The sequence below is a fragment of the Thermobia domestica genome, chromosome 8 (assembly GCF_964235325.1).
Source record: "Thermobia domestica chromosome 8, izTheDome1.hap1.1, whole genome shotgun sequence".
NCBI classification, from domain to species: Eukaryota; Metazoa; Arthropoda; class Insecta; order Zygentoma; family Lepismatidae; genus Thermobia; species Thermobia domestica.
The window spans coordinates 288,555,209-288,627,297 of record NC_137461.1 but is presented as its reverse complement, the minus strand read 5'-3'; the positions used below and the strand labels follow the sequence as shown (position 1 = coordinate 288,627,297).

General features: G+C 36.0%; 2 protein-coding genes across 3 annotated transcripts in view; one reads left to right on the top strand and one right to left on the bottom strand.

Moving 5' to 3' along the window:
- jbug (filamin-type immunoglobulin domains fbug) overlaps positions 1-15,137 on the top strand; it is a 385,095-nt gene extending 369,958 nt beyond the window's left edge. For both annotated transcript variants that reach the window (XM_081769953.1, XM_081769952.1), the window contains 4 exons: positions 645-779; positions 8,070-8,252; positions 9,449-9,630; positions 14,761-15,137. In XM_081769953.1, the coding sequence (XP_081626079.1) occupies positions 645-779; positions 8,070-8,252; positions 9,449-9,630; positions 14,761-14,883 (623 nt within the window). In that variant the 3' untranslated portion in view covers positions 14,884-15,137. The remainder of the gene's footprint in view (positions 1-644; positions 780-8,069; positions 8,253-9,448; positions 9,631-14,760) is intronic.
- An 8,802-nt stretch (positions 15,138-23,939) lies between these two features.
- Positions 23,940-55,781, bottom strand: Fcp3C (Follicle cell protein 3C). Its single transcript, XM_081769948.1, has 5 exons — positions 55,685-55,781; positions 37,758-37,826; positions 35,664-35,913; positions 31,671-31,742; positions 23,940-24,850 (listed from the first exon to the last, which is right to left on the bottom strand). The coding sequence occupies exons 2-5, from the start codon at positions 37,802-37,804 to the stop codon at positions 24,728-24,730; spliced, it is 492 nt and encodes a 163-aa protein (XP_081626074.1). The 5' UTR covers positions 37,805-37,826; positions 55,685-55,781; the 3' UTR covers positions 23,940-24,727.
- Between the last annotated feature and the right edge of the window lie 16,308 nt (positions 55,782-72,089).

Here is a 72,089-nt window from a genome sequence, read left to right as displayed (position 1 = left end):
TTCCTTATAATTGAAGGTAGAAACAAGTTTTTTTTTTTAATTTTTTTTAGATGTAGAAGGAAAATCAAGAAATAAAGATAAAAGAGCTAGTTGCACTGGAATTGCAAATTTGTAGTACCCAGGCCTTTCTGAGTACAGGTGTACTTTCCCTCCCCTTCGTTGTTCATGATGGAGTAGTATATATAAAATCGTTTCTTTTAAGATTTGTTCTTTCTGAAGAAGGGCAGCAAATGATGGCATTGCATGGGGTGGCAAATTGCCTAGGGCCGGCCCTGATTAAAAGTACAATACCTGTAATAGTAACTTGGCTTAAATGATGATCACAAAAGTTACATTTTCGCAATAAGAGCCTATAAGCTGTTGTCAAATATACATTAAAAAAAAATAGTAATTCTTTCTTCTAAATGCTTCTGATTCTTATACTGATCATTCTGAAAAAAAGTATTTTATTAATGATTCTGATAATTCAGTTTCATACTATAAATACTTTCCCTATGTAATTATTTAGATCTAATTTCTTTAGTAGAGAGTATGAGTCATAAATTTTTCATTGGCAATGCATTTGCATTCCGCATTTTCGTGTATTTATATGTTGAATGCGAGTTTTGACTTATCCATCAACTGCTTCATGTTTCTGTTTTCAGGTGAATTAACAGCACATTGTGTAGGACCTCACAAAGTAGCATATTGCGAACTTTATGATCATGGCGATGGAACTTTCACTTTGAACGTAAAACCTCAAGAAGCTGGTCGTCATTCGTTGACCGTCAAATACGGAGGTGAGTAACACTATTTTGTTTGTAGATCGATAAGTAGTAAAAATGAAAGTATTTGTTTGTAATTTCTGAACATCTGGTGCATGTAATTTCAGGCACAAAAGACATTAGAAGGTAAACCAAATTTATTTGCTTCCAAAGGGTAGAGTAATAAAAATTATCCTTTCACTTTACTTAGCGACTAGAAGTTTCGTACTCATTTTCGTAAGTTGACGTATTGGAAGCAAAAACTTACGTCGTATATGATTACGAATACTAAATCGTAGATAAGTAGCCTCGTAGCGTCGCTATTCTTAGTAACACAGATGTTAGATGCAATAATGGGAAACGGATAGCTACTAGGGTGATCCGAAAATATTCAAAAAGTATTTTTCAAGTCGTAATACCGCGGAAAAGTTGCGAATTGGGCAAAGTTAAAAAAAAAAAAAAAATCGGCTTATATCTTTCGATCGTGCATGTGCTCTGAAGTTTGCCGAATTTGGAAAAATTCACATTTCTACGGTAATATTTATCTTACTTAACTTATCAATATTTAACCCTTTGGGGATCCCATGGTACAATTTGTACCATACGGGGTGTTTCATGGTACATTGCGTTATAACTCTCCTATTTGAGTTTTTTCGTCCGCGTTTTTTTCTGTTTTTCGAGTCCAGAGGCATTGCAGAAGACATTACGGATGGTTCCACACCTTTCTGTGTCGAAGCATAGGAGGTGATGCCGTCATAAGTCTAAAATTTATATTTTTGTGTAATACTTTTTTTTTGGGGGGGGGGATATATAAAGTATTTTTGGCGGGCTTATTTTTGCACGTAGAAGATTGAAATTTTGCACAAACATGCAGTCCACCGAGTAGTATTTACCAGATTTTTTTTTCAGATTTCTGCGTTAAAACAGGGGGGATCCAGAGGGTCAAAAAGTTAAAAAAAAAGGGATATTTTTACCCAAAAATCCCGTTTTTCCTCATTTTCCCGCCTTAGATACATGATGGAGACACGTGAGTCATACCGCCTGAAAGCCAGTTCTATTCTGAAGAGAATGATGTGCGACACATGGCCCTAGGGTAATTAGGGAAGTGTCAGAGAATTTTTATTAAAATATACTTCTGTATAGGAGAATTTTGGACATTTTCGGTACTATTTTTGTGCTGGCTTATTTTTGTACGTAGAAGATTGAAATTGTGCACAAACATTCAGTCCACCAAGTAGTATTTACCAGATTTTTTTTTAGATTTCTGCGTTAAAACAGGGGGTACAGAGGGGCTAAACGTTGAAAAAGGGATTTTTTTAAAAAAAATCCCTTTTACGGGATTTCCGCGCCTTATATACATAATGGAGACAAGTGAATGATACCGCCTGAAAGGCAGTTCTATTCTGAAGAGAATGATGGGCGAAATATGACCCTAGGGTAATTAGGGATGTCTCAGGGAATGTTTAAAAAATTCCCTCTGTATACGGAAATATGGGACATTGTCGGTATATATATATATATATATATATATATATATATATATATTTTTTTTTTTTTTTGGCGGGCTTACTTTTGCACCTGGAAAATTGGTATTGTGCATAAACATTCAGCCCACCGAGTAGTATTTACCAGATTTTTTGTCAGATCTCTGCGTTAAAATAGGGGGGTCCAGGGGGGCTAAAAGTTGGAAAAAGGATATTTAGACCCAAAAAATCCCGTTTTTCCTCATTTTCCCGCCTTAGATACATGATGGAGACACGTGAGTCATACCGCCTGAAAGGCAGTTCTATTCTGAAGAGAATGATGGGCGAAACATGACCCTAGGGTAATTAGGGATGTCTCAGGAATTTTTTTACCTGAGATCATGGTGTTTTACGGTAATTTGGGGCATGGTGGGAATTCCTGATAAAATTTCTCCCGCCCTTGGTATTCAAGATAGAAACTTGAAATTTGGCACACACATTTAGTATGCCAAGTACTATTTATCAGATTTTTTTTAGATGGCTACGTTCACACAGGGTCGCTCCAGGGGGGCCCAAAGTGCGAGGAAAAAAATTTCCCTCCGAAATTTTCCCTTTGACATCATTTTCCTCGCTCCTGGTATATGGTATGAGTATGCAAGTGGTACCATTTGAAAGCCAGCTCCATTTTGAAGAGAATGAGGTATGAACCATGATCCTAGGATAAATAGTGAGGATGCACTAGCTGCTTGACTGGAAGTCTAAAAAATAGCCCAAAAAACCCGGATCTCTTAAGGGTTAAATGTAATACATCTAGTCGAATCTTACTCGAACCGATAATAATTTAGCAAAAAGAATTATTAAATGGTTCAAGGTATTCCGCTCGCGCAACGGTTGTCAATTCTAAGAAATTTTTGCGCTTGTTGTGTAACTAGCTCGGAGCTGAGTCTAAAGATGGTTTTGTCAGAACGACTCTACTGTCAAGTTCGATCATCCCCAACTTCGCCCATAAATCAGATCTCAAAGTACGTTCAGCTAAAAATGAGTAAAAATGGAGATGTTCAATTGTTCAACATGAGTTTCTTGGACTTAACGACTCATCACAGAAAAATGTAGTTTTGTCAATGAAAATATGTTTATAAATATTATTACTGGTCTAAAATTACTGGTCTAAACACTTAAACTTGTATTCAATGATCAAAAAGCACGTAAGTTGTTAGTATTTTTTTCCCTTGAACTGTGATCTGCCTTTGTTTATAAATTTGTTTTCAAAATTTCATTAACTTTGAAGGCAATGTGCGACCGGAAGATGTTGATGGATTTAAACAATATTTAAACATTATTTTCTGTGGTTCTAGTACTTAAGAATTTGAGCTATTACATTCAGGAAAAGGCTAGTTTAAAAATGTTAAAAATTATAGTAGAAATGTGATTCTTTTCTAAATTTCGGCAAACTTGAAAAACAAAAGTTATTTGCTTTGCTTTCCTCTACACTGTTTCGAATTCTTTTTAAAAGCTGATGAGTTGTCTAATTTTCGCTGCTTTCTCACTGGCACTGTTTCCAAGATACATGTAACAATAAGTAATGTATAGGATAGGGTGAACGAGAATTAACTATAAACGCAACAATTATGTATACTAACATATCACTTGTAAACACAAGCATCTAGAACAGAGTCATTTTTAACTGGATGCTCTGTGACGTCACAGTATGTTGCTCGGAGTCTTAATAATCACTGAGACAGAAAAAGGACCTATAGATATAAAACCCATCTTATCAGAAAAAGGACCCATCTTAATACCTATCCATATTTCTGTTTTTTCTTACCTAAATATTAACAATGCTGACAGTAAGAGCAACAAAATTCGACGATTGATTTTTTTTAAAAAAGGAAATCTGTAACGTGCAGATAAGAGAAAAGAGAGTGCCTTTCAGGTTTATCTTAAGATATTATCTTGCTTATAACGACAGTTCATGATAAAATCAAGCTGAAACAATATTTTTCTCAACAGGACTTAAATTTTGTTGCCTATTGCTTGCACATGTTGTAAAGAGTTCATAACTAAATACAGAAACCTTATGCAATAGAGTATTAAAAATACATTTTAAGCTTACCTGTAAAAGAAAAGTGTTTCCGTCTCACTCACTATGTTTTTATTTGTTTATTTTCCTATTGTGTCTTTTCGATCAGGACGTTCGTAAGTAAAACAGAACGGTGTAAGTATTTGATCCCACAACTTCCCTGTAGGCACACCACTCTCCTTCAGCTGCCGATCAAAATATTTTTATTGCAAAGTTTTATTAGGTCTTTATATCCTTTGTCACACATACACTTAAACACATTAATTATTCGTTGATTTGCACCATCCTCCTTCAAATGCACTGTAATTTTTTAAGAATTAAAAACAGTTTTAATATAGATCGTTAAAGATCCGTAGTTATTTCATAATTACTATGGTTACTTAATTTATGATGGACATAACAATTAACCCTTATAAACTAGTTTAATTATTCGTTTTTTTATAGTTGTGAACGGTGTGGATATTACTTGAGGTTGTAAATGAGTTATCCCTCAAGATTTAGAAATTAAAAGGGAAGTTGTGTCCTGTAAATAACAATTTGTTGTCCGTGAAGATATACTATATTATACAGGGTGTACCAAAAAAGATTGTACTACTTTGAAAACTCATATTAATTTATTTATTTAGATCACAGACATGGTTTTGGTGTTATTTTGTACCAAAATAAAAGAAGTTCAATGTGGCTTCCGTTGGTGATAGGGCACACATTCCATCTGAAGCAGGGCCGTGCCGTGGGGGGCTGCGGGGTGACGGCCCCGGGCGCCGAAGTAAGGGGTGCGAAAAATTCGGAAGAAAAAAGGAAAAACGATAGGAAAAATTGCTTGCAATATATGTATGGGGGCGCCGTCGTATACTCGCTCCGGGCGCTGATTTTCCATGGCACGGCCCTGATCTGAAATCCCACTTGCTCTACAATGTCTTCAGACGTACAGGGACGACCTGAAGATTTGTTGTGTCTTACCGAACATCCAGTTTCAATAAAACATTTATGCCACTGATAAATAGTAGGCCTACTGGAAGGATATTTACCATGCTTTGTACGAAAATTACATTGCACAGTTGTAGCAGACTTGGATTCTTCAAACCAAAACACACAACTAGCATTCTTGACACCAGTAAAGACAGCCATCTTTGCTGCACCTGCCGCTAGTGCTTGCGGTGGATTGTTTCTGAACTAGTGTACTACGTGAGTCAAAACTTGATGTATTTTGCTACAAAATGACACCAAACCATCACAGTAAGATAAACTAATAAATCAATATGAGTTTTCAAAGTTGTGAAGTCCCTTTTGGTACACCCTATATATACATGTATTGTAAAAGGTGTGGCCCCTGCTAAATACCATATTAAAAATATAATTAGACGGGTGTATATAAACAACCTATTCTTACAAGGCTGATGGAAAATAATCACCCAAATATGTGTTAATTACTTAACGATAAGAAGAACACTACACTACGTCAGAAACTTGTATTTATACGTACGTAAGTTTTCTAGATTTAAATTACCTTCAGGAATAGAAAACACAGTGTAGACAAAAGAATCCCGAAGTGAGCAGAAGAAAAAAAAAAGAAATGGAAATAAGACTATTACACAAATATAAATGAAAAAAGAAATTAATAAATTTTCGCAGCACCATATACTGTCATGGTATCGCTCCGTAAATTTCTAACTTACTGATTCTTTTTAATAATATTTGTTTTCTTCTTAATGTTTCCCCTTCGTGTCTGACGAAACATTTTGCAAAAGGTGGCTGAATTCTTTAAAGCTATGTAATAGTGTTTTCTTACTCGTCGTGTTTTCTGGTAAATAATTTACGTACTTCTTACCAGAAAATAGTCAAATATTATTACACAAAAAATATTAGTGTACTTTCACTTGGTGCAGTAGTTTTTATTATTTTATATATATCTTGAATTCTTGTGTTTTATTCCTTTTCTATCAGTAGTATCATGCAAATAGGACTTGTAATATTTTATGCCTTTTCTATTATGAGGATCACGCAAGTGGGACTTGTAATATAAGTACGTCCGTTCGTCCGTTACTGCACACGATAATTTTTAAAGAAAGCTAATTTTTAATTCTATTTTTTGCAATAGGTAGGTAGAGCAAATATTTCGGTTGAGTTCGTTAATGAAGTCAGTCTGTTACCATTTTAACAAGTAACGGTGACTTACGTCCTTTCGTTACTCCATAGGATAACTGTTGAACGAAAGCGACTTATTGAAGTCTGTTTTTACGGTACTTAGCTAGAGCGATTGTGAGACACTGTAGTCTAGTAGTCCCGCGTTCGATTCCCTCCCGGTGCTTCCCCATTTTCGGTTCCACCCAGCGTCGTGAGGTAAACTGGGGAATCACGTGAATATATAGGACGTGATGGCCACTAGGTCTAGAAAGCTCCTCATACACCTGCTAGAGACAAGGCGATGCAGCGCCTTAACCACGTGTTTTTTCGCTAGGTTGACATAGTTCACCCGGTTGCTAACAGATGACGTTCAAGCAGGCTCAGGCCTACAAAAAGGGCTGTTACGCCAAGTGGTGGCTAGAGCGATTATCTCAGCTGAGTTCGTTAATGAAGTCAATCCGTTAACATTTCCACGGGTAACGCTGACTTTTACAGTGGCTAGCCATATATCGTTTTCTACTATATAAACAAAGGTATATAATTCTAAAATACTAAAGTTACATATCGCGCCATTAGATGGCAACAAATGTCCGCGACGAAGCAGAAACTTCTAGTGCGTGATTTTTCTTTATGTTTACTAGAGTTTGATATAATACGAATATAATTTTCTTTCTTCATTTAATCTCTCTTCTCCCAATTCTTTCTTATGTGCTTACCCGTTCGATTAGCTTTATCACCTCTAAATTCTCTATGCTTTCAACTTCACAACACTGCCATGTAGTCCTGCATTTCAGTACTGCGTCCACCTCAACCCTTCACAGTTGCTTTTCTATTCTTTAATTTCTTTTTCTATCTGCTTCTCCCTCTCCTATCTGATGAAACATTTAGCGAAAGCACTTATAGTTTGCCCTTTATAGTATTGTGTAAAAGTAAAAATAAAAATCTTTGTTTAACTCCCACGATTATGCTCTTTTAGGCTGAGAGAGGCGATGATTAAGGCAAGTGAATGATAATAGAAGAATTAGCGAAATGAGAATGTGGGAGGAAAAGGGAGTACCCCGAGAAACCCACGAGTACGATGTTGTCCAATACAAACTTACATGGCCGGGAATCAAACCAAAGACTTCACATACCAGAAGTACGAGCTCTACCACTGAGCCATCATGCCTTCCCTATTGTATTGTCTCATAATGGTTTACTATTATCTGATTAATAATTTGCTTTCAATACCCGCTTCGGATCCTTTTGTTTCAACCACGGAAAATGAGTCATTGTCTTTTGATACCGTTGTAGATTCTTTGTTTTAAGTTCATTTATGTATCGTAGCTTTCAAGACCAGAGAAGTTGTGAACAGAATGAAAGGAAAAGAATACTATGGGCACAATTCTCGTTGTGTGTCACTATCATCCGTGTCATATGCTATTCTTTTATAGTAGTTCTTTTCTTTGCTTAGTAGTTCCTTTGTACAGTGATACTTCTGTCCTCAGTCTGATAAAATGTTACTGAAAACGATTACAAACATAATTTTATTTTATTAGTGTTTCTATAAGTTCTGGTAAGTAATTTGCCTAGTAGTTAATTCGCATTGTTTCGTTTGGTTGATGTAATAGTAGAATTTGTTTTATTGACTTTACATTTTGTTTTTCTTACTTCTTCCAGGAGAACATGTTTCGGGCAGTCCGTTCTCTCTACGTGTGTCCGGAGCGCCAGACCCAAGCAAAGTGAGAGTGTACGGCCCAGGCATAGAGCATGGAGTTCTTGCCACCTTCCAGAGCAGGTTCATCTGTGATACTCGTGGGGCAGGGGCTGGCCAGTTGACTGTTAGAATACGGGGACCAAAAGGTAATAATAATAGTAACTCTTCATTTCTTTCAATTTTTTATTACTTATACGTACATGTTATGTTTTCTAAACCATAGTATTCTTTTGCTAGTATTTCCAATAACTTCGTCAAGGAATTTAGTTACATTTCTTGTGTTTTTCACAGTTTGCTAAATAACGGAAACATGATTTTGAAAATTAAGTTAATTCCTACATTACATTGGACAATCTTTTCTTGTATTAGACAGATTTCACAGTTCATCTGTTATGCAACCTACACATACTTCCATATTTTTGGGCTGTAAGAATGATCTGAAAAACAAACGATATACATATATATATATGTTAGAAGTTACAATCCTTTTCTTCAGTAAATTGTGACATTTTCATTATCTTCCCATTACTTGAGAATAAGTTAAGAAAATGGTTGGAGAATGCAGAAAAAACAACGTTAACAATATGTTGTTTAATTCGTATTCTGTGGGAAAAGTTTCTTTTACTTGTGGTGTGAATTCATATTCATTTCAACAGAGCATGCCATCCACTTTTATCATTAGTCAATTAGTCTGTCTGTTAACCAGAATAACATTTCCCCCAAAATCTAAGTTAAGCCAGAGACTAGAGAAACGAACTCAACTGCATTTCATTACGTATTATGTTGTTTTGGTATCCTGTGAACTACTTTTTAAATAACATTATTATTTAATTTAATAACTGTATGTTAAAAGTATTTTGTTTATTGCAAGCTAAATACAGCTATTACTTAAAAGGTAGTTCACAGAATACCTAAACAACATAATACGTAATGAAATGCACTTGAGTTCGTTCCTCTAGTCTCTGCCTTAACTTAGATTTTTGGGGAAATGTTATTCTGGCAACACTGTAATTTCTATATATGGAAACACTGAAAATTCTTCAAGTTCATATTTTCTGATGTAGAATAACATTATCTATGATTGTGGTAAATCGCATTATGAAAAACAAACAAAACAAAAATGATATATTTTGTATTATTTTTAGTATGTCAGGCTGTTAAGTTTAATTTATATACCTTTTGAATGAAAAGCGTTTCTAACTATGTGCCTTAATAATAATAATAATAAAATACATATTTAACAATTAATTTGAAAACAGAAGTATAGCGATAAAATAATCAACTTATGATTTCCAGAAGTTAATTGAAAAGTATTAATGTTTGTATGATGTTATTGTTGCAGGTGCATTTCGAGTGGAAATGCAGCGAGAAAGCCAAAAAGACCGAACAATTCTTTGTAAATACGATCCAACGGAGCCGGGAGATTACAGAGTGGAAGTTAAATGGGCAGGAGATCATGTTCCAGGTTCCCCGTTCGTTGTTATGATATTCGATACTCAGGAGGAACTCAACCGGTTTGTTCAGGTACCATTATCTCCTAATGCTGTAAACTACTAAGGGCAAAGTAACTGTGCATCGTGTGACACGTAGCGATTTGAAGTTAAACATTAAAAGAAAATACTAGTTTTCACATGAAACTAGTTGAAGCCGGCATAAGGTTAATAATAAAGTAAATGTTTAGCAGAAGGGGTCCAGAAGTACGTAAAAAATACAGAATAAATAGTACTTAGCCCTAACATAACCTAACCAAGTCTAATCTAAACTTAACTAACCTGAACTAACCTAATATTAATAGAAATAAACGAAATTCTACTATTTTTCGAAAATTATGCTGGACCCCTACACTAATGTAACAGAAACTAACCTAATCTAACCGAAACTAACCTAACCTAACCTAATCCCATCTGAACTAACCTAAACTAACATTATGTGTACAGAAACTACCGAAATTGTAACTTTTTTTAAAAAAAATATAACTGGAACCCTTCTGCTAAACATTGCCCAATAATAATAAATGTGTGCTCCACTACAAGTGTGGTTGGATTCCGTTTCTGTTTTAGACAAGTTTTTACTTTGGTCATGTCATTCAATGAATCGATTCGTAGGGAACTAGGTCCTCGGAACACTTCATTAAATATCACTAGGAATCGGTTCCTAACATAACCATGAACAGTAAGTCATCACGTGACTTGATACCAGTAACGAATCTAGAAGAACAGATACATTCTCAAAACTGGAACCAAAAGATCCAAATCACTAAATTGAATGAAGTGACTAAAGTAAAAACTAACCCTGTTTTGTTCGCATAAGTAGGAACGGCCTTCACTCTAGTATAGAGATGTATTTTAAACACACACAACTATAATGCTTCGAACAATTGCCTTTATTTATGTTTACAGTGGACTAGAATTCAATAGATAATATAAACAAGTAGTATGCTATGTCTATTCTCCTACACTTCGTACTGATCATTACTGTTATTATCACTGGAACCGCCCTTGCTACAATATTATTCTGATTACTTGGTACTCTTCCTAATAATCCATTTCTATGACCTGACTTAATGTACTAGGCTCCGTAAATGTCCATAATCTTATCTTCATTACCATTAACGGTGTTATATGTAGTTGCACCGGACATCTAATTGCTAAAAATGTGTTTCTTTGAAAATTGTAATTATATTACAAATGGCTTTCAACGTCATTTGCATTTTATGGCCGACCAAATGTTGGTTTTTCTGAATTACTAAAATATTATAATGATAAAATTAGATATGAAATTAAATTAAGTCATAATCATGAATGAGGAGTGTCAGGATCGAGTAAAATATAAATTGTTGAAATTAGGTTGATATTGAAATATCAAAATCGGGAAAGAAAAAAAATTAAATGAAATCTTTAAGTTTAACGTCCTACGTTTATGCCGGTTAGGCTAAAGGAAACAAATCTGGAAAGGAGTTCTAGCAGTGAGAGAGGGCCATTTTCCCAAATGGTCGGGGCAGAAAAGTTGGGGAAAGTGAGATATTTTTGAAAATAAATCAAGAAAAAAGGATTTGGATGTATGTACGTGTGTTTGTAAGCGAATGAGGTGTTTGTGTAGTGTTGAGTTTTAAGATATTCCACTAAAACCCATGCAGCACCACACTAATCCGATGTTTACGCTGCCACTGCCGAACACACACACACACATATATATATAAGCAAAGATGGAATAAAACGAGCCCTGCAGGGCTTTTAACCGCCTTCGGTCGCTCAGCTATGTTTCGTAACGTAAATAAATAACTTTTTTTTTTTTTTAATTAATAAAGTTGTGTATGCCCCTCTCTAACTCCCCTTTATCCCCTATAAGCCCTCTCTTCGTGAGCACCCCACTTCTTACTCTCCTGTTGTTTTATAACGTCGTTGTTTATAACGGCTATCAGAAATCTCTAGGTAAATGGTGGAAAAGCACAATTTATGCATTATATAAGTTATTACGTATAAGGGCAAATAAGTATTATTTTCATCTTATTTTAATGATAAAAGTGTTATGAAAATTTTTTTAAAAAATAAAAAAAACTTTACTTGGGCCGGTTTTGAACCCACACCAAAAGTGATTTTTCATTATTAGCCCGCTCGCTAGCATGCTCAGTTACGAGCATCGATAGCAACTGGCGTTTGATTTGTGCTAGATGTAGGTTACGTGGCGAGAAACGGATAACTCCAACCAATCAGAATCGTGTATTTAGCTCCTATGACTAGGGTCGACCGTGATTAAATTATATGCCTGCCGAACTCCTCGTACAGAATCCCATTACTTTGTAACTACAATATATCCATCCTCTTCTTTTGAGTTCCCACAACTTTCATGGAACATTTTTCATGCAATTAATTTCAACTCCGCAACATTATTCCTACAGCATCAATAAATTGATTTCAGGAAACTAATAAGATAAATATATAAGGAACTAAAGTGACCGCATGAAATGATTTTACTTGGACTAATCTTAGTTTATGTCTATCATATAGTAATTCACGAAATTTTCAATGTGGACACCCATCTTCCTCGGGGGCTTTTTCTTAAAACATCAACAGCAAAGTTATCCCATCATTTGGCATCTATTTTTGAGGTACAGAAGTACTGTTTAACAAACCGTATACTTTTCGTTTTGCTGTATATTTTATTTCATACTGCCATGGATGTTTTCCCACTTTTCAACGTGGGGAGTACGGTGATCCAGTGGTAGAGGCTTACCTCTGGATCCCCGGCAAAGTAAGTTTGTGGTGAACAACATTGTGTCCATGGGTTTTCTCTGGTTACTCCCGTTTCCTCCCACATTCTCATTCCACTAATTATTCCATCATCACTCACTTGCTTTAATCATTGTCTCCCTTGGCCTAAAGGACATAATCGAGGGACGTTGAACTAAAAGATTTCATTTTTCAATTCCATTTTCCAACGTCACTGTTAATTTTATCATTGGCTTCATTTTGTAGTGACATGCGACATCCAAAACATATCTATTACCGAAACTGATCTAATAATATGTTTTTTTTTTTCTGTAGTGATATATATATTTATACTTCCATATCTTTAGTGATATATGCACCCTATCAACACATTTGGTAAACGTATGTAGACTAATGGTCGGCACAGTTGGCAATTGGTAGTTGCAGAAATGAAGTTAAGAAATACGCGGCTTTAAAGGGTATGTTGCTCAACGAACAGTTTACATTCATGTGTTCCATGTTTTGACCTTGCACACCCAGGGTGCGAAATCCTGGAGGAGAGATGAGAGGGAATTTCCCCCAGTTAATATTTTCGAGGGAAAATTCCTCCTCACTAAAATTTTAGTGGAAGTGTGTGTGTGTGTGTATGTGAATAAAATGATACAATTGTAAGAAGTTTGCAAGTTGATTACGGTAATTTATACGTAGGGCTAATCAACATAGCGTATATTTCACATGTAAGACTAATTATTGGTCAACGGTATCCCTAATCTTACATAGTTCATCAATTATGGATGCTCAAATATGTGACCTCTATGTAGAAACAGTCTAGTGTGAAGATTTTCTTTTCTTTTCTTTTTTATTACACTTCTGTCTCACCTCACCTCCATCCCTCTCCACTTCCACTCCTAGGATTTCGCAGCCTCCATACCCCCACTCTTAATATTACTTATTTCGTAAGGGTTTATAAACGGCTTAGCGAAACGGTCAGTTACAGCATAGAGTCTACGTTGCCAGTTGGCTAGTCTACCATTTCCCACTGTTGGACCTGCTATCTCTGCTGATGGAGTATTTGTAAGATAAACATATTGGGGCCTATGCAGAGTCGTATTTAGCGTTGTATTAAGAATTTCACCAACACTTGATGGTAACTTCCGTATTTAGTAACACGTAAGTGGGCTCAACAACAATTTATATCGAAAAAGAACAACCTCGACTTTCAGTAGGGTTGTCCAAATATAATAGGAGAAATCAAGTTAACTGAGTCCTATTCTCTCTTGATATTGATTCTTCCTATTTTATTGGAAAACGTTCTGGATAGATAAAAGAATCCCATTGGCCGAGTATTTATCCTTTGTTGTTACGTAAGCCCGCATACTTTCAATGTAATGTGGGTTTCATACGTACAGGCACTGGTGTATTTAGGATTTTGTTTCGGGGGGGAAGGGAGGTATGCATAACACGCGAATAAGTACCTTTTTCCTTTTCGGTGCCGACAAATTTACCTAACTTATCAAGAAGGAAATACGCGGGAGGGGGGAGATACGAAATTCGGTGGCTGCACAGTTTAGAAAAATAAATAACGTATCATTTAAAATTAAATACACATCCCGCGATAAGAAAAAGAAATGTAAGTCATTTAAAGGAAAAGACGAAATTTGAATGAAATAATCAAGTAACAAAACAGTTGTGAACAATAGAAGGATATTAATATTATTACACTATATTTTGCGAAGCATCATACAACATTTTGTTCCTACATAATTTTTCACAATTAATTTAATAACTTCACATTTTTTAAAACAGCTCCTTGTGAACAGTATGATGATTAGGGTCCATATTAAGATACATACTTCCTTAGTTTTGGAGTTAGTGACGACAGCCGACTTGAATCGAGACTAACAACGGTCGAAAGTATGATAGGAGAAAACAAAAGAAAATAACAACTAAGAAAAAGAAACAGAAGAGTAGAATGGATGAAAGATAAAAAGAACGCAGTTCTTACATGGAATGGAATTTGACAAATACAGTAGTAATATTTCTGAACAAAGAGCATAAGAAAATGGAAAGTCAATGAAATTCTTAGAAATGGTAAGAAAGATTATTGTTGTACGTGGAATGCGAAAAATTTACAAATTTAATTCAGGGGGGGACTTGAGCCCGATAGCCACCCCCTAAATACGCCACTGTGAACAGGCAAGACATTCTTAGAAACCGTCAGAAACGTACATTCATTTTTATCCCTCACAAATCCCCTCCGATCTAAAAATGGCAGAAACTGTTTCGTACGCGCTTAGATTTATTCAACATCTATCAGTGTACAAAATTTCGTGGCCCTAGGTAATGTGAAAATCTAAGGATAGAGACAAACATTAGTTTATTATTAATAAGATTGTTCCGATTTTTCAAATAAGTAATCTGAATGCACTGTTTTGTTATCTTTTAGGGGAATCATTCACCACAATCAGGGCCAGGTTCTGAGCTGTACGGCAGCGTCGGATATTCAACGGGATACGCTCACATGAACTTTGGTCAGACATCTTGGCGTGGATCGCAGGCTCAATTGTAAAAAGAACCACAAATCAAAAGAAGAATTTATATTTTTTAGTAATATATATATAGAATTATTTTAAAGTTGTACATTCGTTGTCTGTTAACTTGTGCCTCCCTGTACAGAAATTTATTGATGTGTACAGATTGTATGCTATTGTAAGATTATTTTTTGAGTAACATAGTTCGTACTTGTAATATTATTATCTGGTAACCCAGTTTGTAATAAAAGTAACGGTGCGGGTTTGCCTAATAAAATTTTTAACAAGTGTTTTCTGTTGTTTCATTTCCATTCGACAATTGACAAAATATTTTGTGAAGGTTGGTCAAACTCTACTCTAGACTTACACAATCTTTTTATGCATATAGGAACGTTTTATGTACACTTATACCTCATTCGAACTATAATTCGAGCTGATCTGATAGGAGACCAGTACAAACTTTCTTCCCATTACGCTCCCGTTTCGAGTATATCAAAAGTACGAGGTGTGTTCAGAAGACCGAATTTTTGCTGGTCGTGCTTTATTGCTCAAAATACAAACTTACAACCACTATGTTTTTCAAATACTTCCCTCTACTGTCAACACATCATTGCTATCATATCCTCCAATTTTTGAACGCCTGCTGGAAATCATTTTCTTTTTTATGTCGCCAGGGGCGCCGCAACTGGGGGGGGGGGCAAGGGGGGCAGTTGCCCCTCCTGAAAGTTTCAAAGGGGGCAAGATACTCGTTTTCCCCCTTAGTTTCAGACTTTAAAAACATCACCCAACACTGATTATATGAAGTAAATTTTGCTTTTTATAGTAATGTGAAAAAAAATCTATTCCAGATTCATCTTTTGGCCCCCACACTTTCAGACTTTAAAAACATCACACAACACTGATTATATGAAGTAAATTTTAGACAGAAAGAGTTACGAAAAAGAATTGAAAATTCTCTTCATTTCCATTGGTGTACATTCTCAAAACATTGTAAATTCTTTTAAAATTGTTGTTTAAGTAATCGTAAGTCTGCAATATGAAACGAGACGTTGAGCGAGATTTTAAAGTTTGAAAAATATAAGTTTAACTGAGTAACAGGATATTTAGGGCCTAAATACATTTTCCATAAAGTTAAATTAATGTTCTCACAAACAATATGCAGAGTGCAGTAAGTTTTATAGTGAGGAGGAAAAATGTATAAGGTAGGATTAATAATTAGAGCATATGAAAAATGCGAACTATATTGTCGTTCCGTTCGTTTAATCCTTTCACTACCATTTTCTTCGGAGTGAAAAACATTAATATATGGCTATTTTAAGGTGTTTTCAAACGTATAAATATATATAAAAAAAAACATTTTCCACCGTTTCGTTTTTCGACGTGGGAAGGGTGGGACATTATGTATCCCTGTGATATTTTTACGTAGGACCTATATGTCTCAGTGGTATTAACATGAACGATCATCTTGTATTTTCAATTATGAAATTTATATGGTCAGAAAAACAATTGGGTCGTATTTATGATTACAAATATTTTACATTTCGGCATCCTTTTCCATATTACAGTACATGCAACCACTGCTTTATCACTAGCACATTGTTCCTCACTTTTATCTGTTCCATTATCACTTTCATTGTTCACGTTCACTTCCACTGCTGTCTATTTGATAATGTTAATAAGAATTCTGTGAACCATTAGCAGGCTTCTCTTTACTAGTGGAACATCGATTCATAGCAATAAAATGTAGTAAATTACCAGGGGTCCTCTGAGAATGTATCGCGGGACACATATATCCCAGTGGTAGTGAAAGGGTTAAGATATGACTGCAGAAACAGAACACGTGTTTCAGCTTTCCTTTCAGACCAAGTTTGTAAACAAGAATAAGGAAGACAGTCACTGCTTATAATAACTAGTAGTGTTAGATATTTAGATTGCAGTGATCAAGCAATCAGTGGACATTTGCATAGTATGGGTAATTTGATGTCGCTCCTGGCTGAAAGAAAAATGGATGTGCCTGTTCTCAATCAATGGATTAATCGACGGGATATCTAGCTTAGTGCTGATTGAAAGAATGAAATTTTAAAGATTATGGAACATGAAATATAGAGAGACTTGGTAGCAGAAGCTAAAGAGTCTCCATTTTATACAATCATAGCCGACTCCACGACTGATATTTCAAAGTAAAAACAATTGTCTCTGTGTGCACTGTATTGACTCTGATTCATCAAACCCAACAAAATATTTATGGAAATGATCACCCCACATGGCGCAAAATCGGAAACAGAAGTCACGACCAAAGTTATTCTAACGAAACTAACCTGAATGCAGAAAATATACGCGAACAGTGTCATGATGGTGCAGCTATCATGTCAGGACGAGTGAATGGTGTGCAGAAGATAACTTCGACTCAACATCCGAAAGCTGTATACATTCATTGCAATAATCACGCGTTAGATCTTCCATTGCAGGAAGTAGCACGAAAATGCGAATCTTTGTGTCACGTGCGGGCCATAGTGAAAGACGTTTGAAACATCAACCTGGATTCTCCAAAACGATAGACAACATACGCACGCCAACATTGTTCTTGAACTCTGTAAAACTATCAACGAAAGTAATCCTAAACATTTGCTGCCTGTTTGTCCTACTCGCTGGTGTGTTAGGCGAAAATATCTAATCAGATTTCAATCTGCTACAAACGAATTCAAATCACGTTGAAAAAATCATCAGTAATACAAGTGGTCCAGATGATGGTCAAAAAAGTAATTCTAAAAAGGTATTTGAAAAGAATGAACAAATCCGGAATATTTTTTGTGAAAACAATGAACAAATCCGGATTATTTTTTCTGATAATCTGTATACGTGCTTTTGTACCTTGCGGACAACTGGCGAAAGGGCTTCAAAATTCAGAGGATCCTGCTTCTGGAGCTAAAAGAGCAGCAGCGATTCTATCTAGAGGATACTCTAAGAAACCCACGAACGGACAGTGCATTTGAAAACATCTATAAGGAAGCAAAGGGAAATGCAGACAGACTACACTTAAAATTGCCCACTTCATCTAGATCAAACAGAACACCAATTAGGTTGGAGCAGACTGATAATTCTTCTAGAACCCTACCCTACCCTATTTGTTGAATGAAGTGCAGCGTCGTTTCAATCAGCCAGGCCTCAAACAACTCATAAAACTCTAGAAGATACTTTCTGAAGGAGCTATATGTGCTGGTGGGCCTCTCTCAAGAGAATATTTGAAGCAGGAATTAGGAGTTCACCCGTCGGATTTTAACCTGGATAGATTATAAGCTCAGCTCAGGCTGCTTCCACCTAGTTTGATGACGACTGAATCGCTGACGACCATCAGAATATTAAAAACTATTAGTGCTGAAACCCCAACTGCTCACAGCCTTCTCGACCAAGTTGTTCGTCTGGGGACTTTCGTTCTCAGTATGCCAGCTTTTTGAGCATTTGCGAAAGATCACTCAGCTATTTGCGTCGTCTAAAGACATATTTGATTACGTTCATGACGCAGGAAAGATTGGCTCATCTACTGTTTTTGCATATGTGTAGCGACCAGGCTTAAACACCATTGCAAAAGAATTCGTATCAAAGACAAGCGAAAGAAAAACTACTATTGGTCAATTTTGAAAAGAAATGAATGTAGAATTACGTAAGTGAAAATATTATGCGTATTATAACCAATTATTTAAATTACAAAATAGCACTTAAAAATCAATATAAACTTGAATTATTTCTTATTAATTGTGTCGTACTTTATTAGTGTGAAGTGAATAAAATGAGATTAGGAAGAGAGGTGAATGCAATAACAAACTAGATATACTGACGTAAGTGTAGTAAAAAATACAAATAACTCTGGATAATTAGTGTAATTGAATTTTCTATACAAATTTTATGAAGTCTTTAGTCAAAATTCCATTTTTCCATTTCTGGTTCGAAGTCAAGTAGGTAGAAAAAATATATTTTCTTATTTTTTACTTAATTATGTAGCCTGCTTTATAATGTACAACTTACTTTCTACTACAAAGTGCTACAAAGTTTGTAGTTCTAAATAGCAATTTCTAATATTACAGTGTACTGCAACACCAGAACTGGATTTTCAAAAAATATAATTTTAATTTCCTCGTTTCCAAGTGATTTAAGTAGCTTTAAGATTCTTTAATAGTGTCCGTGTGACCATGTCCAAATACAGTTAAAAATATGTACCAGTATATAAAATGGTAAAATTTGTATTTACAAACAGTCATTGTGAGCAGTACAAATTTTACAATTTTATATGTTTTTAATTCTGATTTCAGTGGTTGAAAATTTCTGCACCACACCAAAATCCAGCACAAACTGACACGGGATTAATTAATCTAAAGATGTAAACTAAGATGCCTCTAATAGATGGAAATTTCACTCTCACGAAACTGTTTACAGCTTCATTATATTATTATTATTATTATTATTATTATTATTATTATTATTATTATTATTATTATTATTGTCCAATCAAATCAAATTATTGTTACATTACAAGCATATATTCGTATTATCTTATCTTATCTATGTTACATTCCCGTGTCTATTTTCAAGATAGCAGTTTGCCCCCCCCCAGCTGAAAAATAGTTCCGACGCCACTGTATGTCGTGCAGTATTTTACCCTGCTAAGCGAAAAGGCTTTATCCCCATTTCACATACTTTCGAGAAAATAAGCAAAACGCGTTTTGGCTTAGGCTGTACGTTCAAATTTGTTGTATTTCAGTAAAGCTTTATTAAATGTATTTTCACGATCTAAAATTTGTGTGGTAATACAGTTAAATATTTTTGCTTATGAATTGCCACTTAAGGTCTTTTTTGCTTACTTTCAGTTACAGTTTTGAATATAAGGTAAACACTCATGACGTCATTACCCCCTACCTATTGATCAAACCACGTCAATTTCACTTTAGATAGATGCAGAATTGTACTACGAACATTCCCATACCAATATCTCGATGTGCGAAAAATGTGGAGTTAAGGTCTTTTCGCTTAGGACGGCAGTATTCTTGTTGTATTTTCTTGAATGTTCTGTATAGAGTTCAAACGATGACCTTTCAAAGTGGTCGTAAGTTTGGTAAATATAAAACATCTACCGGCGTCAAGTCCGCAGAATAGAATGCGTTGTACACAACAGAAGTTCAATCCTAGGATCTTCGGCTACTGAACTTCTGCCGTCCTTAAAACGGTTAAACCAATCATAGCACTGCGTTCGGGTCATGCAGTTATCTGAGGAATGTTTCTGAGAAAGTTTTTCTCAGTTTTACAAAAAATCTGCAGAAGTGTTGTTCGTGTAACTTCTTTATTGCTCGTTTTCCACTAATTTCAGGAGCAGCTTGTGCGGGATATCACTCAATCAGTTGTTACTCGACGACTAACACATAGGTCGGAACCCAATGAAAAATCTTTTACCAAGATATACCGCTAGGTGTGTATAATAGCCGGAGTACATCATCTGCAACTCTTGGCTTGCTGTTTAAAAATTTGTCTTGTTTTGAATACACTTCGTATATTTTGCTTTTCCTTAGCCTCACCCCACGCAAAGAAATGTATACAGTATATGAAAAATGAGTTATAACTTCCACAGAAGCAAGTACATTATTAATATTACATTCAATTATACATTCCAGATAATAGATATGTGCAATTAAATTGATTAAACTTTTGGTATTCTATTTTTTTATTATTATTATTATTTTTTAAATTTTAATTGACGTTTCAAAGGAAACTTATTGCATTATCATCAGTTACAATAGAATAAGTAATTGTTGTAGAGTGATGGTGGCGATTGTAACCAACATAGCGTCGGGTGACTTACCTGAAATCAATTAAGTTTTTGGAATCAGATTTTGCATGGAATCCTTCAAGATTTTTGGTAATTTTATTTTTATGTGAATTTATTTTATATCTGCTTTGTGACAATTCATCCAGTGCAACAACAAACGTGGATTTAAATAATATTAAGTATTAAAGGTAAAACTATTTGTTAACAGGGAATCAGGTTGGCCGTACCAACTTTTAGTGCAGTTTTACTGTAAAATGTGTAAGCCGTTAATATATAAAAACGATCTATGCACAAAACAACTTCTGGTGGCGTGGTCGATAAAGCCATAGTGCAGCGACCGTAATTAGTACCTTTTATTTTCAATGAAGAAAGAAAAAAATATGATTGTAAATTTACTAGAACTTTAAATTTGATTCAAGTTGAAACCCTTCTCCCTATTCATCGTGTTATCACTTCTCTTTATTTCTCTTATTACCATTTTATGCCTATGGGTGGTTCTTTTTTTAAGGTTTTGGTTCACCAAAGCTCCTTTGTAAACATATTTACCCAGTTCGTCCGTCCAGGGGACAAAAAAGCGTGTGTTCGGGGAATAAAAACTATCAAGAACTACTTAACGTGTCACTAAAAGTAGGAATCTAATTCGTTAATGGAAGTGATATTTAAACCGGAAGTGGTAGAAATAAACCATTTCCGGGTTTTACGTTTATCACTTTAGAACAAAAGCGGAAAGGGGGTACCGAGAAATGATTTCCTATAATTAATTATATGTCCCAAGAAGATATTTAATTTCAATCCTCAAATCTCTATTAAAACCGGAAGTGATAGGAATCGATTACAACTTCCGTTTTCAACATTGATTTACATAGGGCAAAAATGATAAGAGGTAGCAAGAAGGTAAAAGGTAATGTTTTGAATTCGATTTAACGTTCTAAGAATAGATACCAACTTCTCTATTAACCCTCTATTCAAAACAGAAGTGTCCGAAATCAACCATTTCTGGTTTTAACGTTGATCGGTATAGAATAAAAATTTTAGTAAATAGCAAGAAGTGGTTTTCTGTAATCATTTAAGACTTGCAAGAATATATAGCGTCTCCACAATAATTTCTTTACAAAAACCGGAAATGGTAGAAATCTACCATCATTTCGGTTTCAAAAGTGAGAAAATATCATGCTATATAAACCAAACTCCGTCGCGTGGTGTATGAAAACTCACTATAAAGCCCCTAAAGTCAGGGAATATTGTAGGTAGGGGAAGGAAATACGGTTTCACTGCCATTGCCGATATGATTTCCCTCTTCTGTAGCTGCCACTGGTTTTCTGATTGGTGAATGATTATGATGCAGTAATACCTGTTTGAACACCTATGTAATTAGTATTCTGTCCATGGAATCGTGGACTATTGGTTACTCCTTATGCTGCCCCTTTATATAAACTGAGCATTTTCTGTAGAACCAATGTTCGGTAAACGAAGACAGATGCTACTGTATTTTAAACTAGTGACACCATGAAAAATAGAAGCAAGCGAGAGATTTTTCTTTTTTGGAGTTATTCATGAAAATTGTAATTGTTTTGCGAAATGTACCCTGAAATATTGTCTTAAATGTGGTTTGAATGTACCCTCTTATGTCCATTTTAACTCTAAATAACAGACTTCACTGCAAGTGCTTAAGGAAATTTATTGCTGAATCAGTTTTTTATTTATTTATTTATTTTTTAAGTGTAGAGGTGAATTCATACATTTTTCTATAAGTCTGTTTCGTATTCTTTATTCAAAGAAACATAAAACTATTTTTGTCCGTAAAATTTTCGTTTCGCATTCTTTCCTAACTTCACTTTTATTTCACATACATGTTGTGTCCTTGACTTCGGCTCGCCGTATGCTATAGATTAAAATCTGAAACTCTAGTTATTTACATTTATTTATTTAATGTTAGCACTGCAAGTAACATGTGGTTACACAAATACTAGTCCTATTGTTACGGCTCCTGTATTATTTTGAAATTATTAAATCGAAGCAGTGCAGTTTCTAAGTTGCTGGCTCAGTTGCTAACAAAATCGAATTTCTGGAACCGATTAATGGCCAGAGAATACATTTTATCTCCGACCATAACTCCGTACTAAAACTGGAATTGGTAAAAATCCAGTTTAACTTCCGGTTTTAATATTAATCAACATAGAGCTAAAATGGTAAGATATAACGAGAAGCGTGTTTTAACCACCTATTGAAAGCGGAAGTTGCAGTAATCAACCATATCCTGTTTCAACGTTGATCACCACATAATAACAGCGGTAATAGATAACGGGAAGCGGTTTCCTGTAGTCAATTAAGTGTCTCAACAATATATTCTATCTACAATCTAATTTCTCTACAAAAACCGGAATGACATTTAACCGAAAAATCATTATCGGTTTTAACGTTGATCATTATAGAGTAAAAAGTGTAACATATACCGAGAAGAGTTGTTCTGACTTAATTAAGCGTCTAAAAAAATTTTTTTTTTCTCTCTAATAGATCCAAAAGTGTTAGGAAAGCAACCACTTACTGTTTAAACAGCGATCGTTATAGAGTAAATACAGTAGTACCATAGCGAGAAATGTTTTGTGCAATCAATTAAACATTTAAAAAATATATTCCGTCTAAACTTTAAACTCTCTATAAAACAAAAAAGCGGCAGAAAAGCAATCACTTCTAGTTTTTATGGTGATCACTGTATAGTAAAAACTGAAATAGATAGAGAAAACCTGTTTTCTGCAATCAATTAAGTGTCCCAATAATATATTGTATTTCTGCTGTAATCGTTCTAATAAAACCAGAAGTGGTATAATTGTACTACCACTTCCGGTGTCAATATTAATTAAGGAAATATCACGTCATATAAACCAAACTCCTTGACGTGGTGTACGTGACACTGCTACTTATTTTAACTCTTTATTCTCAGTGACGGATCTAGACCTGGGGAACCAATCACAATCCAGCCTATGATAGGTATATCATGGGTTTACTATAAACTTTCAAAAATATATAAACAAAACTTAAATTATTTTTGTCACTCAAAAACTGGGGGCCTCTCCTCCTCCCCCCTCGGCGTCAGGCTAGATCCACCTCTGCTTATCATTTACAACCATTCCTCTATTTGTGTAGCACCACAATTATTATCGATAGAGGAGCAAACATTCTTAATTATTTTTGGTACTAACAAGGGGAAAGCAACCAATTTATATTTTTCCAATTACATCAAAGTAAGGAATTCTAGTCTAATCAAGTAAGTATTTTAGATATTGATAAATATTTTATTTAGTACACAACAGTACATTAGAATAGCACAAACATAACACATTTCAGATTTATTTTCAAAATGAACAAGAATTTAAAATTAAGTAACATAAGGAACCTTATATTTCTTAAAGAAATACCTCTTATTTACTTTTCTTTATCCAGATATGATAAAAATCTTCAGCTCAGTTCACACACAAAAAGAAGAATAAATAAATGTTAGTTATTATAGGTTTTTAGAAGTTTTCATATTTCACTAATCGCATTTATTTGTATGTAAATACAATTAATACTGGAATACTTTTATTGTTTGATATAGAGAAACACTTTTTGTGGTTTTATGCTAGCACCAGTATGTTGTAGCATATATAGCTAAATTTACGTTCAAAAGAACATATTTATGATATGAAAAGAACCAAATCAGAAATATGAATATTAATGCGTGTTATTTGTTTACTAGTAATGTACAGTTATCTTATTAAATATACTCTTCACTCGTAAATTTGTATATAAAAAAATAACTAGCTATTCCTTTTTCTGCACTTTTAAAATAGTCTATGCACTATATTATCGTATTATACTATATTTATGTAAGTTGCGGTGATTTGATTTGAACACCATCTAGTGGTTGTTCAAAGAAGTCTTTTGGACTTTATGATTCATGTATATATATATCATATCAGAATCACAATTATTGAACCTTGTGAATCATAGCACAACACTGTTCACAAACAAAACGTAGAACATCAGTGTTAATAAATAAATTAATTATATATTGTTTTTTTTTAAATTCATTTAGGCGGATGCATCAACGAACACTTGATTGGTTTATTGTCCTTGCAACAGTATTCTTTTCCTGCCGATAAATTTGTGTAGATCCATTTTGGATTACAATTCTTGATAAATAAATAGGCCTGAAAAACAAAAAGAGAAAATGCTATTACTCTATGTAATTGAACTATGTGGTAGTGTGCTTTACTAGGAACTGCAATTCATAAGTCTAACTTAATTACAGTAAACTATCGATTATTCTGCCTAATGGGGCGGAAGGGCAGGATGGATAACATAAAAGCTGAATAAGCTAGATTTCTTGCCCTACTTATACCATTAAAAACACACTTTTAATATCAAAACCAAGGGTAAAAGTGGGGTAACGTCGTTCCCCCACTTCAGAAAATATCCATGGCGTCCCCCACTTCCTAGAAATTACAATGGGCAAAGATAGGCACGGGAGATTATGTGACGTCATGCGTGCCCCTACCTTTTCAGATCCACTTTTACCCCTGACCAAAAGCAGCTTTTATTCATATTTTCTGACATCCTACTACAGCCCAGCACTTTATAAATGTTTTGTTATGTACTGTACTGTGCGTTTTGAAACTCGCACTACAGAAAAAATAACACCAAGAATAAAAATATTGTATACGTTTTAAAATAAAGTTAATAATGTCTAACTTAATTCCAGGAAAGTTATCTACACCAGGTGTTCTCAACCTTTTCCATTGGTGTAGGCTACCGCTATGAGTCGCACGTATACTCAACAGCTGTTCACGTACCAACAGTGATACTCGTGCTACAGGTTGAGAAACCAGTGTAGGGCAATTTTAAAATAAACAAAATATTAATGTAGGGCTAATTCTTTGAAAAATTAATAATATGATTTAAACAGATTAAATTCGAGTATATTTTTTCCCAAAAAATCCTCATTTTATTACGGAGTTCTTTGTGTGTTTGTTTATTCAACTAGGCCGGATAACATGAAGCTCGGAATTTGCGAGCCGGATAATCGAGAGTCTACTGCATTAATTAACTACATTTCAGCTTAGTGAGAGAGGGAATGCACACACTGTTCCGAACCACAGATAATATATTGTACTATGAAAATGTTCCGAAACGTTGTAGTAGAACCCCTGTTATGTTATGCAATCATAATAACACTAGAGAATGTATGGTTGCCTATAAGCATGTTACTTTGCCATAATTAACGCAGCATCCGTTGAGGTGTTTTATAGCCTAGCTCCAAGGATTACCGTCAGAGCCTAAAGAAATTTACATGGGACTACCATGTAGGTATACTCTTTCAAACAAACAAAAAGAAAAGAAGAAGAATCACAGTCGGTATACCTATATTCAATATATTGGTGCGTGATTATACCATAACATATATATATTGAATACTTTCTCTTTTTTAAAAGAGTCGATTAATAACTATTCTGATTCTACCTGATTTAGAAGAAAAATAAGTTTTTCCAAGACTAGGTAGATGAAATACGAGGCATCGGTATCTTGTAAAATAAAATGAGTGTATATTTCATTTAGTAGCTCAATCTGAATTCAAAGCTTTATGTACGTATGAAGCACTATCATAAAGAGGGTAGCTTATTAAATAGCTACTATGGTCTCTTTTTTCATAGCTTAATGTTTTCTTATGTTCAAAATTTCCGAGGATTTTAATATTTCTCCCAAACCAAGGATGTTGGCTCAAGTCAGTAACAGTACGTACTTTCGCAGCTAGTTGCCTATTAGTAGGTGCTTCAACTGGTAATCAGCTGAATTGCACTATTGTTCTTATTCCACACGTTTCTTAGCTTTTGTTAGTTTCGTTACACCGTGTTCTTCTGTCTCTTCGAAGTACGAAATAGTTGACAAAAGGAGCAAAGAGTCTATATTAAGTTTTGTTTCAAGCTGAAGAAAACTAGTTGAAACCCGCAAAATGCTCAAGGAAGCTTTTCGTGAACAAGTATGTATTAAGCCAAACAAGAATCATTGAATGTTTATGGGTTTCAAAAATGGTCATGGGTCTTTGGGTGGTGACAGACATTTAGGTTGATTATTATAATGCACAACTCCAGAAATAATCACGAAAGTATGTGCATAGAGTATGTGTATAGAGTTTGACTGTTATAAGAACATATCAACACATTCTAAATTATGGGCTAAACATTAAAGGAATTACAGTAAAGTTGGTTCTTAGTTGTGGACTTCTATCAAAACACAACATTACTACTGCTTCCAGCCACTCTACTCGTCCGACCTAGTCCATTGCGTTTTCTAATGCTTTCCTAAAATGCAATTCCAATTGAAAGGGGGCGCTTTAACTCCCTCAAAGAAGCCAGATGGAATTGAAACAATTCCTGGGCATGCCACAGTCTGCGAATTTCCAGCAGTATTTCCAACAATAGAAAATTGTTGGAATCGTTGTTTACAAGCTCGAGGTGGTTACTTTGAAAGTCACGATGGAAATTAGGGTTTAAGGTAAGTTTTCTGGGAAATTTTAGGTATCACCTTGTATACAAGTAAACGACAATGCTTGGACCAGCAGCATTTTCCTTTTTGAGAAACATTTTAAATTCCTCCTTGAAATAATCACTGCAAACTGACATAAGCGTACTCTTCAGTCGTTATAGACTCCAGCATTGTATTCATCATAGGAATAACAAATATGACGGAAAGGCTTAGCCAACCTATCAAGGAAGTGAAAATGAAATCTTTAAGTTTTACGTCCCACGAATATGCCGGTTAGGCTAAAGAAGACGGTGATTATGAGAAATGAATGAAATGGTGGAATGCAGAAAGTGTGAGGAAACGGGATAACCCCGAAAAACCCACGATCACGGTGTTTGTCCACCACAAAGCCCACACGGCGCGATCTGGGATCGAACCAGGGACCCCAAGCACCGGAGGTGAACGCTCTACCACTGAGCCACCGCGTATCAAGAAAGTGAGAATGAAGGCTCAGAATCACCATTTACTAAGCATAATTTCTGTGGTAAATCACAGCTATTTTTATGTGGAATTTTCAAAATAACAGTGATGGAATAACAAGTTGCAGAAATCATGGATATTATTAATATGTTTTCATTTTCTTTTGCAATTGTTTGAGATTATTGTATATTTCACTGATTTTATACTTAGAGGAGATAACTTAAGGAAAGCTCTTGTCTATATATGAATCCTATTCCGTTATGCAACCAAAATGCTTTGGAGTTGTCATGTACAGTATAACTCCCAGGAGATCTTCGTAATTTACGTTTCAGATTATCGAAACACAATAGACTAGAGATGCAAAAAAGCCGGCTTTTTTGAATCGATGGTTTTTTTCACATAAAAAGCCGGCTTTTTTGAAAAAAAAACGAGAATTTTGGAAATTTTGGCTTTTTTCAACTTCATGATTTTTCTATCTAAATAGCTTTCTTATAGTATATTCTATAGTTAGATAAGAATTCCATGACCTGAATCTGATATTTCGCTCTGAAATTCACCATCAAGATGGATGGAGCACATGTTTTACGAATTAAAGCTAACATGAAGAATGTAGTATTTGAGGGTAATTTTAGAGGCTATTTAACTTTATTTTAACTTTTGAGTTATCGAGATCTTTTTTCTTCTCTAGTTCGTCATCCGTGTTTCATTTCTAAGAGCTTTTAGTACTCTAGCTTCTAGCGCAAAAGTTAAACTTGCCCGTTTTTCTATTTATCCTTCAAAGCGTACGTTTTTCAATATACCCGTCAAACCGTACTTCCACATTTCTGTTATACTGTAGCTGTGAAGTGATTTAGCAATAATTTTCCGGACACAACCTTGAATACCAATTTATACAAATAATCAGTAGCGGATTTAGAAAAGTACTTTAGGATGGGTTTTTCTGATTGGTTCGTTTCCTAAAAAGTCCTAATTTTATTTGGGAAGTGCTTGAAGTTTATGAGTACAGGCATAATAATATTTCGTTTCGTTTATACGTTTAGCAATAATCTTCCGGATACAACTTTAAAATCATTTTATACTGAGAATCAGTGGCGGATTTAGAAAAGTATTTTGGGAAGGGTTTCTTACTAATGTTTAGTTTTTTTAAACATTCGTAATTTTTATTTGACGGGAGCTTAAAGTTTATGAGTAAAGGCATAAATAATAGATATTTCGTTTCTAGCAGACATTCCGTAACTTTGGGGAACGGGCTTCAGTCCGAAAGACCGCCCCCTAACCTTCGCAAAACCGTCACTGCTGGTAATTAGTAATAATAACGATTTAAAAACAATAAAGAAGGAAGTCGCCCAACTCACAGTACACGCACTATTTCTACATTCACAGATGGAATGAAGAAAAAAAGCTTTGTCAGAATGGTCGAATGCTGGTTGAATCCCGGACTTCCCGATAGAAGCGCAAAAGCTAATCACTCAGTCATGTTTGTTGTGCAGTTGTATTTAGCTTAACTTAAATATATTCCGTAGTCTTTTTTTTTGGGGGGGGGGGGGAGTTCCGTAATGATATGTTGAATCCCTCTTATTAAAAATTCAGAAAACTTGAGGATTGGGTAAACTGTGATGGTGGTTCTATAAAACTTAACTGTAGAATTTCTAGAATATACAGAACCAAAAGCTCTAGATGTGCGGCCTTTAAGTGTATCATATAAATCTAAGTATTTCTCTTATGTTTTATTTTAATTTTATTTTGTTTCAAAAAGAGGGTATGGAATATTTTGAAGTAAAAATACTACATACTATTCTGCTAGTTATTTGTGTATTCTTTAAAAAGAAGTGTTTACTTTTAGGGTTGGCTGGTTTACACCAACTTTTTTTTTAATAACTGGTTTAAACCACAAAAATAAAAAGAATGAAAAATGCGAATCGTGTGAACTTCATGGTGACGTTTCCAAATATCAAACCACCTGCAATAGTTTTATTTCCCTTTCACCTTTTAATCAAGGTGTCCCATGTTCAATTCTCGGTCGAACCACAAACCTTCTTTCATGCGTAACCCAAGTAGCGGTTCGGATGTCAGTTTAAGCGAAAGTCTTCTCCTTGATAACCTCGGTATTTCGTAAGGATGTTAAGCCTAAATATACGAAACAAACCAACTTATATATTTCTGCATGCCTAAATGCGTGTTGTTTTATAAAGAAGCCAAGATTGCTTAAATATATTGATATAAATTGGCAAAATTTATCGATTGCCTACGTAGCTTCCAACATTAGCTTGGATTGGACTTTCAATGATATGTACGTACTAAATTTGTAATTTAATACCTCAGCTTTAGCGTACTGATTATGGTACGTTGACTTTTAAATTTTACATGCAAAGCAATAACAGGATTTTCCCTTATTGTCTTACATTTCAAGTAATGACGGGATTTTCCCGATGGCTAGGGCGGGAGATTCTCAACTTAAGAAATTTACTGACCGCACTTCTTTAAGCTTATGGGACTTCTTCCGGCATAACCCCGCTGTTGCATAATAACATCAAGTCGAAACAAACTTATTTCTGTGAATATGTAATATAAATACATAAAGCAAAAAATCTAAATCAAAAAAGCCTGGTTTAAACATCCCCCAAAAAACGTGTTTTTGGCATTTTCAAAAACAACCACGGTTCTTGCCAACTCTGCTTGCTTTTGTATATAGGAGGTTAAAAATTCTTATTATATACATTGGTTAATCCTGTGGAATTCATAATGTAAATATGTTGAAGAAAAATTGTTTGAAATATTTTTTCGAAATTCATAGTTTATTTTCGATGTTTTATATTATTATCAGCATCAACCACTAATTAAATGACTTTTTGTGTTATAGAGAAGCGATACAAAGTTTGTTTTATCAATTTAAAGCAGTATTTTGAAAAAAGCCCAAAATTTCCCAAGCAAAAAAGCAAAGCAGAAAAAACCGAGTTTTTTTTCCAAAAAAGCCGGGTTTTTTTCCGAGCCCTTGCATCTCTACAATAGACTGATTAAATGTGAAAACATCTTAAACAAAAAGTAAAAAATACTCTGCAGAAAAATAATAAAAATGCATTTATTTATGACTAAAAACTAGAAATAAAATAAAATAAAATATTTTTAACAAGAATTTTAGGAATGATCCAAAAAATGGATCAAAAGATTGGTATCTTGGCCAATAATTAATTTTTGGATCAGGGGCCACAAAATTTTTAAACGGTCCCTAAATCGAGTTTTCCTTTTTTTTTTTTTTTTTACGGAATAAGCACATCATTCTGAGTTAAGGGATAGTTTGGGTTTGGCTTCACTATATGTAGTTCTCCAGATATAAGGCCTAAGAAAATTTTTGCCTGAAATATATTGGATCTTTGATCCAGAAAACATACTTTTCTGTTTAAAAAAACAATAAAACAAATCTACTAAAAAGTAAAAAATCTATTTTCAAGAAATTCCCTTTCAAAATATTTTCAATTTACGCCTGATTAAAAAGAAAAGCAGTCTCACATACAATCAAGTTATAAATCCTTTAATTCTAGTGTAGTATAGGCCTAATATGTAGTCCTCCCACGTTTTACTTTTCAGTCATGTATAAATGGATTTTATATATTTAAAAAAATAATTTTCTTGGAGACAAAATTATGTTTATGTTTTTAGTATGATTAACTTTATTCTTGTATTATTTTTTTAAAAAAAGAAAGCATGTTTTTCAAAAATATTTTATTTTATTTTGAACACAAATAAGCAATAAAATTTAAGAACAAGAAATAAAAAAACAACTTTTTTTTTTATTTTGATGTTTGACGTGTACTCAATATTTTTAAAAAATACTGTTCAACGTTTTTCTGAAATATTTTGTTAAAAAGAGAAAAAAAAATGACTGAGAAATCTTTAGTCCGGAACTTTAATTAATAAAAAAAACTCGCCATTTCGTAAAATGTCAAACATGGCCAGGACCATGATACATTTTGTTTAAATAAGACTCAGTGTTAAACTGACCAATCCTTAACCTATGATAAAAACACTTACCTTCTTTCTGTAGATATCATGATCTATTGCATTACAAATTATTTTAGAACTACTAGGAAGGTGCTTTACGATCTGAAAGGAAAAACAAACATTATTTCATTATCTTTAATGTGATTCGACTGCGAAATCAAATTTAATATATATTAATCAAGTCTAGATATAAACTACTAACATTTGGATACTTTAGAGACAGATCAACATTAAGTAGTAGGTAGAGTCATAGCTCTTACAATATTCTTGTTCACGACATGCCTATATTTATTTGACTACAATGAAAGCAGTTGTTTAACACCCAACGTATAATCCCTTGTTTTGAACTGTCTCCAGCCACCATCCTGCCAGTTCCCCGATTCCACGTCGATATGATACCTAGCGTTAAACACGGGGCTGTGCCTAAGGTAAGCTCCCCACTGGGAATCGAACCCGAGACCACAGGCAAGAAAACATGCGTATTAGCTGCTTGGCCATGGAGACGTATTATCAAAGTTTCTTGAGGGCAAATACAGTCCTCTTGTATTGGAGGTGACCACCTTACTGGTGTAGTGGCTAGCACGTGAGCCTTTGGTGCACTTGGTCCCAGGTTCGTTTTCCAATGGGAGATCTTCGAAATTTTGAACGCTTACACTGGTTCGGATTGCATCATAAACTGTAGGTCCACGTCTCATACAGCCACGGTGCTGAAAGCGAGACTGAAATCCAATCCAGACAACTAAGCTATAGGAGGTGATCTTTTTTCTTATTTCAACATTCTACAATTGTTTTCCGAGGCTAAGGTTGACATGATTATGACAATGGCCAAATTAAGAAAGTGTGAGGAAATAGGAGAACCCTGAGAAAAACCCCACACATGATATTTGTTCATCACAAAGCTTACTTGGAAAGAACTGTGATTCAACCAGGTAACCAACTCAGAAGATGTCAGCACTCGATCACTGAACTATAACAGTTCGAGGAAGTGATCTTTTATGACACAAGATTTTAAGTTCCGACATAGATAGGAGCCCACATCAGTAGTACGTTCAGCTTAAATGAGCTTGTTGGAAACCACGTACCTTCAAGCAATATAAATGGTCAAGCTATTTAATATGAGAATTCCATATCTTCCTCAAGGAATGTTTGTAATTAGAACCACAATCAGGAATAGGACAAGTTGACCCTAATCTAGAACCTAAAAATGTAGATAAAACAGAGAAAAGAATATACGAAATTTAATACCTCAATACAATGTATAGCCACCTACCTATAAACAGCAATTGTAACTTGTAGATACGTGGAACCTATAGATAGCGTTGGCAGTCATAAGCAAAGGTTGTCTGCACTGGAGACTTTCAAAATGCGGGTGTGAAGAAGAACTGAAAAATAACTTAATTGAAGAGAAATATTAGGAGTGCTAGGGGGGGGAGAAGAATTTAACATGTAATTCAGAAGAGAAACTGGTTGGGATTTTGTTTGAGAAGGAATTGTATCCTGAGGGACGTAATTGCAGTAGGAGGGGTAGAAGAAAAAAGGAGGAGAGGCGAAAGAGACTAGAATTGACAGACGATATTAAAACAGAAAATTCTTACGTCAAAATTAAATGATAAACTGAGATAGAAAGAAAGAGCAAGAAAGAATAAAGATAGTACCTCTACATGGAAGCCTCTCAGTTTGCGGAAGATTACTTACCAGTCATGGCAGAATACCTACGACCAGAGATTTCCGGGGGTGACTTGCTCCCGCTCCCGACAAGGAAATTTGCTCCCGCTGGAGCTACAAAATTCCCCCGAGGTATATTTAAGATAATAGTCAACGTGGGCTACAAGTATTTTGCAGTACTACTTTCACTCCTCGTATATTGAAAGCCCACCCCGGGGAAATCTGAAATCATCACTGTCTATGATAATGGTGATGATGATGATACTTGTTTTGTTTAGTTTTCACCCAATTTACGATATATTTTCAACATTTTCAAAACAAACATTTTCAACTGCTTTATTTATGATGTCAGAGAATGCATTTCCATTCTACTTTGCGCCAGAGATGGCGTGAATCAATGAAACCTTGACCCATGACACATTGACCCACAACTTACCATGACCCACTCCGTCTCACCACCCACCATAACCCACTCTGACCCACCAGTCACAAAAACCCATCATAATCAACTCTGACCATGTTTCACGCCTTCCTCTCCCTACTGACCAAAAAGTTCACACTTGCAATAAAACAAGGCAGTGAAATATGCTGAATTTCAGCTCCTTAAGTTGAATGGCTCTTGAGATACTCAATTTTTCGCAAAAATTCAGACCGTACTCCCCTTTTAGGATATGCATTATAATGAAAGCGATATGATAACATCCCAATTGGGATTGGGGCCTAACGAATTACCAAAAGTAATTTCATTTGGCCGTGATAATTACTCACATTCAATTTTTTTTTTAAATATAATTCATATATTAGAGGTGATTCAAAAGGGTTTTTTTTTTTTTTTTTTTTTTAGTAGTCAACTTCCCTAAAAACGCACAGGTTGTGTCTCGAGAGCCAAGTATTAAGTCCTATTGCTATTATTACAATTACAAATATCAATATCCAAAAGTGCCTGAAGTTCTTTCACATACAAGGAGAAAGCAGACTTTGGTAAATGAACTTCGGGGCCATCTTTCGCGGGGCACTAGTGCATATTTAAAGTGTTAATATTGGAAACTAGGAGAGCGCAATAGCCTGAAATAGCCTAGAAAAAGTGACTCGTCGCATATATGATACGACGCGTAAAGTTACTAAGTGATTGCGTGGCAGAGTGAGGAGCATCTTTGACTTACGTTCAAAGGGTCTCGGGTTCGATTCCGCTTGAGTCAGCTTTCTTTGCTTTTTCTATAAAGTAGTCATTTGTAAATACAAGAAAATATTAGTTCATCATATGTTTATAAAGCATAGTACAACAGAAATGTTCAAATCAGTTGTAAAACTTTTCCATGTTAACTAGCAACAAAATGTAACCTATTCCGAAAATATATATTGATATCACTACTGGGAATACTGGATGTATGCTATATCCAAAGGGGATTTATCCCTCATCCCCCTTGCAATTTGCACTGTCCACAGACACAGACACGAAGTGTCAAGAACATTTTTTTTCATAACGACTGTTGTAACCATAATATAACTCGTGATATCAATAAATTTACGGAGTAGGTTACATTTTATTGCTAGTTAACGTGGAACATTGAAAGGTTTTACAACTGGTGTGAACATTTCTATTGTTTTATACATTATAAACATATTGTGAATTAATATTTTACTTGTAGTTGCAAATAGCTACTTTATTGGTTAAAGCAAAAAAAAAAAAGACTCGAGCGGAAATCGAAACCGAGACCATTCGCACGTGAGTCGTAGATGCTCTTCACTCTGCCACGCCGTCACTTCATAAATTTATGCGCCGTATCATATATGTGGCGAGTCGGAAACTTTAAGACGCTTTTTCTAAGTTATTTCAGGTTATTGCGCTCTCCCAGTTTCTAATATTAACACTTTAAATGTGCACTACTACCTCGCGAAAGATGGCTTCGAAGTTCATTTACCAAAGTCTGCTTTCTCTTTGCTAGATATACTCATCTCAGGTAAATAAATAGAAAGAAATGAGAAAGAAAAATGGAGGCCTTGAAAGTAAAACGTAGACAAATGCGCCAGTGTTCTGAAGATGCTGTCTACAATGCACTGAGCAGAGTGAGTCGGTGGGTCACATCCTGTTGACTCACGGCTTACTCCATCTCCGCTGTGCGCAATGACTCAGAGAAGCAATAAGAAGCAAAGAGAAGGGCCTAGGTATTACGAGTGTTCGAGTACTTGTAAATTCACAAATAGTGTACCACAAAGACCGGCTCTTGTGCCACCACTGCTTCATGCACAACGTCAAGCTGCTCTGTCTACTCAGTAGTTCTGCTTGATATGTTAACTCAGAACAGAACCAGCTTATGACTCTTATGTTAGAACAATCACTATTGTAGATTCACTTACCATTTCCAAACATTTGTTGGTGCACAACTTGTTCCCGAGGCCGTTGCAGGGAAACTTCAAGTTGTCGTGGACGTGACTGAGGATCGGGTCGTCATGAGGCTGTTTTCCTTTCACAAACTGCCCAGTGAGGAACACACCACAACTGCAAGGCACATGCGGAGGCGGTGTAGGGGCTCCCGTTGTTGTAGTACTTGCAGTGGTTGTTGCATCTACCGTACTGTTCGAATGGTCTTTTGATCTTGCACAATAGCTGCAAAGAAGAGAAGAAGAAGACTTGAAGTTCATCTATAAAAATTCTGTAATCAATGTTGTTTACAAGTTGTATGCGTCTCAACAGAAGAAATTAAACAACCATAGATAGATAGTTAACGGTAGGTATGTTTCACATGCGGTACATTAATAAATAATCCATTCTAGCTAAATAAAAGCTATAACTGCATTAGATTAGGTCTAGAAAATTCCTGGTACGCCTGTTAGGAACACGGCGACGCAGAATGCTGACCACGTGTTTCTGGCTAGACTGGACGAAGTTCAGCCATTCGCTAACAGATGGCGTTGGAGTGGCTTAGGCCCTCAAAACAAGGTTGTTTCGCCAAGTAATTTGGTATGGTTTAACTACATTAGATTGACAACCAACGACGTATTTTTATAACACAATAAAATTTAGTTTATCTCAATTTTCTCAAAAACTACGCATCCGAATTTATCGTCAGGTAATATTATTTTTCTTGTACTAGATATGATATATCAATTGACACGTGTCTTATCATTAGACTATTATGGTTAACCAAAAATTAAAGTTAATGATAATTACTAATTAACCACACTGTACACTATAGCCTATTTATACTATAGCCTATACATTGTTCGGCGTAAGCTCTAAACTGCGATAAACAAAGCCACGTGAAACTAAATCTGGCTGATTTGCTGTTGTCCTACCGACGCTTGTACTCCTCCGCAAAATAGTTCATGTGATTGCATTATTACTTTTACTATGAAGCTTCATATAAAACTGCTGTATTATTATAAATGACAAAAATATAATACGGATTATCTAATAATACTGCAATCGAGTGTGGTTAATGAAACAATAGAAATAAACACTAAGCATGCGCAGTAATTATGGCGCCAATGCAACTGTGAAGGCGTGTTCTGCTTTTAAAGTCTGAAAGATGGCTGGCATGAATCCCGGTTCCGCGAGTATTGTGAAACACCAACGAGGTAAACCTTTACTCATTAAGCAACAATTGTTTACCAGCAAAATTCAAATATATATATATCTGTATCTATCTATCTATCTATCTATCTATCTATCTATAGATATATATATATATATATATATATATATATATATATATATATATATATATATATATATATATATCTGTATCTATCTATCTATCTATCTATCTATCTATCTATCTATCTATCTATATATATATATATATATATATATATATATATATATATATATATATATATATATATATATTAATCTTTCGAGTTTCTTTTCTTTCTTTTCTGCTGCTGCTGTAAGTATCTGGACAACACGAGACAGTATTGTCAAAATGCACGTGCATAATTTGCTCCTCCCCGTGGGGAGTGGGAGTGATACATCACTAGCCAATCGTATTTGTGACTAGCGGAAGGATACAAATATTTTGTTTATCGGAGTTTAGAGCTTACGCTGAACAATGTATAGTTTTGCTACTACCAAAAATTAAAGCTTTACGAGTATAAGGCCGTGGTTCAGCATGTGACGTGGTTATCGTACAGAGTAAATTTTTTAAGTTTACAAAAAATGGTTTTCCGTTGGTTTTCTTGGGGGTATTTACGTTTCCTCCTACATTCTCGTTTCACTATTTCTTCCATCTTCACTCACTTGCCTTAATTATTCGTCCCTCTTAAGATTTCATTTCATTTTTATAAAAAATAAAAAAAACATCAAGCTTAAAATTTTGTTTCAAAGGAGACCACAAATCAAGTTTGATCAATTTCACTCGTCTTTCGCATAGGAACTATCTTTTGCCATAACTACATTGTTACTTAACTTTATCTAATCTTAAGTTAAATAATGCTTAATTACATACGTACCTTTCATAGCTGAAGATGAGAACTAAGAATCCAATGTACAAATTCATTGTGATTTATCTTCATACAAAACTGTGAAAGAGAACAAAATAGATTAAAATTAACTGTCATTTCTTTTCGGGTTGATAAATGAAACTTATGCATTATTCTACTCTAAAATTAGTTACAGTACCTTTCAATTTCGGAATATTTTGTACTTATACAAAAATAAAATAAAATTAACACATTATAGTCTATTTTCTGCTTTTAGCTTTTAATCTTTCTCCAATTTGATTCGAATTACTTTAAATTTATAATCGTGCTTGAAAAAAAAAAAAAACTTTGGGGTTTGTATTCAAAACAGTGTTGCGTTAATAGACTAAGAAATTTATAAAAATCAAACCTTTCTTCATATTCATTATTTTACCCTATAAGAGGTCTAGAAATAAAGTAATAAGACGGGTTAGAACTCACGAACTGGCAACACTACGCATCTCCCCTTTTCCACAGCACACACACACCATCTGATGCAATTTCAGTACAGTGATGCCAACCCATGCGAAAAATTCCATATTGTGGGATTTTTTTCACAATGATTTCCCGAAATGGGATAAAGGGAATTTTCGTAAATATTGGTAAGATTTGTGGGATTTTTTATATATCTATTACATTGACAGCAATAAAATTATCTCTGGGCGACGAGTAGACAAATGGGTTTTCAATAAACTTGAAATTAACGTTAATTGTTAAATTTTGTTACTATAAAATGCATGTTAATGTTAAAATGATTTATGCAGTGAATTTTGAATTTCAAAAAACAAGTTTAATTGTACTCTGATATTACAAAATAATAATAAAAAAAAGGAAAAACAGAATTAACGGAAGAAAATAAAACTAGAAACGTCCAATTTCCAAACTGATCCATACAAAATGATTGATTAATAAATTTTACCTAGTTTCATTAAGTTCTATAATATATTATGACTAGAGAACGGATTTTAAGGTGCAGCACCTTTCCTAAAAATGCAGTTTTTAAACAACCAAAATTCAAAATATGTGTTTTCGGTCATAAAGCGAACTGAAATGAACGCACTTTATTGCACTTTTTCGCGAATGTTGCACCTTTTTTGGTAAATTAATAAAATTCCCCCTTTTTTTACTTCTTTTAGCCTTCAGCACCTTTACTGACCTTTTTTCTTTCTTTTTTTAAAATTTGGACAGAACAATATGTTTTATTTTAAATCTGGTTTACACATAATATTCCATAAATTTAGACGCAATCTTGACAGATTTGCTAGAGACAAATTTGAACTGAATTTGCGAAACAATCCTGACATAGAAACCTTTGCAACGTCAACTGAACTTCTCGTCCATGTGCTTACAAGATATGCACCACTGGTTTCCGTTGATGTCGAGCGAAGTTTCTCCACATACAAGGATCTCCTTAGCTCCAAGCGACAGAAACTAATATTCGAAAACATAGAAATGTTATGCGTATTCAAGTATAACCAGTTTCTGAAAACCCAGTAGTATGTAACGGTTTCAAGCCACAATATTGCTAAATTAATGTTTTTTATTTTCTTCTTTTAACACCGAGTTGGTCGTACAATTTTGAGATTAAATAAAACAATTTTGCAATTTATGTCAAATGTTTAAAGCCAAGGTTTTAACAACATTTGCTGGTGTAATGAATAAAGAATGTTCAAATAACTGTATACTATAGCAATTAATAAAGATATCCTATTAGCACCTTTTTGAATGATTTTTCAGCACCTTTTATTCCCTTTTTCTTACCTCATTTTTTCACCTTAAAATCCGGTCTCTAATTATGACAGAAAAGCGTGATTGAAATAGCTCACAACAAAATGTACTTATTTCATCAGTGTTTTCAATTGCATCTTTCAATTAAGGAACATATATATATATATATTCATGAACTGTTTGATAATCGTAGGCGATTGGAATTTTTGAGTTGAGTTGAGTTGATTTTAGTTTAGCGTCCCGTTCAGCAGCGAGGCTATATGAGACGTGGACCTACTGATTAACGTGGAATCCGAACCACATGAGCTCCCGCCGGGAATCGAACCCGGGTCTCCCACGCCAACGGAATTTTTGAATAATTGACTCATATATTGAAGCAAATGACTGATATACGCTCAACGGGCCGACTTTCCAAAACTTTTGTGGGTGCATACCATGGCGGGACGTGTTAGCCTATATGTTTTCAGGAAAGTTTTCATATTTGATTATTATTATTATTATTATTATTATTATTATTATTATTATTATTATTATTATTATTATTATGAACGCTGTCATAAAGGGCTGTGCTGTAATAAAGTAAAATATGCTGGTACTATAAGGCTAAGTTGGGGCTGCCTTACGTCAGTCGGTAAGACGGCTGACTTAAACGCAAGAGAAACGGGTTCAAACCCGGGTCAAAACTAAAACTCTTGTGGATTCCGGAGCCCCGGAGCACCCACATAGTCGGCGCGCATGTATACGCTAATTTCACTGTTCATGTTTTCTAAATTTTGTTAGTGTGGTGTGGGAAATTCAAGAGTAAAATGGGAATTTTACCCTCTCGAGATGGAATTTTTATAAAAAATTCAGGTTAGGATCAGTGTTTCAGTATGAATGACAAGTTCATCGTGTTAATAACTTGTGAGCTGTAGCACATCACGAAAATCAGAGAACAAAACAAGGATCTTATAAAATTGAGGATCTGCCCCTACAACAAAATCATGAAGCATTACGTCACAGTTTCGCCACCCCAACTCTGCCCACTCCGCCCAATAGGATTACAATGTTTTGAGCCAACAATCATGGCGAAAACGAAAGTATCCAATCAGACAATGCCAGAAACGAGAGTAGCCAATCAGACGTGCCGATGCTCAGTTGTTTTTTGGCTTCATCGATTTAATAGGATGAAGATACATATGGGCAGATCCTGTATTTACAACATTCTTGGAACAAAACTACGAGTAACGGTGTGCCATCAAGCTCTGTTTCCGTATTCACCTGACTTGAGCCCTTTGACCTCTTTCTTCTTCCAATTGTGGAAAGGCCATCACTACGGGACGACGGAAAACATCAAAGCGATTGTAATCAACAGCTTAATGCCATCCTGACTTTCTCAATCTCACCCTTCTTATAGAGACTGGAAACAATGTGTCCAAAAGAACTATTTTGAAGGCGATAGAGTGCAAGTATACATATACTATACATTAAAAACATGTTCCAAAACATCCCATTATTTAATTTACTCATTGAAAAGTCATGTTTTAGACAGTGCAAAAGTGATCACAGGTCTCCTCTCAAACAATCAAATATAAACTTTTAATAGGTCCATTTGAACCTTGTTATAGATTCTTTTGAACAGTAACACAAAATAAATACAATCTGGACTCAACCCTGTAATTTTATAAATTGTATCGGCTGTTTCAGATAAAACGTTCAGTGCTTTTAAGATTAAAGGATAAAATAAAATGTAAAATAGTAAACTATCATAGAGTACATCGAAAATCTTACAGTTTAACGCCCCATGATTATGGTCTTTAGGCTGAGGAAGATGAATATTAAGGCAAGTGAATGATGATGGAAGAATTGGTGGAATGAGAACTTGGGAGGACATGAGAGTGCCCCGAGAAAATCCGCGAACACGATGTTGTCCACCACAAACCTACTTGGCCGGGATCGAACCACAGACCCCATGCACTAGAGATTAGTGCTCTAGTATTGAGCCACCATTCCTCTTTTATACAACATATCGAATGAAGTGCTGTGTTTGATCCACAGTCTGGAATCATGGGTATCACAGGGTCCTAAAAATTTTAAAAAGCAATTATGCAATCTTTATATCATTGAAAAGATTACGGAAAAGAAAACTTTTGTAGGAAAGCGATTTTCGTGTAGACACCGTTTATGGAATGGTCGTTATTTACAGTAATTGTGAGTTCTTATACAATCACTTAAAACACGGAGATCGGTTGAAATGAGGTACAATTGAAGACCCCCCCCCCAAAAAAAAAAAACTGAGGTGGGAAAATGTTATAGAACGCATCGTACGAAATCATCTGTTTGCCCCATAGAGGCACTAAAGACCAGTCGAAAATTTTAAATGATCATCATCATCATCATAAGTTTTCTGCCATTATTGGCAGGTCACTCGCCGTAACTGTGAAGCTTCCATGTTCCACGGGCTTTCACGGTCTTTAAAATGAAAAGGTATCACTAGCGGATCCAGAGGGATCGTTTGGGAGGGGCGGTTCGCTTCCTGGAAGATGAGTGTAGCCTCAAGGTGACCAGAATTTTAATTTGCAAGAATGGGACGCATATGAATCCGCGGCTTTAGGGTGTGTGTGTGTAAACCTGATTCCCAGATTCTATTTTGGGACCCGAAATTGTAAGGGTTATTATTATTATTATTATTATTATTATTATTATTATTATTATTATTATTATTATTATTATTATTATTATTATTATTATTATTATTATTATTATTAATGAAAGGTATTCTTTCTGTAGATTTAAATTAAAAACGCACTTCCGTTTCGGAGGCGTGGCGGTGTCATGATTCACTTCACACATAGTCACTGCAATATATCAGATGCACTATCTTGCACAGTACTTGCACAAAAGAAAATACTGTATTGACGATGACATTCATTTTAACGAAAGAGTTTACAATTTTCTCTAATCATTGAAATTTTGATTGACAATGTGGGACAACAGTTGCAAAAAAGACAGGCTCGGTCTACGCATAAATAGGTAACAAACGTATATGCATAAAGCATAATACAAAATTCATCTATCTATATTTCTGGAACCACGAAACATAGTATAATTATAGATGTGCTTACTACAACAATAAAATTATATTATACTAACATTCGCCTAGGTCGAGTTTGGCCCCGAGATCCCCAATTTGCTCGGCATACGACCTTTCACAAAATAGTAAATGCTCCTACTTGCTACTGTGACACAATATTTCGCGTTCTTCCTTCTGTCTTTCATACAAAAAGGTAACCAAAAAAGTTCTGTCTTTTTTTTTTTTTTTTTTTTTTTTTTTTGCAAAGGTCTGTGTTCAATTGGCCCTCACACCGTGATTTGAATGGGAATGGAGATAAGGCGAAAGTCAGTTGTTGATGTCGGTATCCAACATACTACCTGATTGTGGCAGTTCAGGTACACCGTAAACTTGCGTAAGGACAGAGTGAACACGGGATCCCACAGAGCATCATAAGGGCGTGTATGCTGTACGAGTTCAAACTATAGCGGTGGTTTAACAAGTTTAAGGACGGTGACGAAACACTCGAAGACGCACACGTGCCGGAAAACCAACAAATGTACAAAATGAAGATCTTCAGGCAGTAGTTGAGGCGAACAGTTGCCAGACATGTGAGGAACTGGAGAAATCATTCAGTAGCACCTCCATCAACTTGGGAAGCACTACAAGTTGGGTCGATGGGTCCCACATGATGTGACTCGGAGCCAGAAGGCAACGCGAGCAGACACCTGTCTCGTCTGAGGGAAGAGCTATTTCTGGACAGGGTGTTGACATGTAATGAAAAGTGGGTCCTGTACGAAGGGATAGGTGCTGATTGCCACGGGTGCTGACTGCCACAGCGAATTATTGGTGCTGACTGCCACGACTGTCGCTGATTGCAAATATGAAGGTGCTGACTGCCACGACGGCGTGCTGACTGCCACGAGCCTGGGAGAAACTGTATTTGGAAAGAAAGGAATTAATCCCTCATACTAAATTTATGATTATTAATTAATTTAGTAGGGATTAATTTAGTAATCATCACAGCAAATCTATGTGGCATCCTATAAGTTACAAAGTTGCTCGCTAAGTGGAACGACATAAACTTGGATGATTATAAAGGGATTGTCTTTCTGTTATATGTACAATTTGCACATTTCATTGTTTATATTAATTGTTTTATTGAATTATTTAATGGATATGATGGTCTGAAGCCAGCTGACAAGGGAAGTTTGGGAGAAGCACTCGCCTGCAGAGAAATAAGCATGTCATTTGAAGGACCAATTCATGCTGATTACAACAGGTAATAAAACTTCTGTACGTTGTGAACTGTTCGAGATATTCAGCTTGGAAATTTATATGAGAAAATGAGTGGATGCACGTTTCAATGCGTTAAGTATTCTGACCCATGGCGAAGCCTGATGGTTTGAACTTGCTATTGCTTGATCACTGGGGTCCATTCACAGACAGATTGTCCATTTCAAGTTGCATGACGGATGGTAAAGACCTAATGGTTGAGAAGATACCAAAGAATTGCACACGATTTGTGCAACCATTTGATGTGTTTTGATTCCGATCAATCAAAGATTATGGCAGGAGATTTGTACATAGTATGAATCTTCTTCATCTGAACGTTATAATGAACCAACGAAACAATCAAATAAGGTTCGTATCCATACGAATCACTTCCGATCACCGCGATACATTGGATTGTTTCAGTTTGCTTTCTGCAAGGCAGGTTACGAACAAATTATAGGCCTATAACTTTTGAATCACTTGTCGAATTTGCTTTTTGCTTTGGTTCTGCGAACTGTTCTCTTGACGGATGCAACACAATTGCACATATAAAATGTTCGTGGTGCAAGGGAGTATTTTGCCTGCGTCATTTCTTCATAAAACAGAAGAACAACAGTGATCAATTTTCATCTCTAATCTATAATTATTGTGAACAATGTAATGGCTAATTGTATCTAACAAACCCGTTAGTTATTGCGAAACACTTTTTTTCTGTTACTTCCGATAGCTTTCAATTCGTATGTCAATATTCGTTACTAATTAGATTGTACTTAACGCGTATAAATGCGTATATCCTCATTTTCTCACATAAACTTCCAAGTTGAATATCTCGAACCGTTCTCAACCGTACAGGAATTTTATTAGCTTGTTATAATCAGCATGAATTGGGACTTCAAATGGCACGCTTAGCTTCTCTCCAGGCGAGTGCTTTCTCCTGAACTTCCCTTGTGAGGTACAGCCAGCAGTGCTTTTTTGATGGAACTTTCAAGAGCTGCTCCAAACAATTTGCACAGTTGTACACAGTTCATGCTGACATAGGGAGTTCAAGGGAGAATACATAAATCGTACCAATTTTACGCACCGCTCCCTGACAAAACTGAAAGTACACTCATGTCCAAAATTATTGTCGCATATCTATAACTGTCTTCTTGTAAGAATATAATTTGATAATTTTGCAGAGTACTTTTAATACTTATATTATGTGTATAATCAGGAAATTTATATTTGTGATAAATTTCATAGGAAAAGAATTATAAATACGAAAATCATAATGAGTAAAATAAAATGTAACTAAATGGACAAGAAAATTTTATTTTCGTTTTATTGTTCTTATTTACTGCTCTTTTGACATGAAATTCACCACATACTTGTGTTTTTCGATTATACACATACTAACATTATAAGAAATACCGGGCGAATTCGTTATCAAATTATATTACTAGAAAAGCATATTTATAATCATGTGACAATAATTTTGGACATGAGTGTACATACAGAGACCTGTTTACCTTTGTTAGGTGTTTGTCTGAACAACACGATCCTAAGGATCATCTAGTTTCTTTTATGCTTCTTGGCGTCCGGTAATGTTACGTCTAGCAACTTTCTCTCAGGCTTGTGGCAGTCAGCACGGCATCGTGGCAGTCAGCACCTTGATATTGGCAATCAGCGCCAGTCGTGGCAATCAGCACCAATAATTGGCTGTGGCAGTCAGCACCCGTGGCAGTCAGCACCCCGCCGTACGAAGCTCCACGGTACCATCATCATTGGTTAGCATCTCATGAACCATTTCAAAACAGCCGAAACCAACACTGCACCAAAAGAAGGTCCTCCTGTGTGTTTGGTGGACTGCTCGCGGCACCGTGCAACGGGAACTGCTACCAGCTGGTCAGAGCATCAATGCAACTGTGTACTGTCAGCAGTTGAGCCGTGTCCAGGAAAAACTCTAAACTTTGGAGCCAATATTTCTGAATCGCAAAAGGCTCCTCCCGTTACAGAACAACACTAAACCCATGTGGCTAGGATGACCCAGGACATTATTCTACACCTTGAATGGGAAACACTATTGCATTCTCCATACTCTCCGGACATTGTACAGTCCGATTATCGCCTGTTCTATTCCTTGGACAATCACCTTAGGGGACGTCAGTTCAAATCTCTAGTAGAGGTGCAAAATGCACTTGATACCTTCTTCACTTCACGGCCCACCAAGTTCTACCGAGGTGGAATCCATAGCCTTTGTCGTCAATGCTAATGGGGACTCTTCTTGATTTTTCAGGTACGTCTTAGGTGACATTGATGTTCGAAGGTGGTGGGTGATAAAGCGACAGAACTTTCTTGGTTACCTTTATAGAGATGGATTGAGCTAAAGCTTTGTCACGAAATTCAAACACCTCGTAAGGCATTTTGTGTACCACCTCCACCTCTTTTCCTTCCCTTTTACGTTAAGTGAAAAAAAAAAGCTCAAATACATGTTGAATTATTTTAAATAAAAATCAAACTACGAACTTTCATTTTTCTAACTGTAAGGGTTCCTGAAATATGTGCATCTTATAATAATAATAATAATAATAATAATAATAATAATAATAATAATAATAATAATAATAATAATAATAATAATAATAATAATTCCCACCCCTTTTCTTCTATTTTAGGTAAAACATCAAAAGCGCTGAAATACGTATTGAATTATTTTAAGTGAGAAGTCCATATACTAAATTCCATGTTTCTAACCTTCCGAGGTTCTTGGATATTGATATCTTAGTATTATAATATTTGCAATCCCCGATCCTTTTTTCTTTCCACTTCTTTTTTCTCCATTTTACTAAAATATCAAAAATCGTTGATACGCATGTCAAATTATTTTAAATGGGAAATCCAAATACGAAATTTCAAGTCTCTAAGCTTAATGGATTCGGAGAGATGGCCATCTTATTAAAATAATTTCCACTCCATTCCCCCTTCCTTTCTTCGAATTTCCATATCAATCAATCAACCAACCGAAAAGTCTTATCTGAGATTCAGAGAGCTTTTCGGTAAGGAACGCTGGAGATTCAATATTTCTCTTTATTCAAGGTAAAGGTAATTAAAGTTTCGGATCCCGAATTCCATTTCCATATCCTTTTTCTAGGGCACAATTTTAAAATATACAGTTTGATTTCAAAGAATGATGCGTCTTGCCCTCCTTTCTACAGCTGTACGTCCAATGAATGAATAATATATCGCTCCTTTGGGGCTTATGGTGACTGTCTAAAGGAACTATGGATAGAAGTATTCACAATTCAAACATGTGTGTATTAGGTACTATTAAGTACCACACATTTTGATTAGACTCTGCTAGGCTTGTCGCACAGATTGGATTAGTCGGGGAAAGACGATATTAGTATTTTCCAATGGTGAATGCTGGAAGAAAATAAAACCTTTGGAGGGGGCGGTCGCCCCCTCCGCCCTCCCCGTGGATCCGCCAGTGAAAGGTATGCAATTTGATATATCACTGAACGGACAATAAAACAACAAACAACTTTTGAAGGAAATAGTTTTTCGTCTGAGGCATCCATTTAGTACCAACAGGTCTTTTTTTTTCTTTTGTGTATATATAATCCTACGATTATGCATGCACCGAATGTAAAGGAGACGGTAACGATGGGATGGATGATAATGGTGCAATGACGAAAGTGAGAGGAAACATGAGAGCCTCAAGAAAAGTCACATACGCGATGTGACTATTTCTCAAGTGGTTCCTTACATGAAAAACTTTTTCACATAAACGTTTGTTTCTTATGCATGATCCTTTTAATAATGTATCAAATTACATATTCTATTAATTATAATTTTCGAATAGTCCCTCCGAATTCCATAGTTGGGACTCCAGCGGGTCAAAGAGAGCACTTGATTCAATGTGCCCTGTCACGTTTTCCTATCTCACATTTTTTTTATGGCCTTGTCTCCAACAGTTTCTGGTTCCGGGATCGATTCCCGACGAGCATACTCTGTCTAAAAGGTGTAACAGTATTTACAGATCAGTTATCCTGAGTGAGATTTTTGTTGGGTTTTTCTCATTCACACCAGACAAATGCCGGGATATTACCTGACATACAGGTCCCAGGTCGCTTCCTTCCTTCCCCCTTCCCCGGATAGTGTACTCGCCGCGGGACGTCATCTTTCATATAAGACGGGCATAAATCCATCGATGCTGGTAATCCCCTGAAATATTCATCAATCAATCAACCAACCCAACCATTTCTCATTGAATATCACTGCACGTTTTATCTGAAACACCCGGTACGCAGGCATTTCATTTGTATAAATCCAATTAATTAAGCATTGCAGGCCAGACTAAATAAGAACCATACTTGGGGGCCATCTTCTCACCTTTCACTCTATCTGAGGTGACTCTTCTCTCAATATAAATGAGTTATACCTTTTTTGCGTCTTCGTTCTGTCCTGCATATCCCACTTCTTGTTTCATGAGTCTAACAAGGGAAGAGAGAGAGATTATATATCGAAGTGGAAGATGATTTATACACCAATCGAAAGCACTAATGAGACCTATTACGAGACTGTAATAAAAATTTTCCGAATGCATATATTGTACGAGTTATATGTATATACAGGATGTCCAGAAAGTCCGTTGCCACTCCTAGAAATTGCAAACAGTGAGACAAATGTCAAAGCAGCAAACACATTTGTCGTCATTTCAAAAGTACAATGATTTAAAGTAAAAATATTTGTCCCAGGGTCCTCCGCAGGGTCCCAGACATCTGGTCCTACTCAAAATTTTCAAATGACAAGGGGTTCAATTTGCATGTCGTTGGAAAGCTGTTGGGAAATCAAAGAAGACAGAACAAGTCTCGACTCTCTAAAATTACCCTGTGCAAAATGGCGGCTGGTCAAAATGTACATCCTCATTTCGATTTTCCGAGCGCATTCGCTTTCCATTTTGCAATCGGCACTTGTTATCACTGTGAGACACTTGCACGTATTCGCTGTTCCTGGTGCAGGAAAATTTTTGTTTGAATCATTTTATACTTGATAATCCAGACAACAAGCATAAGTTACACTATTGTACATTATATGAAATGAAATGAAATGAAATCTTTAGTTTTACGTCCCACGGTTATGCCGGTTAGGCTAAAGGAGACGGTGATGATGAGAGATGAGTGAAATGGTGGAATGAAGAAAGTGGGAGGAAACGGGAGAACCCCGAGAAAACCCACGAGCACGGTGTACATTATATGTCAACTAGTCAGTTCAATACTTAAAGATATCAAATGTTATTTCTTTTCCTTTCTTTATTTCTTAATTTGCTTTTATTTTAATATATTTCTTTATTTATTTAGACATTACTGGGCCAAAAGAGTAGGGACATTTCCTTCCTTTCAGTTGACTGTAATAATTAAAATGAAAACAAACTAAAACCGGACTACAGGCAGAAGAATTAAAAAGCAAGATATTTGCACAGTGTTATCGCAGAGCATCCAGACTTATTCCATCTGCTTTCATGTAATAACAGTTTTTAAACGATATGCTACTTGAACCACCTTGCCATTTGAAAATTTTGAGGAGGACCCCATCTAGGACCCTGCAGAGGACCCTGGGACAAATATTTTTGCTTTCAAACATTGTACTGTTGAAATGATGACATATGTGCTTTACTGTTTTGATACTTGTCTCACCGTTTGCGATTTCTAGGGGTAGCACCGGACTTTCTGGATACCATGTAGGCCCTATATTCATATAACTCGCACAATACATGCATTCGGAAAATTTTTATTACAGTTTCGTAATAGGCATCATTAGTGCTTTCGATTGGTGTATAAACCATCTTTCACTTCGATATATAATCTCCCTCTCTTCCCTTGTAAGTGACACCAACGACTTGTAAAGCCCGGGCTCTACACCAATCATAGAATTGCTTTCCCTCACGTGTGATGCTTCGAAAGTGTTCGCTACGATTCTTGGAGCGGCCTTTCGAACGAATACTTCAGGAAACGAGAAATAACAGAAGTGCATCAACAATGTTGCCAAACCTAGACAACATGGCGAATGAGCAAGAAGAAAACAGCACTTCAAAAGCTACAAGTATAACACGAACACTTACAATTATTCGAATTAAACGGTAATAACAATAATAGCAAAAATATAAAACAATAATAACAATAAAAATAAACAAAATGAAACAGCGGCAATCCAATAACACTATACCTTCAGGAGATACTCTCTGTATAGGGCGAGAGATAGCAAAATTTCACGGATGAAGGTTGACGACACACTGGCGTTCTATTGAGTGCTGAAATTGATATATCTAGGTCAAGCTTCACGACTCGTTGCGATCACTATATTTATAGATCAATTAAGGTCTCAGCTATGAACATTTGAGAGTAACTCTATGAAATCCGCATTTTTCTTAAAATCATCTAAAACTTCCGAAATGGATTTGATAGCCAAAACATTAATGAAAATATTTTCACTGTTAAAAGCCAATCCTCGATTTAAGTATATGATGATGACCACCTATACTGTTCATGTTACGCATAGAATTAAGAAAGAAGGAAAGAAAGAAATTAAAAATTTTACTGCGGACTGAATAAATGATTCCGCCCATGAGCTTATATTTTGCCACCATTAACTTAAGCCATTAAAATTACGTATTGTTAATGTAAGGTCATTTTTTTTAATAAAATAAAATCCCTATGTAGAATAAAACCAGGACTATCCGGTGGGTGGAGCAGGTGAGGCATTCACCCCAAGCCTCATTCCATAAAAGGAAAGAGTTGGGGCCTTCAGGAAAATTAAAGCATTTATTATTTCTGAATCATCCTTGGGATTCAAAATATTTAGAGATGAAGAACCATCATTCAAAGACATTTTTACAACTACATATACAACCAATAATGTCTCAAAGTTGTAGCTGGGATATCACTATCAATGATGTGAAAAAATCGAAGTCGGAGCCGAGATAGCAAAGTAATTTCGTCCCAGGCTACGTGAATGAACTTGATGGCGCTGAATAACTAACTGTATGGCCTATGGAACCCGGGGATTCAATGCCATGTTCACAAAAGCTCTCGATTCATTTCTGTCCTTAGCTAACTGGATCTAGTTTCTACTTTGTATTCTATTTCTGAGAGATCATCTTAATATTGTCCTCCCATATGCGCTTAGGTCTTCCTAATGGACATTTTCCGATTGAATTTTCACTCAAAACTTTGAAAGCGTTCCTACTTTCTTCCATTCTGGCTACATGGCCTGCCCACGTGAGCTTCATAGACTGGACGATCCCAACAATGTTTAGTAAACGGTATGCATTATTAATTCCTCCTTATGAAGTTTCCGCCATTCTCCATTCCCGTTCCTCTTGAATCCAAGTATTCGTCGCAGGATCTTGTTCTCAAATACTTTGTCTATGTTCTTCCCTCAGGGTAAGCGACCATGTTCCGCAACCATACAGCACAACAGACAGGATTATATAACTTTAGATAGTGTTGAATAAAGGACGTAATTGAATTATAATTCGGTTTCTGTTCTTCTTTTGGGGTGCCCAGTGGTAGCGTTCCTCTCACTTCTGGTGCGAGAGTTTTTTTGGTTCAATCCCAGGTCAAGTGAGTTTATGGTGGACACCATAATATCCATGGGTTTTCTCGTGGTTCTTCCGTTTCCTCCCACATTATCATTCCACAAATTCTTTCATATTTATTTAGCCTTATTATTCGTTGGTCTTCTTTAGCCTACATAACATAACCGTGGAACCAATGGTCGAATGGTGCAATAAGACATACCAGTACTAAATCAAAACGTCAAAAATCACATCAGCTGTAAATAAATAAATTGGCGCTCAAGAAAATGTGCCGCCCCACAGTAGTTTTCTTGTGCGTCAGTTTCTGGCTAAAAGAAGGTTCCAGTCCTTGAACACACCCCATATTCACCTGATTTAGCGCCGTTGCACTTCATACTCTTCCCTGAGCTCAAATTTGCTCTCAAGGGGCAGCGTTTTGAAGATAAAGTATCGATTCAAGTAAATGTGACAGCGTTGCTGAAGAGCATCCTATTAGACGACTTTTCTAGAGCGTTCCAGAGCATCTACGACTGCTCCCGCGAGTTTGAAGAGCGGGACGAGATATACGTAGGAAACTAATGGAGTAATATTTATTTCTGGTTCGTTAAGTATTTTATTTCAAGGTACTCCGGGACTTAGTACTAGTTGTACTACTTAGTACTGGAATTACTTAAAACTAGTTGTTCTCGCAAGCCTTCGGCTTGTCTGCAAATTGGTTGCACTCTAGCGATATATATTGGGGTCCGGTTGGAGGCAGAGCAGCTAGTGACATTGCTGTCAATTAGCGTGACTGACAAACTGACACGTTTATGATAAGGATTAAGAATAGCTAAATATTTTATCCTAGATGTTTATGCAACACGGAACTCTTTAAGTGTTTTGAAAATGAAATGAAATCTGTCAGTTTTACGTTCAACGGTTATACCGTGTAGACTAAAGAAGACGGTGATGATGAGTGATGAAGGGAATTGTGAAATGAAGAAAGTGGGAAGAATCAGGATAATCCAGAGAAAACTCATACACACACGGTGTTTATCCACCACAAAGTTCACTTGGCGCAAGGTGGGATCGAACCAGAAAGCTCCGCACCAAAGGCGAACGCTTTACCACTGAGCCACCGCGGCCCTTCTTTAAGTCTTTTGTGGCCCTTCAGAGTGTAGTCGCCAACTCTTTCTCCTTTGGTGTGAGCAGTCCTGGGTTCGATTCCCAGTGGGGACACTCGATCGAAAAAATGTAAAAGCTTCTGCGTGCCAGCCATTTTGATTGAGGTTTTCGTGGATTTTCCTCATTCACACCAGGCAAATGCAGAGATGGTTCCTAATATATATGTCCCAGGCCATGTCCTTCTCTTTCCACGGACACTGTACTCGCCGAGTGACGTCATTCTTCATACGTGACAGGCTAACATCGTCATAGATGCCGAAAGTCCAGAAATCTAGTTCCTAATCCTAATCCTAATCTTTATATATTTTGAAATTGCAGATAAGCATTACTCATAGATTATCTTTTTGCTTTATGATAAGGACACGCTGTAAAATGTTTCTTCATTGCTATAGAATGTTTCCTTTGGATTACGTGTACCAATTCTGACCATGATATTCATTATAGTTCTTGTCGGGACTGGTGGACTGGTCTAGTACTCCAGCTCTCTTGTAGGCCAGATACTATGGAGGGGAACGGCTTGTTTTGTGAGGTTTCATCTTGCACGACGCTCTGTGCACCTACTAAACTACACCAGATTTAATACACAGTCCTGGTAGATACCGTCCTTTGTAGCCTTCGGGTGTTGTATTAAGACATAAATCCAATATACTTGTAGTTATTTAGACCTATTGTCTGCTTCTGTAAACGGGACTCGCGTAGGCTTAGGTTCACTTTTCTTAATGAAGTTCGCACTCTCTAATCGCAATAAAGTTCATAAGGTGGCATAGTAGTTCAATGATAGAGCGCTTACCTCTGGTGTAAGTAGTTCCTGGTTCGAACCCCGACCACTTGTGATTGACAACATGATGAACGTGTTGTTTTCCGGGGTTCTCTCTTTTCCTCCCACATTCCCATCCCGCCAATTCTTGCGTAACCATTCACTTTCTTCGATCATCCATTTCCTTTAGCCTAAACACCATAAAACTGAGACGTGAAAAGATTACAATTAGGAATTAGATTTCTGGGCTTTCAATATCTATGGGATTCTATGACAATGTTAACCCGTTACGTATGAGGGAAGACGTCCCCTTGGTGAGAACACTACCCATACGAATCTAATTCCATACGAGGAAAGGTAATTGGAGAGAAAATAAAGGAAACGGCCTAAGACTATTATGTTAGTTACCATCCCGGCATTTGTCTACTGGAAATGAGGAAAACCCAGAAAAACCTCACTCAGAATTAGGGATGCGCACGAGACAAGATTTGCGGCTGTCTCGTCTCGAAAATATGCTGTAAAAGTGATGTCTCGATTCGAAAACTGTATATTTTTCTATTGGAAGAACCGTGTCATGACTCGAATTTTGCCGTAAATTCCTGTCTCGACTCGTCTCGTGCGCATCTCTACTCAGGATGGCTAACCTGAAAAAAGTTTTGCATTTTTTCCCGAGTGTCCCTACCTACCGGTAGTTGAATGTGAAATATGAAACAACAAATTCCTTTTCATTTCAATGAGGCTCACGTATCTTTCAGATAGTAGTGATCACGAGACGAGTTTTCTCGTCTCGTCTCGAAAATTTCGCACAATTCTCATTTCCTTTAAAATTTGGAAGAATTCGTTCACGTTTCGTCTTGATTCCCCTAAAAGCTATTTTAGCTTCGTTTTATAAATTTTCCTAGTCTCATTTTGTAAATATATGTACAAACTTCATGTCCTGATATTTTTCTTAAAGGGTTTATTCACAATTCCCTTGCCAAGGGCCTCAGAAGGTAAATGTTCACCAATAGGTGTAATAGGAAGTATTCGTCAAGCCATATCTAGAGGTACTCTTATTTTGGCCCTAAAGCCTAAGGAAATTGGTCAAAAAGAGCAGCAAGGGGCGGCAGACACCATTGACTTTATTTACAACTTATCAAAAATCTTTCCGTGTTAGGAGAGGTCCACCAAGGGTGTGATATAACAATATTTAAATAGGGATGCGCACGAGACAAGATTTGTGGCTGTCTCGTCTCGAAAATGTGCTGTAAAAGTGATGTCTCGACTCGAAAAATGTATATTTCACTATTGGAAGAGCCGTGTCACGACTCGAATTTTGTCAGGAAAATCCTGTCTCGACTCGTCTCGTGCGCATCCTTATATTTAAATCATATTTATTATTGGAGTATATTGTGTCAATTTATAGTTTTTACAAAATGAATCAGGCAACACTAAAATAGTGTTTTAGATCTAACACTTGAGTGAGCTAGTGTTGCTCATCAGTCTCGAGGAATATCTTGTCTCGATTCGCTCCCTTGTACCCCCGTAGCGTTGCCGCTAACGCTGTCACTTTTGGTGCAAGTAGTCCCGGGGTTGATTCCCGGTGGGGACACTCGGTCGAAAAAGTGTAAAAGTTTTTCAGGCCAGCTATCCTCAGTGAGGTTTTCGTGGGTTTTCCTGATTCACACCAGGGAAATGCCGGGATGGTACCTAACATACAGGTCCCAGGCCGCTTCCTTCCCTTTTTTCGGATAGTGTGATCGCCAAGGGACGTTGTCACTCACACGTGACGGGTTACCATGGCCATAGATGCCGAAAGCCCTGAAATCTAATTCCTAATCCTAATCAATTCGCGTTTCTAAAACCAGACTCATGAGAATCATTACTAATTTCATTCTTATTGTGGCTCGCGCTCTCGCGAGGTCGGATGCTTATCGCTATCTACTTTCAGAGCTCCCACTCACACTCCAATGAGGCTCAAACCCAACCGAACCCAGCACGTGAACATACCTCGTACAATTTTACTATATATATATGGCCGGATCCAGGATTTTCTGAGGGGGGTGCACCAAATAACTGCCAGTACATTTGAATTAAATTTTGAGTTTTTTAAATGCATCTGTGATGTGAATGAGGAATTGCCCTGGAAATGCTAAGTATCTGCTCTCGATGAATCCTTTTCCTTCAACATTCAGAAAATTGACTGAAACTATTGTTTTTTTGCAAAACTCACTGCCAGCTTCTCACTTTAGATAGTGTATATTTACAACGAAGGGGGGACCTTTGCACCCCCCCTAAATCCGGTCCTGTATATATATATTCAAAGATTATACATAGGTAAAACGTCAGCATAATGTTATGTACTCCCACAATACAAATTTTAAAATAAAAATATACGAAAGGCTTATATGCTACTGATAACCACTTACCTGGCCAGTTCCTGCAGTGTTGTATGAGCAATGACTTGTACTGAGTTGGCTTTTTAATCTGAGACAGTGAATTCCGAGAGAAGGCAGATTCCAAAGCAAAATGCCGACGTTGCATCAACATCAAAGAACTGCCAAACAACAAACCAACCACATATTACATAAGAATTATATTGTACACATAACAATAGTCTCCATTCCACCTCTAACACCATTGACTTACATTCGAATAATATAATGTGTTGATACAAACAATTATTTCAAATAATATTTACTACCTCATAATATTTAGATACCGTACATATTCTTTTTGATCAAAGATATTATCAGCTCCAAGGCTTTGATTTAACCTTTCGGATGTATACATAATGGCGTCCTTCGTCCAGCAAGCTTTCGATAAAGTAGCTAAAAAGTCTTTCTGCAAGTATTAATACCAGCGATTTATTTGCATCGGATAGTTAATTCGCTCGCTTTGGCTGCTAGCGGTCATGGTTTGACTTCTGGTTGAGACACGTTAATTTTAGATTTGGCATGGGAGGCCTGGGTTCGATTCCTGGCGGGAGCTCATATGGTTTGGATTCCACGTTAATCAGTAGGTCCACGTCTCATATAGCCTCGCTGCTGAACGGGACGTTAAACTCAACTCAACGTTAATTTTAGATGTTAACCAGAATTATGAAGCAATTCGCTACCACAAGTAACAAGGAATAACTGAATCTTTGGTAACAATGAGAATAGAGTTATGCAGGTTCCTTGTATTGGGGAGACCGGAAAAATAGTTGTTTTTTGACAGTAAATGCAGATAAATTGTGAACAAGTTTTTTTATTTTTAATCAACAATGTAATCACCATCGTTATCAACAACTTTTTGCCATATAGTGTACAAACTTTCAATGCCGGATCGATAAACCCCAATTGGTTTTTTGATAAAAAATATTTGGAGGGAGCATTTTGAACATCATCCACAGTTTCAAAATTTTTGCCACTGAGAAAAATGTTGTAGCGATCGAAATAAATGAAAATCCGAGGGTGCAAGATCGAGCAAGTATAGTGGGTGAGGCATACCTCCCACCCCAAGCCATTAACTTTTTCTAGGCTTCGTCTTTCGCACTGGAGTCTTGCATTTTCGTGTTGCATAATAACGTTTTTTCTATTGATAATCCTTGGCTACTTTTCAATTAAAGATTGCTGTACAAGATCCAATTGCTCACAGTAAAGGTCTGGATTCCCAGTTTCTCCAGGTTGCAGCACTTCAAAATGAATGACCCCGCGAATACTCCACCAAACACACAAAAGCGCCTTTTCGGGGTGTAAACCTGGCTTAGGTGCTTGACTTCAAGGAACCAGGAGAAATCATTAATGCGAACTGATAATGACTTTGACGCGTCTTTTCACATTAATTAAAAAAACAAAAACCTGGTCTATTTACCCCTGAGCTAAGTTGTTACACGATAATGGCCACCCCATATTGCACTCGACTTTTAGTTTTCTTTCTCTTTCTTTCTTTAAAAAATTCAATTGAGATATGTTATGTTATCCTCCTTATAGTCCTGACTTTTCACATTTTGGCTCTATCAAGTAAGCGTTCATATGTTACAAGTTTCACTCAGATGATAAAGTGAAAGTCGCTGTTCGTCAATGGTTCGAACGCCATTCTTTCAAATCTTACTTGGATGGCATTCATAGATTGGTCACAAAGTATAACACATGTTTGAACGCTTAAAACACAAATGCTGTAATATACTCATCATCAGGGGCGCCCGAAGAAAATTTTCAAGACGGGGCATCTTTATGGTTGCTACCTAGGTATATTACGTTTGGTATTTAATATACGTGGTTTGCTATATTACATATACATTTTCGTGAGCCAAGGGGGACCGGGCCCCACCCCGCCCCCACCTTCAAGCAACCATGCTCATCATGGATGATTTTATGCTGTTTATAGAAGAGAGCTAAACACATTAACTCTTTCACAGATATTGTCAGAAACCGGAATTCAGTTGATGACTGTATACATTCCAGTCTAATTAAAAATTCCTTTTTTTAAGTCGATTAAAAATATCCAGTAAAAATTTGTTAACACTCTTTAATAAAGTGAAGCGGAAAGAGTTATAAAAGATTTCAGTTTCCCCTTGTATATTATACATTACAGCATTGGTTCCAATTTCGTTTACTTGGAGCCCGCTTTGTAAACCCTGAGTATTTCACGTCCCCTTCTTCCATGTCTTTGTTCATACGTGTTCTGTCTGACCTTTTCTGTGTTTTTACATGCAGCTTTAAATTTTCAGTTCTCCATTAATACTCGTAATAATAATAATAATAATAATAATAATAATAATAATAATAATAATAATAATAATAATAATAATAATAATAATAATAATAATAATAATAATAAGAAGAAGAAGAAGAAGAAGAATACACTGACTGACAAAAAATTAAGCACCTGGAAGAAATGACCCAATATCGACGTAATTTTGTATACGTACCGATACAGGGCGGATACAAATTATTAGAGTTGCAGTAATCTGTGACGGCTAGAATGGCCATCAGATTGCATTAGTGTTGTTACCACGAGACCGTGTTATCAGGCCTGAAAAGTGTATAAGTGGCGTGCGCAGCTTCAAACACGTCTCTAATGAGCATGAGCACTGTGAAAGACAAACGGAGAATGCCGCGCGCTCACCTGTTAAAAATCGCCTGCCGCGTGCTCGTGCTAAAATGATAACGTTAGCAACACTTAGCAGATTAAAAAAAAAAGTGCCTTTTGTGGGTTTTCATGTGGTCGGCTGGTCGAATCGTGCAATATACTGGCATCTAGGACATGTGAATGTGACAGTGACCCGATGTTGGACTGAAGGGAAACGTGGAAGAAACTTAGCACGTCATCATCACCAAGATTGACAATACGAAAGAATGATAGGCGTTTTGTGCTTTAAGCACATCGTAATCACTTTACATATGCACCTGCCATCTGGGCACAAGTAATGGATTCACTAAAAAAAAAAAAACTCCGTGGGATCTTGTACCATTGGTCGAAGACAGCAGCAGAAGAATGGCCATATTTTAATATGGCAATGATAGATAAGAAGGAAATAACTATTATCTAGAAATTGACGAAAAGAACGAAGTTTCCAGCTTACTTCTGTAATAAGATATTGCTGTCTTAAGTGCTACCTTGGCCTCTTCATCTGCACGCCATATTGAATCCAAAATGGCGGACTTATTGACCATAATTAAGTTATCTGACTAAACATTTGTTATGCTCTAAGACCTTAAGCAAGTATCATAAGTCAAATAGATGAGACATGTGAGTACACACGAAACCATTATAGCAGACACCTGAGAATAATGTGCCGAAAATTGCACATCCAGTGTCACAAAAATTCGACTAGCTTCCTTACTTTTTAAGATAAACCGACGTAAGTTGTATCGTTTGAAAGTTGCAATTATACTCTATCACCTTTATTTCGAGGCATTTTTTAATATCTCGGTTAGTTTCTGAGTTATATGCTAATAAAACATTATTGTAAAATGAAAATAACTATATTTTTAACATAATTCCGCCATTTTTCAATGTTGATGGAATACATAGAATGATGCAAACTCTTATTCGTTAACCTTACTATTATCCTGAAGCTTGCAGAAGTACGAAGTTTCTAGCTTAATTCTGTGAGTAGATATTGTCATTTAAATGTAAGTCGATGTTTCGGTCTGGTCGCCATATTGAATCCAAGATGGCAGATTTTCCCAAGGTGGGAGAACGTGGGAATTTTCAAGATATATTCTGGATAGCATACTGAACCTAACCCAAGTGGTTTCGCTTTGTTATTATTTTTGTCTAGGTTCAAGCCTAAATGCACTGGACTATTCACGCAGTATATATGCATATAACTCGAAAGGGTATCTGTAATCGAAAGTCATTAGAATTATGAGCAACACGTTTTAACTTTCATTGTCAATCACAGCAACGTATATACACGTTGTGAATCAATACACGTTGTCAATTCATTCTCTCGTATTAAATTTAGATGGAGCGTTATTTTTAGTAACAATCATAGTGCAAAGTAGGGTTTTGATTTAGTTACTTATGTTCAGGGATGGACCGGTAGAGGTAATCCGAGAGTCTGGATCCCCCAGAACTTTTAATTTTTAAGAAAATTAGCACAATTTCAGAGGGCAAATACCCAAATACATAAAATTATTTGCATTTTGTACAAGGCCGGCCCCTAGACAAATTACCTCCCCGTATAAAGGCATTATTTGCCGAAGCCCTATCTCCAGAAAGAACAAATCCTAAAAGCCACGACTTTAAGTATGCTACGCCCTCATGAACAACGAATGGGAGGAAAAGAGTACTCGCACTCAAAGAGGCCTAAGAACTACAAATATAACCTTGTTTTGTTTGTTTTTTCTTTAAATAATAATCTATTATGTTAGTGAAAGATAAAGTAAACACACTTGCAGAGGAAAGATGGTAATTGTTTTTTATTAGAATTCAATATCGAGATTCAATCTCAATATATCAGTTTGCAATTCCAGTGCAAATAGCCTTTTACCTTTATTTCTTGATTTTCCTTCTATATCTATCTATTTTTTAAAAATTATTTCCTCTTTCAATGATAAGGAACTTGTTTGTGACAAACACAACACTAGATTTCATATCAAAACTGTGATAACTTAGTAAATGAAACAGGTGTTCGCTACTGTTCGAGAATTGAGTTCTTGAATTTAATAGCGATTCATGCTGGGATTTGACCATTTGCTTTAGCACTGTCCATGTGACCTTAAACTAATGCGATCCTAAACATAATTTACGAATATAGTATTCATATACTGTACTACATTAAATTTAACACCATCATCATGAAGTCTGTTTCCAATAAGAAATATTTATTTTAAATAATATAGTTGTGACAAATTTTTGCGCCCCGTGCAAATACACGTGTTCCACATATGGCAAAGTCGCCTCTGATTTTGTAGGCTGCTCAGAAAAATCTTCAGACCCAAAAGAGAAATCTTAAGTGCATCACTGCTTGTGTTTACATTGTGTTACTCATTTCCTGATTTGAACGTCTATGTTGGAAAGAAACATGAAAGGACTGAATTCTTTTATAGGTCTAAGAGGACCTGAAAATAATTTTGGGTGGGGGCCGATTTTGAAGATCCGTCACTGGATCGAAGACAAATTACATATCGATTACGGCACATACTTTTGTCATTTGTTGTGCATTAAACAAGTTCAGCTAAAATTAATCAAGAATTATTTGAGATCAACTGTATATCAAGAACGATTAAATGGACTAGCTTTGATAGCTATTGAAAATAACACTTAATGAAATAGATACGGATACAATAAGAGATTTTGTCGAATTGAAAGCCAGAAAAATATCTATAACATGAGCTTTTCAGTAATAAAGGAAACGAGAAATTAAGCTAATTACCGTAATCTTATTACTAGAAAATATTATGTAAATATGTATTAGTGAAGCATAAACCATACCTCTGTAAAAATCAAACCTGTGCTAATGTTAGACTTCAAGCTTATGAGTTTTATTGTTTCGATTTTTATGTTTCAATTGCACATGTCAAAATATATATAGTATATCTTAGTTGTGTCTTGTGCTCATTTAATGAAAATGCTATTAATTATTTAAAATTGGAACGTTGTCGAGTATTCATCCACAGTCAATTTGTTATACTTTCGCCATTTTTCGTTAATATTCCCAGCGAGACTACAGATATTGAAGAAATTTGCAATTGTAACAATTATTTGAATAATTTTTGTCCATTACAACTTTCTGCTCTTTTGTTATAATTTAATTGGGGGGCCCTAAATATTGTTTGCCTGCACTTAAGAAATGTCTAGAACCGGCTCTGCAAACAACTAGAGTTATTATGATCTGACAAGTTTGTACACATAATTCCACATTGTTTAATAGTAACAAATGTTAATATATGTGATCTTTGTCAAAGCATTCCAATGAGAAGATTTTTTTTTTCAGTCCTACACATAATTCAGTTGTGAGGATTTGACTGCCCGTGCTAATTCTTAAGTCTTGATTACACAATGTAATTTTATTGACTTCTGGGATTTCAGTTATTATCTTCGCTGGTTTGTTCAGTGGATAGCGCGTGTGCCTTTTGTGCATATGGTCTCGGGTTCGAATTCCATCTTCAACAGTAGATCTACTGTCTGCATCTCATATAGCGTCGGTGCTGAAAAACCACGGTAAAACTCATATTTTGTTTGATTTGGTTTCGTGTCTCTCCCAGTAACATAACCAATTACAGAGGACTGATCTGAAAACAGATTTGAAGTCCTCTCACCAATTACCACCAAGGAACAAAATTCAGCAGATTACTTCTTCTGTATCAAGGACAGAAATTACTTTGCGAAACGAGATTAGAAAAGAATCTAGACGAGACGAGACGAGAAATAGTTCTTCCTAAATCGAGACGAGACGAGCATAGGCGGAGCTAGGAATTGTCTGCTGGGGGGCATTGGAGGGCAGACCTTTTGGTCGGTCTCGGAGGTCATGGCCATCTTATAGGTGGCATTTTAACTTTTTGTCAAAAAGTTTGGGGGAGGGCAATGCCCCCATGCCCCCGATAACTCCGCCCATGGAGACGAGAATCCTACAAAAATTCAGAAAGGTTTTCTTCTGGCTTGGTCCACGAAGAGTGTAATATAACTACATTTAAATCATATTGATTATTGAAGGATATTATGTAATCATTTGCGTATCTTCCAATCTTGATGAATGTTTTTCATTGTGTTTGTTACTGACAGACTTTCTTTTATTACTCTTAAGGGACGGTGGTGTGATATTATTGTTTTAAATGTACATGCTCCAACTGAAGATAAGGGTGACGATATAAAAGATAGTTTTTACGAAGAAGTGGAACGTATATTTGACCAACTCCCGCGATACCATCTGAAGATTCTATTAGGGAATTTCAATGCGAAGGTAGGACGTGAGGATATTTTCAAACCGATTATAGGGAACGAAAGTTTGCATAAGAAAAGTAATGACAACGGTGTTAGACTCGTGAACTTTGCAACATCGAAAAACCTAATCGTGAAGAGTACAAAATTCCCACATCGCGACGTTCATAAATACACTTGGACATCACCAGACGGAAAAACACATAATCAAATTGATCACGTTTTAGTAGATAGAAGAAGACAATCTAGCATAATTGACGTCCGGTTGTTTAGAGGGGCTGATTGTGACACTGATCACTACCTCGTAGCAACGATAATACGGGAGAGATTATCGTTGAATAAAGGTAATACTCAATGTTCGAAAACGGAGAGATTTAATTTAAAGAAATTAGAAGAGAGCCAGGTAAGAGAGGAATACCAGGTTGAAGTTTCGAATAGATTCTCGGTTTTAGAAGACTCGGAGTGCACTAGTGTTGAAGATACTTGGATTGAAATTAGAGATAGCATTAAAAGTTCAGCAATAGAAAAATTGGGACACGCGGAAATACGGAGGAACAAACCATGGTTCGACCAAGAATGCATTAAACTAGCAGAGAAGAGAAAACAGGCAAAATTACGATGGCTACAAAATCCGAATGAAATAACTACACAAAATTTCGCAGATATCAGGCGGGAAACTTCCAAAACTTTTAGAACAAAGAAACGGGAATTTTTGAAAGCTAAAATTAAGGAACTTGAAGATAATAGTAAAAATAAAAATATTCGGGACATGTATAAGGGGATCAGCGAATTTAAGAAAGGCTATCAACCTCGTGCTCATATTTTAAAGAAACCTGACGGAACAGTTCTCACTGATATGGATAGCCTCTTAAATAGATGGAAAGATTTCTTTGACGATTTGCTGAACACGCAGCCAAAAACTAATGTGCGTGGAGAAAAGGAGATACACACCGCAGAACCGTATATTCCAGAACCCAATCGAATAGAAGTGGAAGCCGCTATAAAGAAATTAAAGAAACACAAATCTCCGGGTGTAGATGAAATTCCGGCTGAGTTAATTTTACCTGGAGGCGAAAAATTGAAGAACAAGATACACAAACTCATTCTCCTTATCTGGAACAAGGAAGAATTGCCACAAGAGTGGAAAGAGTCAATCATTGTTCCAATTCACAAGAAAGGCGACAAAACTGACTGTAATAATTATCGAGGCATTTCTCTTCTGTCAACATCCTATAAAATCCTTTCAAATATTCTGTTAGCAACATTGACCCCATACGCAGATGAAATTATTGGGGATTATCAGTGCGGATTTAGACGAAATCGATCAACTATTGACCAAATATTTACCATTCGCCAAATACTCGAAAAGAAGTGGGAATACAATATCCCGGTACATCAACTATTTATTGATTTTAGAAAGGCTTGCGACTCGGTTAGGAGAGAAACATTATACAACGTTCTTACAGAACTTGGAATACCGAGAAAGCTAATTAGATTAATTAATATATGTTTGAGTGAATCCCAAAGCAAAGTCCGGGTAGGAAAATTTTTGTCCACGAGCTTCCACGTCGAAAATGGCCTGAAACAAGGAGATGCGTTGTCGCCATTATTATTTAACTTTGTGCTGGAATACGCCATAAGGAAAATCAAAGATAGCAACCAGGGCCTAGAGTTGAACGGCATTCACCAGGTTATGGCATATGCTGATGATGTAAATTTAATAGGGGATGATAGGAGAACAGTAGAAATAAATGCAGAAATATTATTAAACGCTTGCAGGGACATGGGTTTAGAAGTAAATGCAGAGAAAACTAAATACATGGAAGTGCGTCGGGACCGTAATACTGCAAATTGTGGAGGCGTTAAAATATTAAATAATACTTTTGATAAAGTGGATACTTTCAAATACTTGGGATCAATATTAACAGACGAAAATCATATTCACGAAGAAATTAAATGTCGACTAAAAGCAGCGAATTCGTGTTACTATTCGGTTCAAAATCTCTTGTCGTCGCGAATTCTGTCGAGGAATTTGAAGCTTAAAATATATAAAACGATAATCATACCTGTTTTTCTGTATGGTTGCGAAACATGGTCGCTTACTCTGAGGGAAGAACATAGACTGAAAGTATTTGAGAACAGGATCCTGAGAAGAATATTCGGACCCAAGAGGAACGAGAATGGGGAATGGCGGAAACTTCATAACGAGGAACTACATAGTTTATACGGTTTGCCCAACATTGTTAGGATCGTCAAGTGTAGGAGGCTTAGGTGGGCGGGTCATGTAGCTAGAATGGAAGAAAGTAGAAACGCTTTCAAAGTCTTGACTGGTAGACCCATAGGAAAACGACCATTAGGAAGACCTAGGCGCAGATGGGAGGATAATATTAAGATGGATCTCGCAGAGATAGGAATACAAAGTAGAAACTGGATGCAATTAGCTAAGGATAGAAGTCAGTGGAGAGCTTTTGTGAACGCGGCACTGAACCTCCGGGTTCCATAGGCCATAAAGTTAGTTAGTTAGTTAGTTCGTACAATCACTTCAATAATTTATTTTTATTTTTTTTATTTATTTTTTTTTTACTATAAATCGTATAATACTAAAACACTGAGATCTAAGCCGTGAGTGAACCAGTGTTGCCCACAAGACTTGACAAATATCTTGTCTCGAAGAGGACACGAGAATCGTCATGTTTATAGACTCGTCTCTAATTTGAACATACACTTCTTGTCTCGTTTCCGAGACGATACGAGATATTTCTATATCTTAGACAACATTACTTTTGCGCTTCTAGAAGAAAAAAAAGTGAATTTCTTAGTTATCTTTTATGCCACTTGTCTTCATGTGCTTGGTTCATGAAGTATTTAAAAGTTAAGCTGAATTTAATTCATTCTTTTTTTAAAGTACAATTTCTTCCTATTCAGATTTTTTTAAGTTTCATCTCGCAAACGCGAGGGCTGTATCTTGCAATATGCCAAGAGCATTTTCTGAAATGCAAATAGCTAATAATAGCAAGTATAATTGGTAAATGCATTTGATCGCCGCCGTACTTCCTGGGTAACGTGGAAATCGGTGAATAATAATAATAATAATAATAATAATAATAATAATAATAATAATAATAATAATAATAATAATAATAATAATAATAATAATAGAGAAGGAAGAAGAAGAATTAGTCTGAGTAACAGTAATTAACTAATCGTCTTTTACTTCCTTCGTATAACAACATTAATTTGCAACAGGTTTATGGTGCCTTAGTGGTTGAGCACTTAACTTTGGGGCATGGGGGTCTCTGGTTCAATCCCAGCTCTCGCGAAGTGAGCTTTGTAGTGGACAAATATCGCATGCATGAGTTTCTTGAAGTTCTCCCATTTTCGTTACTCCACCATTTCGTTCATTATCATCATCACCGCCTCCCTTAGCCTCGGATCATAATCGTTAGTTAAATTAAAAATAAAAAAAAAAAAGAAATGAAACTCATTCCTAGCAAGCATAAACCACACCTAAAAATAAAAAGAAAGCAACATAAGTGTGCATACTGGTAATACATATAAATATGTTTCTAGTTGCCAAATATGCTCTTCGAAAGATTTTCATGAACATTTTCTCTATGTACTCTAACATGATAGAAAGATTTTGGAAGAACCTGTAATTTTAAATGTTTCTAACATATTATTCTGTTGAAATTTATGTCAGAAATATGTATATCTAATATTTAAGAATGATTTTCTTGATAAGACGTTTCTTATTACCTTTATCCTTCCCATAAATAACAGCCTTAATTTGATATGATCAAATGTCTACGTCTCTCTCTCCAGTGGCGGATCCAAGATATGATCAAGGGAGAAGCTAAACCATATTTTGCCGTTTTATCCAGTATAAAGCAGGATTGAAGCCCATTTTATCCAGTGTATACCTGAGCGTCAATAGGGGGCTATAGCCCCCTTAGATCCACCACTGTCTCTCTCTTTTCGCAGCTCTTTTTAGCACTCAATGTGTATCGCTTGAATATATATAAATTAAAAACATCTTTTTTTGTAAAACAACTTGTTTTTAGCTCTCGTGTAGAGCTGGCAAACTCTGCCCAGCACACTGCGCCTGTCACTACTTTGTGTGACGTCACACGTTACGACGAAGGCCTTCTCTCTTCGAGGATCATGATCTAGCCCGGGGCCGGGGAGCTTAGTCCCCGCAGTTTTTGAGTGACAAAAATAATTGAAGTATTATTTATATATTTTTGAAGGTTCATAGCAAGCGTTGCCTTTTATTCTTTATTGGCAAATTTTTAAAACATAAGATATTCTTAGTTCCTGTTAACGAACTGCGTGAACGGATTACAAATTAAAATATTTTCTGTAAACTCCAGAAGCGGATCTACAAGGTAAAAACTGGGCTGCAGCCAGAACACGAGTTCACTAGAAACTTTCAAAAACATATAAATAATAGTTTCAATTATTTCTGGTCACTCAAAAGACTGGAGGAGCCTAGGCCCCCGGAATCAGGGCTAGATCCGTTACTGGTAAGCTCCATGATATACCTATTATAGTTTGTGTTCTGGCTACCCCCCCCCCAGTTTTTATCTTCTAGATCCGCCACTGTGAAATATGTAGATCATTATTAACACACTTAATTATTTCACATATTAAGAATAAAAATAAAGTGACTACTGTTATGATTTATGCCAGGCCATGGTATGAAAATTATCTGTTAACAATTGATATCAAAATAAAGAGCTTGGCATATTAAAAATCATACAAAATTTACCATTTTTCTTTTGCTTGTTTTTCATAAGTGAAAGGAGATAATGAAATGCAACTTACCGTAATCATAGATAATGTTATTCTATAACATAAAATATGAGCCAGAAGAATTCTCAGTGTTGTCATTTATAGAAATTACAGTGTTGCCAGAATAAAAATTCCCCAAAAATCTAAATTAAGGCAGCGACTAGAGGAACGAATTCAATTATATTTGATTACGTATCATGTTGTTTTGGAATCTTGTGAACTACTTTTTAAATAATAGTTGTATTTAGTTTTTAATAAACAAAATAGTTTTATCATACATTTATTAAGATTAAATAATAATATTATTTTTAAAAACTGGCATAAACGTGGGACGTAAAACTCAAAGATTTCATTTAAATGCTATTTAAAAAGTAGTTCACAGGATACCAAGTCAACATGAAACGTAATCAAATGCAGTTGAGTTCGTTCCTCTAGTCGCTGCCTTAAATTAGAGTTTGGGGGTGATGTTATTCTAGCAACACTGTAATTTCTATCGAAAATTCTTCAGATTCATATTTCCTGTTGTAGAATAACATTATCTATGATTGTGGTAAGTTGCATTTCATTATCTCCTTTCACTTATGAATAAACAAGCAAAAGAAAAATAGTAAATTTTGTATTATTTTTTAGTATATCAGGCTCTTAACGTGGATTTACTCAAGTTACCGTGAACGTGAGAGGAATAACTTTTGCAACCGCACGCTTCGTGGAACAAATTCGCTGCATACTTGCTTGATTGTATCAACATTAAATGCAACTCTCATGTGGACAGCTCTGGCTTTGATTTACGTAGTTCTCATGTCATTCCCTTCAGCTGCATAGATGGTAAACAACTGCCGCCTTAAACAGATGATGATGACCCAGTCGCAGTGTGATGCAATGCACTTGGGTTCATGCACTGTAGATTCCAAAATCAGATATCCATGGAGATACTAATGATGCAACATAAATACACAGTACATTCACATAGAGAAACATTTCTTTCAACGCAAGTTTATATTTACACGCATCCTTATTTTGTTTTACATGGAAATGCTATTTTCTATATAAAGACCGAAGATGAATAATTCAACAGACAAAAATATTCAGTAAGTCAGCAGCGCTGCGTGATCTGTAAAAGCGGAGGTAGTAATATTAAAGGCATGTACGCCCCATGTTCCTGGGAGTTACTTTAATATTTAGAAATTTCGAACACGAAGATATCTTTTGTTGTTGTTGTTGTTATGTTTATTGACTTAAGTTTATATTTACTATTGTTACTATAATATTTAGTTATTATTCATTTTGAAGCATTATGAGCAACTACTGCTAAGCGGAAGTTTAAAAGTTATTGCAAAATTTCAACTTCGTTTTGTGGGCACCGGCTTATTTAATTAAAAGGATCATAAAGTAACATCCGGAATTAAATGATCCAGGGACCAACAAACCCTCACAGCAAATGAAAAGTTCACTCGTTGTCAGCCAAAGTAGCAAAATAGCACGAATGCGTTTGCTCCTAACGTGCTCAGAAACACAGATAAACGACCTGCAAGGAAAGTTTTTGCATGTGACAATCAACGAGTGGATGAGTCAAAACCACTGAATTAAAAATCACGATTTTTATTAGGCTGGGTACCAATACTCATTTATACGTGTTAACTTCCGCTGTTCTTATAAAATAACGATAGTTAGTTATAGTTATATTAAGCAGTGAAGCACATGTTTCTCCTTCTTTATTCATGTTGTGAGCTCACCACTTGGTCCTTTTGCCTTCGAGTTCAAAATGGACGACTCGCTCCTGTTGCTCGTAAATTATAGCTGCTTGGTAGGCTTGTCGACTGGATAGTAGCGTTGCCAGTCTGTAGGATGACATCACTCAGGTGTCTATGTGTACGTCACCTGAAGAGTTCTGTGGGGGAGACTGCCACAGTTCTTATTAAACATTAGTAGAAGTGCCCATTCTTCGCACAGGAAGAATAATGTTTATGCAAAATCTAAAAGTAGAGAAATATGTGAAATAAATGAAGACGACAAATGAATTCAACATCGCTCTTATGAAGTATGCAATCCGCATCACAGGAAAACCTGTGTTACCTACTTTACAGGCACTATGGTTCACTTTATACATTTTTTGCATATATTTTGACCCTCAAATCCGTCCTCAAGTTGAAAATCGTAAAACAGGATTTCGTATGGGATTAAATATAGTGAAAGTACCTCGGTGTACAAATTTCGGTGGTTCTTGGTGACTCGTTTCTAATCTGAAGACACACACACTCACACATACATCCTTTTACATATTAGTAAGAACTAGTTAAATGAAATACAAAACAGAATAAATGCTGGTTGTTTCAAAATGAATATCGGAGTTTTAAGCCATTTTAGTATATACAGTATTACAATTAACTTACAATTATAAATAAAGCATTAATCCTAAATGAAAGAGCAATTCAAACAGTTTTGTATGCTCTCATGCGCATGCACTGTTTGCTCTGTCTGCCATTAGAAAGCGTCGTAACAAGGATAGCGACTAATGAGCAAAAAGCTTTTTGCGTTTTACATTTTGCAAAGACTGAATGTGTGCAACCGTCTGAGTGGAAAATGTTAAGGAGACGCTTATAAATACGGCCTTATCGTTTGCAGTTGTTACAAGCTCTAACGGTTTAAGTACCAACTTTGCGAATGAAATGCTGCTGCAAGAAGATTTTCTGGATTGTATCGTCTTCAGTGATGAGTCGACATTTCACGTAGGTGGCGATGTGAATACTCATAATGTTCGCGTCTGGGGGCCAGGAAATCCCCACGAGATGGTACAGTCGAAACGAGACTCTCCTCAATTGAATGCTCAATTGAATGCGTTTTGGGCCATATCCCGCGGAAAGTTCATGGGGCTTTCTCGCCTATCGATTCCATGTATGTCGTGCGATGAATAGTGCTCATATTGAATACTTGTAGCAAAAAATGTTTCAGTTGCTATTTCATTTGAAGTATTATTTATAAGTGTATGTTAAATGTAATAAATACTACGAAGCCTTAAAACTCCGACACTCATTTTGAAACACACTGTATTTTAATACGTAATTACGTACATTACCGAATTAAATGCAAAACCCTTATCACGTTCTCAAGGCAGACTTGGAAAAAATAAGAGAACAATGCATAGTATTTAAGTCGTCATAGAAGGATTAAAAATAGATCAGAGCATTTTAAGTAACTCTCCCTCTACCCTCATAAAATATATTTTTATTTCAATTATACGCATATGTATACGCTTATATTTGTTTGTTTTCGCAAAACACGTTTTGGTGTAGTCAATCGTTACCAATGTCTCCACTTACTAGCGCTTATGACCCTACTTTTTTTTAGAAAAAATCAGGGTCATAAGCCCTAATAAATGGACACATTGGTAACTATATTGGAAGGAGATCGCTGATGGTTGTTATGACCTGTGGTATTAGTGACCAGTGGCTTGTATGACCAACCTTGGCGCGATGTGGCTGCTATGACCGAACATGCACTCGCGTGACCGATTTCTCTTATAGACAGACTCTTCAGTGACAGTTGGCGTCTATGACCAGTGTCTTGTATGCAGGGGCGGATCCAGGACCGACTTCTGGGGGGAAGCGGTGGGTTGTCATACTGCTACTTTTAAGGGCTCCAAATTTTGGGATAGGTTTTATTTATATATAAAAAATAAGAAAGTTTCCTCTTCTGGGGGGGGCCAATCGCCCCGATCGCTCCCCCCTGGATCCGCCCCTGCTTGTATGACCGATTTCATGTATGTGGTGTCTATTATATTATTGGCGTCTGCGACCTATACGCAATTCAAGGGCCAATTGAAGTTGAGAAGTGTGGTTCAGCGTGGAGGTCGCGTGCCAGTTTGGAGTTGGATGGTCAAGCTGGATTAGGTGAGGAGTAGGTAAGGATTGTCGGGTGAAAACGAGAAAGGTAAGATTAAAATATACATGTATGGACTAACGTAAAGGCCGAATATGACGTACTTCGGGCATCATTTGTTTCTTACGAGTTGCAAAGAAATATACTACTGTACAGAGTGTTCACAAAGTACCGTTACTCCCTACTGCGTGTTCATATATTCATACATGGTCTCATTGTATTTATGTGGGACAACTTTAAGGTAGTGTGACTATTCTTTACTATTTATTCAAGAGTGTCTGTGTATACATAATGGTTTTCTTAACAGAGTATGATTCTCTTCTATGTACGATGTGAAATTCTCCTTAACATTATTGGCATAATATCAGTAAATGCACGTCGAACAGCATTCTTAAGTTCGTCAACTGTTTTGTATAGTAAAATCGCTCGAACCATCCCCAGGCGGCTACAAAGGAAGCGGAACACAATTGAAGGAAACCGCGTGTTTCTTTGTTACATGGGAGGGATAATTGAACATGTCTTTCCAGTTGAGGGTGGCCTGCCAGTTGACCTGCTGAAAAAGAAAGCGATGTTGCAATTTTCACCCTCTTGCTTACTGATTCTTCAGTAGTCTTCGCAGAAAGACAGATTTATCTAGTTTTTTCGTTACTTTTGTTTTCATTGCATCCTCCTCCTTCCGTCTCCTTTAACTTGTGGGACGTTAAACTGAAATATTTCATTTAATTTGAATTCAATTTGGATATGTTGTAATGAAGAGAAAAAAGAAATCAATCATTAGTTTCATGATATGGG

Excerpts from the sequence above, each read along its gene's own strand:
- Fcp3C (XM_081769948.1), bottom strand. The coding sequence starts at position 37,804 with ATGAATTTGTACATTGGATTCTTAGTTCTCATCTTCAGCTATGAAAG. Across the intron at positions 31,743-35,663 it reads CCAACAAATGTTTGGAAATG|ATCGTAAAGCACCTTCCTAG; the intron begins GTAAGTGAATCT and ends TTTTCCTTTCAG. Across the intron at positions 24,851-31,670 it reads ATGATATCTACAGAAAGAAG|GCCTATTTATTTATCAAGAA; the intron begins GTAAGTGTTTTT and ends TTTGTTTTTCAG.